Source organism: Ischnura elegans, chromosome 13, assembly GCF_921293095.1.
Source record: "Ischnura elegans chromosome 13, ioIscEleg1.1, whole genome shotgun sequence".
Classification (NCBI taxonomy): domain Eukaryota; kingdom Metazoa; phylum Arthropoda; class Insecta; order Odonata; family Coenagrionidae; genus Ischnura; species Ischnura elegans.
In genome coordinates this window covers 1802432-1874520 of record NC_060258.1, presented here as the reverse complement: position 1 = coordinate 1874520, position 72089 = coordinate 1802432, and the positions used below count along the sequence as shown (strand labels likewise).

The 72089-nt window shown below is 38.0% G+C and overlaps 1 protein-coding gene and 2 long non-coding RNA genes across 4 annotated transcripts; 2 read left to right on the top strand and 1 right to left on the bottom strand.

The window, feature by feature from the left end:
• The first annotated feature begins 9255 nt into the window (after positions 1-9255).
• LOC124170283 lies at positions 9256-10439 on the top strand. The gene is made up of 3 exons (XR_006867414.1): positions 9256-9296; positions 9591-10094; positions 10382-10439. It is a non-coding gene; the product is annotated as an uncharacterized LOC124170283 (long non-coding RNA).
• Positions 10440-21975: 11536 nt separating this feature from the next.
• LOC124170374 (zinc finger protein 35-like) lies at positions 21976-41065 on the bottom strand. The gene is made up of 8 exons (XM_046549096.1): positions 40943-41065; positions 36944-37057; positions 35741-35866; positions 27954-28073; positions 27084-27206; positions 25089-25161; positions 22427-23594; positions 21976-21988 (listed from the first exon to the last, which is right to left on the bottom strand). The coding sequence occupies exons 1-8, from the start codon at positions 41063-41065 to the stop codon at positions 21976-21978; spliced, it is 1860 nt and encodes a 619-aa protein (XP_046405052.1).
• Positions 41066-43526: 2461 nt separating this feature from the next.
• On the top strand, positions 43527-56118 carry LOC124170279. Of its 2 annotated transcripts, XR_006867411.1 has the most exons (5): positions 43527-43665; positions 43901-43950; positions 44069-44200; positions 49077-49271; positions 51232-51658. It is a non-coding gene; the product is annotated as an uncharacterized LOC124170279 (long non-coding RNA). The 2 variants fall into 2 exon arrangements; XR_006867412.1 differs by lacking the exons at positions 49077-49271; positions 51232-51658 and adding an exon at positions 55194-56118.
• The last annotated feature ends 15971 nt before the right edge of the window (positions 56119-72089 follow it).

Genomic DNA, 72089 nt, shown 5'->3' with positions numbered 1-72089 from the left:
ATTTATAATATAGCTGTTTTTCGTGAATGTAGTCATTTAAAAATTTTTGGTTACTTGCTAAGTTGTTACCCGACTAGCTGAGCAAAGCAAGCACAGTGCCGTTGTGTGTTGAATTCTATCGTTTGATGTCTATACATATCTCAATTTTCAGTATATTCAGAAATCAAATCAGGAGAGGTAAAAAAATAATTAGCATAGAAATCGTCTTTTAGTATCTCGGATGTATAATTAATTTCATTGGCATCTAATTCCAAGATACCCCCAAGCTTTATTTCTGCCGGCCTTCGATTTTCGATTTATCTGCATACGAATGTCCCGAGTTTCAAAATCCAAATTCCGTTGTTAACATGGCGAGTAAATCGTATAGCGGTCAATCACGCACTACCATCTGGCGAAAGAGAAGAATTATGGAAGCGGAGGAAACCATTGGCGATCCACTTGAAGAGACTTACCAGGATGAGGAGCGAAATGAACTCCGTTCACAGTTTATGCTGAGTGAGAGTTTGGAAAATGACTACTTCGGACTCAGCTCCGACAAAGGTGAGGGGGTCAGGCTAGTAAATGCCTTCTAATAATTATTTGATGCTGGTATCTAGAGTATTAAAGTATCAGTGTATTTATTTGGGATTCTAGAGCAGACTTAAGGTGGGCTAATTAACCAATGTTAAGTGTTGACCGTATAGTTAAATTAACTGAGGCAGGCGAGATATGATGGAATGATATAGAGTATTATACTCAACAGATAACATTACTTTACATCCCCTAACCTCTCGAAAAATCAGCGAGGTTTCCTTCCTAATCGTTCCTTTCTTACTAACCTATCTGTATTCCATCACCATGCCCTCAACTCAATAGCAAAAAATTCTCAACTCGACACCATATTCCTTGATTTCTCCAGAGCCTTCGATTCACTCGACCATACCCTCCTCTTTTACAAGCTTAGTCAACGATTCAACGTGCATGGAACCTTTCTCAATCTCATCAAATCCTTTCTTACTAATAGATTCCAAAGAGTTATATTTTCTGGCACCTCGTCCTACTGGTCCCCGGTAACATCAGGTGTTCCTCAAGGTTGTGTCCCGGGGCCATATTTATTTAGCCTATTCATTGATGACCTAGCCACACTTTTGCCTCCATCCCAGACACATACTCTCTTTTATGCGGACGACTGTAAGCTGTTTAAGCAAATTCAAACTCTCTTAAATCATACTTCTCGGCATTTATCCTTCCAGTCACCGGATATTGCTCTCCCATACGGTCCATCGCAGCCCCCTCTAACCTCACCTCTCTTGACTGTATAACCAGCTTCCTGGCCAGAACCGTAAGACGCAGAGTTCCCCACTTACGTGACATGTCCACCAGCTCACTCTTATCTTCTCTATCAATGACTCATCTCTCCCAACAAATGATTAAAACAGACTTAAAACTTATACACAATATTCTAAATTCACACATTGATTGTCCTGATTTGCTTTCATCCATTAATTTCAGAGTGCCTTGCCGACCCACTCATACACATTCCTTACTCCATACACCTATCCCTAGACTATCCCTCCTTAAGCGCTCACTCCAACACCGCCTTTGCTCCTTGCTCAATTCATTACCAGACAATACTGACCCGTTTTTTCTGCCCTTAAACTCATATTTATCAAACTTACCATGTCCCATTCCTCGGCTAATAAAGAAACCTCCCTCTCCACCTCCCTTTCCTCGGCTAATAAAGAAACCTCCCTCTCCACCTCCCTTTCCTCGTGCCTTCTATTTTGTTCTTTATTATCTTATGCCTGTGCTCTTTGTTCAGATTTTTTATGTTAAAATTTTATGTTTGTTACTGCGTAACTTGGCAGAAATGCTATGTTTGAAACTCCTTAAATAAATAAATATCCTGATTCCATGAAAAAGAGAGATGGCAATTTTCCTATATGGTACTTTAAAAAAAAGAAATTCGTGGAAAATAGCAATATCTGTTCTGTCATTAAATGTTACTTATAAGTTGAGCCCTTATTAGTACTCTCTGAGGTACCTCTTACAATTATGCTTTATATTCAGCTTGATTAATTGTTATCACAATGTAAATTTTATGAGTTTGTGGTGAATGTAACTCAGTTTTGTTATCTCCGATGAAAGTAAGGTTTAAAATTTGTTTTACATTACAGATGATGCTGAATTTGAAGATGACCATAATCAGCTTGCGGACCAGCGTGAAACGGAAAGTATGTATAAAATATGAAAAGTTAATATAAATTAATTTAAATTTTTGAACTTCCTATAATTTTTTCTCATTTTGATGCCTCTGGTAGGGTTAAAGTTTCACATGTGGTAATATATTACTATAGTAACGCATGAATTCATTATTGCAGGTGATGATGCTATGTCCTGTGATGAAGGCAATGTGGAGGATGACTCAAGTGATTATTGGTACAGTAGTGATGATTTAGGTGATAGCGAGCCCGAAGACGAATTTTCCGGTAATGGAATTTACGAGGAAAAAATATATGATGGAGCAAACCTGACAGTTAAAGAGAGTGCCATCATGCTATTTTCCTTCTTTTTACACTTCAAACTGTCTTACTCCTGCATGGCAAGCTTGTTGAAATTAATAGATGACCATTTACCTTCTGGGAATAAAATGGTTAAGTCAGTTTACGTCATCAGGAAAACTTTCAGCTCACCCGAGAGCAGATTCAAGAAAATGCAGTGTTGCAATGGCTGTGGGTCAGTACTTGAAGGTATTAATCATTGCACTCACTGCACTGGAAAGGGTATATCATCATTTTTGATAATTCCACTGGAACCACAAATTAAAAAAATGTTTTCTCAGCCTGATTTCTGCTATGCCATGACTGAAAGATACCACAAGGAAAAGAGTAGAGAGGATTGCATGGAAAATGTGATGGATGGTCTTCTGTACCAGAAATTTAAATTGTACCTTAAGGGGGTGTATGACATTACCCTCATGCTATATACCGATGGTATGCAGGTATTTAATTCTTCGAAAATGTCTGTCTGGCCAATTCTTTTTGTAATTAATGAATTACCATATGCCAAGAGGTATTTGCCTCAGAATGTTATCTTTGGCGGCTTATGGTACGGTACTACAAAACCGAATTTCAATGCATTTTTGCTACCTATGTTTAAGCCATTACAATCCCTTAAAAACGGAATTTTTGTTGAATTGGCATCAGGCGAAAGAATTAAAGTTATTGCCATTTTATTAAGTGCTGTAGCTGATTTGCCTGCAAAGGCCTTATTGCTAAATATGAAAAATTTCAATGGCTATTATGGCTGCTCCAAATGCCTGCATAAAGGTTTAAGTGTTTCTTTGGGTGGGAGACGGAGGGTATTTTGCTACCCCTCTTCAGAAAATGTGGAGTTGAGGACCCATGAAAAGTCCTTGGAGCATTGTTCTTCTGCACTGCTGAATGCCAAAGCCACTGTTTTTGGGTTCAAAGGAGAAAACATGTTTTCTAAATTGGTTCCAGATTTTATAAATGGTTGTGGGATAGATACCATGCATTCAGTGTTTGCTGGCATTGGGGGAAAACGTTTGCTGGAGTTATGGTTTAAATCAGCTTTCCGCAGTCATGAATTTTCACTCGTGGACAAATTATCACTTGTTGAGGAAAGACTGAAAAAAATAAAACCGCCCCATTTCATTAGTCGTAGACCACGATCTATTGTGAATTGTTCTGCTTTTTTCAAGACATCTGAGTTTAAAAATTGGTTTTACTATTATTCAATTCCTGTGCTCATGGTTGATGTGATGGAGAGAACCTATTTTTGTCATTATTTCTTGCTCGTTCATGCCATGTACATTCTTAACCAAGACTCTATTTCTTCATCTGACATCGATAAGGCCAGTGAGCTACTGGTGAGGTTTGTTTATGATTTTGAATTGTTGTATGGCAAGAGGTTTATGTCAGCCAATGTACATTCGCTACTACATTTAGCAGAGAATGTGCGTTGGTTAGGGCCAGCCTATGAGACATCTTGCTTTCCATTAGAGGCTCTGCTGGGAAAAATGAAAAAGATGGTGTCTGGTACACGATATGTCGAGCAAAAAATTGCTGAGTCATTTGAAGCATTGCAAAGCTTGCCAGTAATATCATCGTCATTGGCACCAAATTCTTTGGCATTGAAATTTGTTGAGAGCTTAAGCACGGTGTCCAATAAAGTGGAGGAGATCGATGGCACCACTTTTGTAATAGGGAAACTAAGGCCAGTGAAGGAAATAAGTCAGTACCTTTTGAAGGCTATTGAGTCATTATTGACCGTAATTTGCTCCGAAGTTCCTAAGGTGTGGATCTTTGTCCGATTGCTAAAGGATAATTTTGTTGTTCAGTGTCATAGTGGCATTAGCCATAGAAATTGTGACTCGTCCTTCATTATTTGTAATGACTCCTCAAAATTTGTGGTTGAAGCAATGGTAAAGTACAAGTTATGTGATTGTACCTGTATGTGTGTTTGTGAGAGCAATTTTTGTGCGGTAGGGAAGAAGTGCATCGTTGTGAACAATGGGATGATACCAGCTAACCCTTTCATTAATGAAGTGAGGATCTCACATGAGGTTACTTGCATCAATATTAGTGAAATTAGTGATGTGTGTGCCCATGTGAATATTGAGGGAAGGTCTTTTCTCGCTAAGAGGGTAAATAAAACTGAAATGGAGTAAGCCAGCATGATTTATTCTGTATTTTTTAAAAAGTTGCTTAATCAGTTAATTTTATGTATGTATGTTGGTAGTCACAAGAATCAAAATATTTATTGTACTGCGTCAGATGTCTGATTCTTTGCATTGAATTGACTAAAATGCAAGTTATGTGATTGTACCTGTATGTGTGTATGTGAGATCATTTTTTGTGCGGTAGGGAAGAAGTGCATCGTTGTGAACAATGGTATGATACCAGCTAACCCTTTCATTAATGAAGTGAGGATCTCACATGAGGTTACTTGCATCAATATTAGTGATGTGTGTGCCCATGTGAATATTGAGGGAAGGTCTTTTCTCGCTAAGAGGGTAAATAAAACTGAAATGGTGTGAATCAGCATGATTTATTCTGTATTTTTTAAAAAGTTGCTTAATCAGTTAATTTTATGTATGTATGTTGGTAGTCACAAGAATCAAAATATTTATTGTACTGCAATCAGGTGTCTGATTTTAAAACTGATTCTTTGCCTTGAATTGACCAAAGGTTCTCTATTAGATTGCGTTGATTCTGAAATTTTAACACATGCCAAGCTGTTCAATAAATACTTTTCAATGAATTTATGCCATAAATCATTCACCTCACCACCAAGTCCCAGTTTCTCCTTCCAGAAACCACGATCATATCCTACCCAAGTCCACAGATTCACCTCTGACCTAGCAGTAATGACTTACATCATTATATTTAAATGTCAGTGGCACCGACTCTTGAGGGGGCTCGAGCGCCCTCAAAAATTGGTTAAAGGGTGAGGCGAAAAAATGTGTCAGGTTTGTCGATTTTCCCTGGAGTGTCCAGTTATCGAGATTCGAGTTATAAGGGTTCTAATATTGATCGTATGACTTCTAAAATGCTTAAAAAACTAAAAACTCGCTACTTATAAAATTTCCTGGGGCAAGATCCCCGGTTTGGGCCCCCCCAATATTTTTTGCAAGTCGGCACCCCAAGTAAATATGTTGCAAAACGCGGCCGTAAGTTAAATTTTGCGCCAATGACATTATCGTAATGGATTCACTTAATTGATTTCTACTCGACGACGAAAGAGATATTCTAAACGCGGATCCAGAATTCTCAAAGATATTATTTTCAGATTATAGGGAGCCCTTTTATTACGTCAACAACACGCTAGTACAAACGAATTTTGCCCTGAATTTGTAATTAAATATCTTATTGTACGTACCAGAGATTCCAGGTACGTAGAGAAGATAAACTTGCCGCATTTCGAAACGACCCCAAAAATGCGGGTGTAGCGAAACGGAAAATGTAATAATTATTTTTAAAGCTCATTAGAATATCCATTTCGGAGTTTCATTTCTATAAACAGATTTAAGGCAATTTATTAAACCATTAATTCATTTCTATATCATATGTATTAGCGAATTTTCGTTTTCTCGAGCGAGAGAATCAGACTGAACTTCGCGCCATGGCATGTTTTACGCAAAGTCAATGATGACGTCTACAAATCCCACGGACTCGTTCAAAAGGAGTTACACATTCGTTAAATGTGTGGAAAAGCAGTTACACATGAAACTTCTCCGTACACAGCAGTTACAACACAAATGATGACGTCTGGAAATCCAGTCGAATCGTTACAAAGGAGTTCCACACGAGCACACTCTGTACAAAGCAGTTCGAAAGGGGATTACAAATGAGTTACAAATGTCTTCACATATCCAGTTTTTGGTACAAATGAGTGAAAATGAGTTTCACAGCAATTCCAAGGCAGATTTCGGTGTTCCAAATCAGTTTCACAAGGGTTCCAAAGCAGTTTCAAAGCAAAAATTTTTCTTTGTAGGTACCTAAACATACCTTAAGGAAAAATCACGGGGGATGATATCAGAGCTTGTTTGTGGCCAGTGATGAAGTTCATTGTGGTAGGCTAACGTCAACAGCGCCTCAAGTGAACAAATGAGCAACTAAATTAAATTTTAGTGATTTAGCATTTTAGAGCTTTTGAATTTCAGAGCTTCCTTAATGCGAAGACAGGTAATGCTTAGTTCTCCTTTTCTTTTATGCAGAGTTATACATTTTTAGGGTTGTGATATTCTTTTAAAATGACCCTGTATATTAGAGATAGTCACAAGGTATGAACTTATCACAGGAATTAAAGGATATTTCGCAGCCGCTACACGAAAGAAACACAAGCGCTGGGCGCCATATTGAATGTTTTGCATTTCAAGTTCCCCACCGAAGCGATCACTGAGCATTCACCATCCAGGGGGGAATGTGATCGCTCAGTGAGCGCTGACGTCACAGGCCGCTCACTGATCAGGAAGTGATCACTCCCCCTGGATGCACACCATACATTCAGTCATCTTTGTATCTCATTCAGACGCTACTAATCCTAACCCAAAATGTCCAGCACTTCATACTTCCTCGAAACAAATCGCCATCTTTAGCTCTGTTTTCATAATCCCTTCTCCTCTAAGCACTCGATCCATCCAAACCTTTAGTGATCTTTTATTCTCAATTAAACGCTGTAACTCCTAACCCACCATGACCAGCACTTCATACTTCCTCGTCACATACTGCCATCTATAGCATTGATTTCATCATCTGTTCCCCTTTAAGCACTCCTTCCATCCAAATCTTCAGTCTCCTCCTTATCTAATGTAGAAGCTGCCACTCCTAACCCACAATATCCTAAACGTCATACCTCATCTTATCAGATTGCCATCTTAAGCACTGTTTTCTTCATGTTTTCTCCTTTAAGGACATGCTTAATCCATACCTTCAGTATCCTTCTTATCTGATTTAGAAGCTGCCACTCGTAACCCACATTGTCCAGCACTTCATACTTCCTCGTAACATATTGCTGTCTACAGCACTGATTAAAACATCCCTTCTTCATCACACACTCGCTCCATCCATACCTTACCCTGGCGAAAAATCTGTGTAACAAATATGTGTAAAAATATGGTACATTATGTAAAATTACACATTTACTACGCTTTTCTACTCACAAAGTTACACAAATCGTACAATCTGTACATCCTGTACATCATTGATACCACAGCCGTACTCAATGTGATGCATCAGATGTTACGCAGATTGTACCACTAAGTTACCAGTCTATTCATGCACCAGAAGTGTACTCAATATATACACATCAATCACTATTTTTGGGGACACAAATGTCATCACAATTTTACCACTGTGTCGCGATACCATTATATGATATAATTATTATTTTTTAATATAAAGGATTAATATCGTATTTTGAAACTTGCGCCAAAGGCCAAAGCGACCGGCGGCCATCTTGCATTCCATGCCCCAACAGCCGTCGCGCTGAAACATTCGCAGCTACTGTATTTTGTGACTTTGCGAATTAAGCTATGCTGTAGAATCTTATTTTACAAGCAAATTTACGTTGAAGTACGCAATGGAAGAAGTAAATAATCCGTGTTTCGCAATGAAGACTGGCAAAAAGGAATTGGTAGAATACTATTTCAGGGACTTTTTAAATCGACGCCGGATTAAGTTCCTGTCTGTTTCTGTGTACTGAATTACCGGGTAAAGTGGATCCTAGCGGCACGAAGAGAGATATAAGAATATATCCTTGTCAGCATCAACACATATCTGCTGAGCTGACCATGTAAATGTAAGTAAATGGAACATTTTTTCTATTCGTTAGTAAATCACCGAGGTTATGCATGTAATCTTTCGTTTGTACTAATACGATTAATGAACCGCTAATTTCTGTCCAATAAGTATTTAATATTATTAATTACTATGTTCACAGTTTAATTACAATTTAGCATGATCTTTACTTTCGCGGCCATAGTAAAAATACAATCCATTCAGACCGATTAAGTGGAAATATCAGGGCATGCAGAAGAATCCACTTTATTGTTAGCAGTTAGTTATGGCATTAAAGTATCAGTCTCAATCTCAATTAAATCGTATACGAAGAGTTTTTTCTTGAAAATGTATAACCATTGGAAATACGTTGAAGAATTATAATAATTAATAAGCTGTTCAAAACATAGCCATCAATTTAACTCTCTCCGATCATTATCATTTAGGTATTGATTTGTGCTTCAGTACATTTTTTACGAATGCCTAAATTGCAATGAAAGTCATAAAGAGTTATAATGTTATCAATTTTTACAATTTGCTGGCAATTTCAGTAGAAGTTGGAATTGGGGCAGAAATAATATCTTCGGAAAATAATATTTCAACTGGTTTTAATATATATTGGATGTCAGTTTGTGAATTCAGTGTACATAACAGGACATAACTGAATTGTCAATAAGACCTGAAGATGCTGGCAATAATGCTGGTGAAACTATTGTTATACAAAATGTCTCATGCGACAGATTCCTATAAAATATTATCATCATGAATATTTACAATTCCGTGAAAGACTTGACGCATCTACCTTTGAAAATGAAGATTACAATGTATATATACTTTGTTAATTTCATTGCAGATTTCCGAGTTGGCCCTAATTGGAGGCAACACTTCTAAATAAATGATTTTAACGAACTATCCGGTATGTCATGAAAGACATCTTGGAAGCCAACTATAGCTGGATAGGCTACAAAAATAAAAGAGTATTTTCTGAGCTTGGCCTGAAAACAATAATTTTTGGTAAGTTTTATATTACATTTTTTCATCATTAGAGGAGAGATACTATCTTAGGCAATTCTAAATCAAAAGGATATTTCTTTGTGAAAACACCCCAAAAAACATCTATCCCTTTCTTCAGTAAGACTTATTTCTTATTAAGCTCTTCATCCCCACTACATAAGCTATTGTCTAACATATCTCTTCCTTATTTTCCATATAAATTGATCCTTCAAAAATTTTATAAATTACCTATGATGATTAATTGGACTACATGTTGTTGATATTCTTTTCATAGAGATTTCATATCTTTTACAGATGCAGTTCGACTTTATCACCTAAGTGCTTCATCTAAGGAATTAGAAAATTACACAAAGCATTGGCTTAGACATGACAAATTTAGGGATGCCTAGAAGAAAGGCCATCATATTGATCATCCTAATCAGTAGTGCAGTTCTCACTTCTTTGTAGCATTAGTGTGTAATTAATTTTCCCATATTATGTCAATTGGTGTTTTAACTTTTAAGTTATATTGAATAACAATATTAAATTTCCTAAATTTGATATCTTTGTGAAAGTATTCTGAAGCTGTTTAATAGTGTGGCTTCTTTTAAAATTCTGTTAGAAAATAAATAGAGTTGTGATAGCATAAATGCATAAAATTACTAGAATTTATTTTTCTGTTAATAACCAAATGAGTTTGATTAATGGTTGCACAAAAGTCCGCAGAGGTGATGACCATGTTGTCAAAGCTGGCCAGCGATTTAAATGGAAGACATAACACTGGCTTGGGGAAGAAGAAAATCTCAGGAGCCTGGCTTCGTAAGTTACTTCAAATTTTATTTTACCTATTGGCTTAATATAAGTTGGCTGGAATCAACATGGTATGAGGTAAAATAAATAAGAGCAGTAACTTAAGGGGTTGTTATTTATGAAAATGTTGTGAAAAATAAGGTTCTCTCTTCCACTGTTTCATTTCATTAAAAAAAAAGAAAGATTGTTTTGACAGAAAGTGTAATGTTATGCATTAAACCAAATTTTTGTCCATTTTATCAAGTTATAAAATTTTGCTTGACAAATGTTCTTAATTTTACTTTTTCATTTAACAGGAACTATCAAGATCATCAAGAGGGAGTAGAGGAGGCAACAATTGATGATTTATAGTTCTTCTTCAAACAGCAATAAAGATTGATTTTTTAACATTCCTGCATTTATTTTTTTAATTTTAATCCTAATTGCATGGTACCCTTGTTACCATTATTGTACACCTGTGTACTAAATGGTACTGTAGTGTACATCATGTACACATCATGTACCACTGCAGACTCTGTACACAATTCAGCGCCAATTGTTACACAAGTTACACACAAAACCTACACAGATTGGGCCACTTTACCACAAAGTTACACAGATTGTACACTGGAGTTATAACTATGTACACTATGGTTACACACAGCCTTCACAGAGTTTACCATTTTCCTACACTAATGGTACACTCAAAAGTTACCATTAGGTTACACAAATGTTACCATTCTTTTTCGCCAGGGTAAGTCTCCTTCTTATCTAATTTAGAATCTGCCACTCCTAACCTACCATGTCCAGCACACAATACTTCCTCGTAGCATATTGCCGCCTATAGCAGTTTCATCATCACTTCTTCTTTACGCACTCGCTCAACCCAAACATTAAGTCTAATTCTTATTTCATTTACACGCTGCCACTCCTAACCCACCAATTCCTGCACTCCTTACCTCATTATATCATATTGCCATATTTAACATTGTTTTCATCATTCCTTATACTTTAAGCACTCGCACCATTCATACCTTAAGTCCCATCCTTATCCCATTTAGAAGCTGCCATTCCTAACCCACCATGTCCTGTACTTCAAACCTTATCACCACATATTGCAATCTTTAACACTTATTTCATCATTCCTTATTCTTTAGGCTCTGGCTCCATCGACACCTTCTGTCTTCATCCTTTCTTATTTAGAAGGCTATATTCCAAATCCACCATGTCCTGCACTTCGTACCTCATCTTATCACATTGCCATCTATAGCACTGTTTTCATCATCCCTTCAACTTTGAGCACACGCTTCAACCATACCTTCGGTCTCCTTCTAATTTAATTTAGAAGCTGCTACTCATTACCCACCAATTCCTGCACTTCATACCTCATCTTATCATATTGCCATCTTTGGCACTGTTTTCATCATCTCTTTTCCTTTAAGCACACGCTCCATCCATACCTTAAGTCTTCTTGAAATCTCATTTAAAAACTGCCACTCCAAACCCACCATGTCCAGCACTTCATACTTCCTCGTAAAATATTGTCGTCTATAGCACTGTTTCATCATTCCTTCTCCTTTAAGCACTCCCTCCATCCATACCTTAGGACTCCTTCTTATTTCATTTAAAATCTGCCACTTCTAACCCACCATGTCCTGCACTTAATACCCTATCTCATCATATTGCCATCATTAGCACTGTTTTCATCGTTCCTTATCCTTTAAGCACTCGCTCTATCCATACCTTAAGTCTGCTCCTTATTTCATTTAGAAGCTACAACCCTAACCCACCATGTCCTGCACTTCGTTTCCTATCTCATCATATTGCCATCTTTAGCACTGTTTTCATCATTCCTTCACCTTTAATACTCGCCCCATCCATACCTTAGGTCTCCTTCTTATCTCATTTAGAGGACGCCACTTCTAACCCACCATGTCCTGCACTACATACCTCATTACAACCTAATGCCATCTTTAGCACTGTTTTCATCATTTCGTCTTCTTTAAGTACTCGCTCCATCCATACCATACATCTTCTTCTTATCTAATTTAGAAGCTGCCACTGCTTACCACATCCTACACTTCTTACCTAATCTTATCATATTGCAATCTTAGCACTGTTTTCATCATCCCTTCTCCTTTAAGCACTCGCTCCATCCATTCATTAAGTCAACTTCTTATTTCATGTAGACGCTGCCACCCCTAACACACCATATCCACCACTTCATACTTCCTATTAATATATTTCCATCTATAGCACTTTTTTCGTCATTCCTTCACCTTTTTTCACTCGCTCCATACATACCTACAATCTCCTTTGTATCTCAATTAGGAGTTTCCACTTTTAACCCACCATATCCAGCACTTCATACTTCCTATTAACATGTTGCCATCATTGCACATTTTTCACCCTTTATTCACCTTTTATTATTCGATCCATACATACCTCCAGTCTTCTTCTTAGCTCATTTAGGAGAGACCGCTCTTAACCCACCATATCCAGCACTTCATACTTCCTTATAACACATTGCCATCTATAGCATTTTTTCCATCATTCTTTCACCTATTATCCGTCGCTTCATACATACCTCTAGTCTCCTTCTTATCTCATTTGCATGCTTCCACTTTTAACCCACCATATCCAGCACTTCATACTCCCTATTAACATATTGCGATTTATAGCACTTTTTTCATCATACCTTAACCTTTTTTTACTCCCTCCATATATACCACCAGTCTTCTTCGTATCTCATTTAGATGCTTCCACTTTTAACCCACCATATCCAGCACTCCATAGTTCCTCTTATCATATTGCCATCTATAGCACTTTTTTCATAATTCCTTCACCTTTATTTACTCGCTTCATATATACCTCTATTCATGTTCTTATCTCATTTAGAAGCTTCCACTTTTCACCCACCATATCCAGCACTTCATACTTCCTATGAACATATTGCGATTTATAGCACTTTTTTCATCATTCCTTCACCTTTCATTCACTCGCTCCATAAATAACTCCAGTCTCTATCTTATCTCATTTAGAAGCTTCCACTCTTAACCCACCATATCCAGCACTTCATACTTCCTACTTACATATTGCCCTCATAGCACTCTTTTCACCATTCATTCACCTTTATACATTCGATCCATACATACCTCCAGTCTCCTTCTTATCTCATTTAGAAGCTGCCATTCTTAACCCACCATGTATAGCACTTCATACTTCCTATTAACACATTGCCCTCTACAGCACTTTTTTCATCATTCCATCAACTTTATTCACTCGCTTCTTACATGCTCCCAGTCTCCTACTTATCTCATTTAGAAGCTTCCACTTTTACCCACCATGTCCAGCACTTTATACTTCCTATTAACATTTTGCTATCTATTGCATTTTTTCCATCATTCCTTCACCTATATTCCGTCGCTTCATACGTACCTCCAGTCTCCTTATCTCATTTAGAAGCTACCAATCATAACCCACCATGTCTAGCACTTCATACTTCCTATTAATACATTGCCATCTATAGCACTTTTCATCCTTCCTTCACTTTTATTTATTCGTTCCATATATACCACCAGTCTCCTTATTATCTCATTAAGAAGCTTTCACTCTTAATCCATTATTCCCCAGACTGCACATAGGGCTTTTAACTCCGGTTATTTCGTATTTTACGGTTAATTATGGCCTAAGATCAATTTTCGGACAAAATTATTATATTCAGCATAATATATGATTTGCATAATGTTGCGTTTACGCAACGCTGGGAAAACTCCGGAAAATAAAAGGAAAAAAAATTTTGAAAACTTAGGCTGCCTATTTTATTTTTCATCGTTTTTTCTGATGTATTGTTCAATAATATGCTGCTCGGAATTAACCCCACATACATGCTATTTTTCCTAAGGTATTCCGCATGTGGACACCGATTTTTATGCCAAATGTCATCAGCCATAGTATTGGAAACGATTTCTAGTCTCAGTAAAGTTTTACGATCTCGGACCGAAATTCTAACTGAGGAATTGCTTTGCCCGTGACTTAGGCGTAAAATCACCACGGCTTCACCACTGCACTGTCAACCCCTTTTTGGAATAGAGGCCACCTCCATTTTTTGCTCATAAAGTGGATACGGTAACATACAACATAATTATCGAGAAAATCTACCCCTCCCATTCCCTGATTTTAATCGTTGATGATATTTCGATTTTCTACGGGAATCTCCGGGAATATCTTTTCGTCCTTACTATGGGTACCATATTCCCATAATTTTAAGCAACAGCAATGGCAGAGTTATCCTGCCATCGCACTAAGAGAATATTTTTTGACCTGTCAAACGAATAGTAGAAATCCCCGTTAGGTTTTTTAGTCAAATCTCTCGAAGACATGAGTGCGCAGTTTTCCGTTCGATTTCCTCTTGCTTTTCCCGTTGAAAAATAGCAATTAGCACTTAAGAGTTACTAATAGATTGTAACTGATGAAGAAATTATCAAAATACTTGGCAAGAATTTTCGGAGACTAACAAAAAATTCAGCAAATTTATTACAACCCTTTCTTCTAGTGAACTTACAAATCCTAGGCATATCCCTTTCAAGTTCCGTCTCACCATATGGCAAAAATTGTTTAAGATAGCCTGTAGATGAGGTCAGACACCACAATGTATAACCTACTCTAAATTGTTCCCCACGATTGAACACTTTAGCTGCTTGCTACCTGAAATATGAAACCATTTGTTGGGAAATTCCTAACTGAATGGAATTTTGGTTAAGTCTATTGAGAAAAAGTCCAACTTTCAAAAATGTATCACTTTGTGTAGTTGAGAATTATCGGAGAACTGTCGATATTTATTTAAATCATCAAACCAAATCCTCGTCATAAATTGCCTCACAATTGCGACAGACCCAGTACAACTTATTGTGCGGTAATACATGATACCCCGACAACATTACCATTCCAATTATTTTTTTATATCTGCCTCACTATGAGTAAATGTATGGTTATTTATCTCCACAGCGTAATTATTGAGTAGCTCAAAATTAATTCAACTAATTTTCCACTGAGAAATAAGTGACGGAGCTCAATTGGTGAGTGTCCTCCATACTGAGTAATAAGTGTTTCTATTCCCTTTTTCACACAGAAATTCGGGACTCCTACGGAGGAAGATTCTATTTACTTACATTTAGATGAACCGCTGTTTGTTCTCTGCATCTTTTACGTGGGCGTGCGCGTTTACTGGACGATTTTTCTTTTGATACTGCTTGAGTAAAATATGATTTACCTTGCAGCACCTCCTGCAATATTCGAACCTTAGCACCTTCGAACTGTTTTGTTTCGACTCACACTCCGAGTACGAAGTGTTGTTGAATTTAGTAGAAGTTCGGCCTACCGCAATAAGAAGCATGGGGCACTCACATTTTGACCTTTAACAGGAGAGTGGTGAACGAAAACCGGCCATTCAGTTTTTTAAGCTCCATGTATGTCAAACGTTATGGATCGAAACTATTCCCTCTTATTCCCTTCCACTCAAGTTTTAGGATCGAAACTTAACTATGAACAACCGAACTTCGATAAATTTCGTTTCTTCCCCGGGAGTAAAGTTTCGACCCAGGTTGAAACTTAACTCATATGTGATTTTAATTTCGTGCCGGAAGGAAACGAAACCTAGGCCTCCTATTTTCGTTTCCCTCTTGGTCGAAACGAAGAATTTTCTTTTCGTTTCCCTTGCCATTCCTGGGAATCGGGCAGTCCATGTAAATTCTCCGCCACCGCCGAGATTTGAACAGAGTCCGCTGGGCGGGAAGCCAACGTTCTAGCCACCACACCAACCCGATCCTGCCGCAATCTCTGCGTCAGTTGTTTCACCGCTTCGCCCGAATCAATGGAAGGGCCACTCACGGACCGGAAACGCGATCGAATTCATGGAGGTAGCGCAGACACATCAGACACGCACCACTTGGCACACCCATAACTCAAAGGAGCATGTGGTGAACTTAGCGGAGCCACCATTCCACCTCAAATCTCAAAGTTTGCCTTTTGGGGACTGATAGTTGAATATCCTCACACAGTGACAATACAGATGGTACAATGAATGAATCTGAAAAGGAAGACGATCACGGGTAAAAAAAACAAGACCCTTTCTGACACATGACACTGCGCAATACAAGAGATGCATACATGTATCTCCAAGTAGATTTTTCCTTTCTTTTCAGTCTGATGAGCAATTTATCCCAACCCTCTCACCCATTGATGACCATTCTCACCGCAGAAATTAATTAAGAAGTGGTTACGTTGTCAATATTTTTTTAATTATATATTCTGTTGCGTACTACAATGTTTGTACTATGAAATGAATTCTTCGTTTTTTTCTACGAGAAAGCATTTTTAAACAAGAATTTAGTATTACAAATAGCAGGCTTCTACATTTTTAGTCTTATTACCTTATTTTCACTTAAGTTTCCGTTATAAACCCTAGAAATCTATTTTAAAATTCCACGGCGTTTAAAATACGTTCGCAATTCCTTAATAAGGGTTAATTATTGAAAATTGATGCAACTTTGTTGATAAAACACTGATAACTCAACAGGTATGCTGATCTTGGAGTATTGGACCGTGGACTATGATACGGTTGCGTCATCTGTACATGACGCGCTGGATTCCACGCAGATGCGAGCGTCATCAATAGATGACGGCCGACTATGCTACTTATAAAATTCGGATATGGGCAAATTAAATTTTTTTATCTTCGGGCTGAAAGTGTCTAAGGGCCTAACCAGTGGCTGGGGTAAGGGATGGGATCCCCGTTTAGTTGGGTCCCAAATCATCAAAAATACAAGAGTAACTCCGCCCCATAAAAAGAACACTGTACAGAGAGGTTTTAAATTTCCTCATGCTGCTCGTCGGACGGAAAACAATTTCCAATTTTAGGCGCCGGATGGAAAGGGTTAATATCCAACTAGAAAATCCTCTAGAATACTCCAATAAATGATAATGAGACAAACCACAGGAAGAACTTTTGACAGCTCAAAGATTTCCAGTAACTCACACTCAGAATGAGTATAAAAAAGCGAAATCGGAACCCAACGGCGTATGTGACGTCACAAACGTCTCCCAAAATGGGGCATGGATAGCTTCGTTTGAAACTATGCCCTGTCTTTGATTCGCCACAGTTCATTAGATAAGGGTCGCTTGTTCAAAAAAAAGTATATTTACTAAAAATAATTAATTAACTATTAGATCAGGCACCATATTTGTATCCACCACAGTACATTTTACATGTTCCTAGGTTAGGCATTCACAGGAGACTTTTTTCTCGTCGTTTTCCTTCTCTCATTCAGTCCGGGAGAGAATAATCTCCCCACTGTCCTGCATGCCCTCGTGTCTTCGGGTCCAAAGGACACTTCTCCTTATGCCTCGTTCAGATTGCGATTGTTCCAGCAATCGTCGAAACAATCGTGCATTCACACGACGATGGTCAAAACCTGTGCTGCCCTCTTGTGCTTACATCTAAAGCGAACGAGAAATTGACGGTTAGCAAAGCTGTTGGGGTATGAAGGGTCAAGATATTATTATGTTCAACGTGTATTTGCGTAATATTTTTTTTTTCTTCTTCTTCCTTCCAGGATTAGGCCACTAAGCCTGTTTCGGCTCCAAATCACCATCTTTTCCTTGGTTTTCCTATACTTCTCTTACCAAATGGTTGATATTCCATGGCTTGCTTTGGAATTCTTTCATTTGGCATTCGAAGTAAATGTTCCTTCCATCTATGTTTGTAGTCTTTAAGTTTGTCAGTGACTGCTTGGACACCCAGTTCATCTCTTATTTGAGTGTTTCTTATTTTATCCAATATTGTGCAGCCTTTTACTGATCTTAAAAATTTCATTTCAGACGATTCTATCTGCCTTATTTCCTTCTTCTTTGGTACCCAACATTCTGATCCGTAGAGTACAGTAGGGACTGCCATCACTTTGTAAAATTTTTTTTGTGTTTCTTATCTTGTTTTGTTCCTTAGAGTTCCTCTAATAGTGCCACATATTCTCTGGAAAGTGTTAACCTTATTTTAAATATCTTTTTCCTCGCCATATGTTATGTCGCATCCTAAGTACTGGAAGTGTGACACTTGCTCCAGGACTTGATCCTCAATTAAAATTTTTGTTCGTATCGGGTTGCTTCCTAAAAGTGCCACAGTCTTTGTTTTAATTTTTGAAATTCTCAGGTAGTATAGCTTGCTCAACTCGTGTAGTCTGTGTACTGCCATCTGGAGTTTGTCCTCATTATCTTGTATTATAACCTGATCGTCAGCAAACAGCATTGTATTTAAGTATTGATATGGTCCTATTTCTATGCCTGGTGATACATTATTCTCTTTCCACATTCTTAGAACGTCATCTATATATACATTAAACAAGGTTGGGGATAGGCTGCAACCCTGTCTAACTCCTCGGTTAATGATAATTTCTTGGGTGATCTGTTTCCCTGTTTCAATTACAATTCTGTTAAAATACTCTTGGAAGCTTTTATCAGATGTCTAGGAAACCCTCTTTTCTGCATAACTGACCATAGCTTTTCTCCATTTACACGATCGAATGCCTTTTCAAAATCTATGAATGCCAGATGCGTTTCCAGATTGAACTCTCTTCGTTTTTGAATTATTTGTTTTAAAATAAAAACATCGTCAATGCAAGATCTTCTCATCCTAAATCCAGCCTGTTCTTCTAATAAAATGGTATCAGAGATAGCTTGTAGTCTAGTATTTATTATTCTACTGTAAACTTTATATGCAGTATTTAATAGACTTATACCTCTGTAATTCTCTGGATTATTTCTTCTTCCTTATTTAAACAATGAAACAACCTTAGCCACATTCCAATCCTTTGGGATTTCAAGCTTTTTCCAACACATGTTGTATAGATGGAGGATTCTTATTTGTAGGGATGTACCTCCATATTTTTTCAGCTCTGATTCAATTCCATCTATGCCAGCAGCTTTCCTATTTTTTGTGTTATTCAGAGCATACTCTAGTTCTTTCAAGTCAATAGGGTCTACTCCTATTGTTTCCTCTGGAGTGTTGATCGTATCATCTAATGTTGGATCATACCATAATCTCCTATAGTGTTCTATCCATTCTTCCTTCGGTATAACATTTAGTTGGGCAGTATCTTTCTCTGCTCTGTTAAGCTGTTTCATCAGTTTATATCCTATTTCTTGCCTACCATGAATATCATCCTCTACTCCACTTATAAATCTATCCCATGATATCATATGTGCATTCCTTACTATTGCTTTCGTGCGGTTTCTGACCCTGTGATATTTTTCTTTCATTTCCTCTGTTTTTCTCTGTAGGTATTTTCTGTATGTTTATTTTTTATTTTCGATGGCCTGTGCAATCTCTTCGTTCCAGATTTTTAAACCTCTTTTCCGTTTCTTATTATTTCTGGTGCCCAAAACTTCATTAGCTATTTGTAAAATAGCTTTCTTAAGATTTTCCCATTCCTTATGTTCAAAATAGTTTCGATCGAAATTTGGAAGGGTTAAAAAAGAGGATTAATCAATGGAGACCTGGGTCTTCCCCATTATAACTAGGAGGGGTATTGTTGGACCGAATGGTAGGAAATGTGATATATTTGAATTTTGTGCAAATGTGCATTCTAGCGGCGGACCTGCAATCAAACCTATCCAAGTGGAAGTATATGGAGGGTAAAAACCACATCTGTTAACACTAAAAAGACCGGAGGTGGTCAATCGACCGTTTGCGTTTATATTTCGCGCACCCTTTCGTTATTTTCCGATCGATAACGCTGAGATTTTTTGACTACAGATGTTTCGGAACAAATAGTCTGAAAATGATTTCTTTATTCTTGTCCAGAGAAAACATAATGCCTATAGAAATATTTTTTGATGTAACCGATATTTTTTGTAAAGTGAACACTAAATCTAACCGTGAAACTAATCATAACATAAAAAGTAACCAAAACACTTCTACCCTCGTTACGTAAAAATATAAAGGGGAAACGAATGAGAGAGCGCAAGAAAAGGGCGAACGGTCAATTGACCGCTAGCGCATTATAGGTATGCGGCTTGCCCCGGACATTCTAGTGTAAACACGTGTGTTTTACTTGCAATCAAACTGCATCTAGTGTAGCAATCAAGTCAAGATGGGTGGTGCTCCATTGTGAAATAGCAGAATGTCCCGACGAAGGACCGCTTCCCACTTCACTTGGGTGCAGCAGGTCTTCAAGTAAAGGGTCTCCTGCAACTTCGGATTGGAAGAAAGGAGAGTCAACGGTGGGTTTTAATAATAGTAGTGCAAGCAGCCTGTCGTCTTCACATCAAAAGATAACCAAAACACCATTGAAGTCGTGCATGTATGCGATAATAGAAAATATTATCCTCCTCCTCTCCCTGCGTCAAATATGCGCTTATCATCGAGAAATAATATTATTTTATCGTCACATTTAGTAAGTTTGGATAGTGATAAAATAGAAAATAATAATAAAATGTTTTACTTTTTTTTATAAGTGATTGAAAAATGTACGGTTGTTGAACAGTTGAAAGAGAACTAACTCCTCAAGGCCGTACTCTTTGGTGGGCAAAGTGGGGGGTGGGAAGTATGTGTGTGTGAATGAGACCTTCGGGGAAATTTATGCCTTAGAGCTAATCTGCAAGGTGTGAGTGTGAGCTGCGCGATTGTTTGGTTTCACAGTGTTTTAGCTTGATTTCCGCGTATTACCCCCTTGTAAGGCTTTTAAGCCTTTGGCGCCGAATGCCACACCTGTGCGGCGACAATTTTTTTCCATGAACAACGAATGCCACACCTGTGCGGCGTTTATTTTCTTAACCTAAGCAACGAATGCCACGCCTGTCCGGTCGAAAAAAGTGACCGTGGTGGAAACAATAGACCCACAGACGCGGTCGCCCCTCGTGATCCGCCTTAGCGCTAGCCCAGTCCCATCTTCGGCCGCTCAGGTCGACACTTTCTTATCCTCTCCATGAGGTCAACTACTGTTATTTGCAGTGGGTTTTCCAAAACTATATTTGTTGCGTACTTTTCATATCTATTTCTATAAATGAATTCATCTTTTTTTGCTGACCACATGGAAGTTTCAAACAAAATTCTAACGTTAATATCAACGGAGTTATAGACCAACTAGTAAATATACTAAATCCGTCTAAATTAACGTTAGAACTTCGTTTAAAATTTCTGCACGCTCAAAAAAGAAACATAATTCATTTTGAATGAAAAAATTCTATGCGAACAACAAATATTTGCATATATTTTGCACTAATATTTTAGCCAGTTGACCGCGGACTCGTCCTAGGAAGGGGCTTTTAATCCTTCGAGGGTCTGGGACAGAGGCCGAGAAAAGGTATCGGCGCCCCACTGAGTTGGGTCCAAAAATGGTTAGGGAGGGAACCACTGCCCACAGTCGATGCAGAAAAGCTTCGTGCAAGGGAGTAAAGAAAACTTTCAAGAGACTCGTATTGAGGACGAATTTCCCTCAAGGAAGGTCCGGCGCGAAAGGGTTAACTTCCCACCCACCTTTGAGAATAAAAACAGTCAATACGATTCCCTCCAATTCCATAAGCCCTCTATAATATACTTACTCTATAGTTCAGAACTCTCTTAATCTTTCGTACTGAATCATTAACTCAATATTTTCATAAAAAATACATAGAAGCACTACATGAACAAACATTGAACAGACAAACTAACATTAATTAATCATACAATTAGAATTGATACCACAGAAAATTATTCTTGAGACTCAGTGCCTTAACTTTTATCAAAAGTGTTGACATGCATGGCTTACATTAAAATTTAAACACTTTTCTACCAATAAAAATAGCAGTTAAAGATAAAGGAATTATTTATTTGATCCTTGAAAATATACTACAGTAAATTTACTAGAACATTTAGAAATTAGGTCACACACCTAATTGAAAATTATTGTATTATTTTAACATTGAGGAAATTCTATAATTTCAAACATGCAGTTGTCATAGTAATAATAATTATTTACCTTGATAATTAATGAACACTAATCAATTACAGTACTAAGACCTAAAAATGTTTTTAAATGAGAAAATGTGCACCTATTGAGAGAGTTTTTTGCAATCAAGGCAAGAATAAGGCTTCTTTCCAATGAACTCGCATGTGTAAGACAAGGTTTCTTTTGGCAGTATAAGACTTTTCACATTAAACGCAGGTATAAGGTGTCTCCTTTGTATGAATCCTCATATGACAGACAAGGTTGCTCCTTACAGAGAAAGACTTTTCACATTCATTGCATGAATGAGGTTTCTCCTTCGTATGAGTCCGAATGTGATGGAAAAGGGTATTCTTATGAGAGAAAGACTTTTCACATTCACTGCAGGAATAAGGTTTTTCCTTTGTATGAATTCTCATGTGACAGACAAGGTTGCTCCTTACAGAGAAAGATTTTTCACGTTCGTTACATGGATAAGGTTTCTCATTCGTATGAGTCCGAATGTGATAGATAAGGTGACTCTTTCGAGAAAAAGACTTTTCACATTCACCGCAGGAATAAGGCTTCTCCTTCGTATGAGTCCGAATGTGATGGACAAGGTCACTCTTTTGAGAAAAAGACTTTTCACATTCACCACAGGTATAAGGTTTCTCCTTCGTATGAGACCGCATATGACGGACAAGGTTACTCTTTTGAGTGAAAGACTTTTCACATTCACCGCAGGAATAAGGTTTCTCCTTCGTATGAGTCCGAATGTGATGGACAAGGTGACTCTTTCGAAGGAAAGACTTTTCACATTCACTGCAGGAATAAGGTGTCTTTTTGTGCGGACCATCAGTACATGATTTCCCATCAACAAAGAAGCTTTTCCTCACTTCCCTCAATTTTTTTTTCTCCCTTGTTTCTCCAAAGTTTTCCTTAAGAAGCCCATTTCCTTTTTGTCTCACCCCTTGTCTTTTACATAGTGGCTTATTTAAACTCTCCGAGGAGGTGGGCTGATAAGAACTATTAGATTCTCCTCTTGAAAAAAGGGTTTTGAGGGCCAAATGTTTTCGGATTTTCAAATTAGCATCAATATCCAAACTGCCAGAACCAAAATGAATCTTGAGGTGCTCGGTGAGATCATGTTTGGCATTGAATACATCTCCACAGTTGATGCAATGATAGGATTTGTCCTTTGATTTGGCACGCTTCCCAGGATTTTTGATCACACTAGTACTTATCTCTATGTTGTCTCGTACGACTGCCTCGGGGCCACTCTTTCCACTGTCAGTGACCCTGAAAACCTTTATGGTGTCTGGATTATCACAACCACTTGTTTCCCCAGGAACAGTCATTGTTGCTCTATCTCCTCTTTCAGACACACGCCTAGATTTCGAATGAAACTGTCCATCATCAGGAATTGAGCACGAAGTTATTTTATCAGCAAGCAGGGTACCACATTTTTCAATGTCTTTATCCATCACCTTCTTTACTTTCCTTGAATTTGATGCTCTTATTTTTGGTTCAAGGAGAGCAAGCAAAGCTGAGGCTCTTTCAGAAGCTGGGATATCTAGAAAAGAATTTCACATTTCAAATAAGTAAATTCAGGCACGTAATCTGTGATTCATTGACCTAATTCAAAATAACCACTAGACAGATTTCAAAGTTGCAACTTCAACCGATCTTTTGGTTAAATGCCGTACACATAACTAATGTTGAAATTAATTTTTTACAGTGGTTTCCAAACATTTCTTCACAAATTGAGTGGCAATGCTGCTCAGAGAAATTAAGTAAGGTATTACATAATAAACTGAAATATATACTCAAGAAAGCACCCCAGGGCACAGTTACATGCAAAATGGCACTAGAGCATCCTAATGAAAAAATATACCTAGCAGTTATAAGTAAAATCACATAAATATTACTCAAACTCTTCATATCCACCGTCAATGAGGGTGAAGACCTGTACTTCATTGTACCACCATTAAAATTTTGGAAGAAACTATAGCCTTGAAATCTTAGCTAACAAGAATAAGTAAGCATGGGCTGGTTGCTTACTGTCATTACTCTGCAGAACCAAAACTTCTGCACACAAGGCATTGAAATTGAGTTTTGCCCTTTTTAGCCAAATTAGTTTTTTTTCCATATTTCACTTCTTCCATGAATATGTGTTTCACCTAATAAAGCACAGTTTCCATGAGCACAACAAAGTGAATTGGATGGGGTATGTATCAAAGCAAAATTTCCCATCATATTAAAACTGAACCAAACCTTTCGTCCTCATTTCATCAAGTGTCATGTTAACTTTGTCTATTTATACCACATAAATGACGTGAAGGTTGGAATCTCATGCTTTGTATTTTTCACAAGTGAGTTTTTGGTAATTATTTTCTATTGACCAATCTAAAAGGCACAATTATTAGGTAAAGTACGGGAAAGTTCCCATAGGAATGCACATGACTCCAAATATTGCTTTCTATCACTGAAACATGAAGAAAATTTTGCTAGAAATTTGCCAACCTATTAAATTATCCAGCAGAACTGTTAACATAAACTAAAGAAAATATAGAAGGATGACAAATTCAGATTCTTTATTCTTCACGAGTAAAGTGTCCAAAACCTGGTCTAAGAATTCAACCAAATTTTGCTGTTATAGTCCATTGCGTGTTGTCCTCGAATCAGTCCCCACATGGGGTCACATGTGCAACAAATATTTCAAACTACAAATCCAGTTAAACATTTGCAGGTGAAATGTATTAATGTATAAGAGCTACTCTGCAAAGGGTGAGCATTAGTATAGTGCATAAGCTGTCCAGTTGTCACCCAGAGGACCCGGTGTCAAGCCACGCATAAAAATAAAATTTCAGTGAAATTTATGGAAATATTGACCAATAACATGCTTCTGTAAATAGAAAGTAGAATGACAGTACGACAAAATTTCATGCCAGGATTGCAAAATTTGATTGAATTCTGAGGCCCAGTTTTCGAGCATTTGCCTAGTCAGAATTATTTATTTTAAGTCTTTTCAGTGAAGAGTTATTTTCAAGAACTTAAGAGCACTTACCCAATGCCTCCGTCATAGACTCCATGGTCATTGTCTGTTTCTGAATCAGCTCTCCATTCTCCGTAGAAGAAGGCTGAAAGTAAGCATCAAAATATGAATGGACAGGGAATTGGATCTACGTTAGCAGGTGACTAAATACAACTAATTCTTTAACCTTATACACTCACATACTAGCTTATATTTTCCATGTGACCAAGAAGTAAATCAATAATATTTATGATTAAATATGAATTCTCTATGGATGACAGCAAATGTAAATAAATCTCATTTTCCATCCTTTCAAAACGATAAAAAAATCATAAACAGCAGTGGATACGTAATCGAATTGAGTCTGTGGTCTACACCCATTACATTCCATTGTATCTTAATAGATATCATTGTATCACTTACCTACTAAAAATTGTATTTATTTATTTAAAAATGTATTTAACCTGTGAATTGAGCATTGTCAGAAATTGCATTGGCTGTCATGATATCCCTTGTCACTAACAACACACATTGTCTACATATCGATACCATTTTATGCTTTTTCTAATAAGGACATATAATAGAGAACCAAAATTTTTCAAGATTATCCATACCAATTTCGGCTATGATGGGGGACAAAGGTGACCCCATAGCTACACTATCTAATTGTTTGCAATGCCTGCCAATGAAGAAAAAACTTTTGATTTGTACACAATTTCAGGATTTCACAAAGTTCACTTATTGCTGGATATGGTGTATCTGACTTGATGAGGGTCATTTCCGCTAAATGCTCTAGTAGGTTTGCAAGTTCATCGCCACAATAAATCACTATAAAGAAATAGCCGAGTTTTTATTTCTTCAACTCCCACAATAAAGGATTTCCACCAAGTTTCAGCAAGCACTATCAATTTTATTAATATTACACTTGATTTAATTCAATACCATTATCATATATGATTTATAGGTAAAAAGATTTTACGTAGTAAAACATAAGTCAAATGCAATGCATGCATGCAACCACAAAAAGAAACAATCAACTTGTCTTGTGACATGAATGCACCTCCAAGAACTCACTTAGGCTGAAGTAACTTAAACCACACAAACGGACGTAATACGGGATAACAGTTTTACTTATCCACTCTCAGTCAAGGATGGGTATGACCTCCTTGTCTGGCTCCTGTCAGAGTTGCTGCATCTTCTTTCACCGTGGGCTGAGAGAATATTAAATTATGGGCATCGTGGGTTGACTTTATTCCTCTTGGCCCAGGAAATCTACCTTTGTATTCCCCTGTTTCCTATTCTTCACCACTATCCACTTCTCGGTCTAATCTACACGATTCTCCTCTCTCTCTACCTCACCTCCACGTGACTGGCAAGATGCATTCAGCTCTCCAGTATAGCATTCGGCCACAATACGAATCCGGTGTAAATGTGTCTTCTCCAGCTGATATTTGTCTGGGTTTTACAACCTAGAGAGGGTTATTATTCTGGGGTAGGAGAAGGTGGGGGAAACCCTGGAAGAAGCGGGTTTTCTTATAATCCTCATTATGGGCAGGGGGTGTTGCTGAAACATTTTCTCATTTCGTAGAGGAAAGGGGTGCTGATTACGTCACTCTCCATTCGCTGCTCACAGGTGTTGTTTGGAGGGAGGGGATGGGGAAAGTGAGGACCTTTCACTGGTCACGCACACAACATGGAAATAACCACAAAACCAGGAAAGCAGGGAATCGTGGGGGAAGGGGGAAACACTTTACACTCCATTCAGGCTTCAGTGCACACACACAAACACATACTCACACATGATATTGCAATCAGCTCTCCTTCCTTGTGCACACCAATTAAAGTTACCCATGAAACATGCCAAGCAGCATTGGTTAAAATACGTTTGGCCATTTTTGAAAATAATGATTTTCAATGGTTTCAATATCTGGACTCAAGAAGCCCATATTTACAGCATTTAAAATTCAGGATTTATCCCAATGATCACTTTCATCCATTCATTTAATTGAATTTTAATTTCGTGCATACCTCAGTGGTATCAGTCTCCATGGGAGATTCTTTCTTGGCCAAAACCAGCAAAGACTCTATCACAATGGCTCCTGTGCCTTCGGCATCCCCCTCTTCACCTTGGGAAGATGTTGAGGCCTGTGCCTGCATATGAGTCCACAATCAGCATCATTAAAGACAAAGATACAGAAATGTAGAAGTAACTTTGTGAGTTCACCAAAATATGATGATTCTATTTATTGCATTGATATATATCTACAAAGCACCCTAAAATATTCACTTTTGTAATATTCACATGTTAAAAGCTTGTGTGTGACATTTATATGCACTACTTTGTACAATAATCTATCATAGTGCTAGAAAAAGAAAAAACACTCATCTTATCAAGAAAATGTAGGATTAATATCAAGTAACAAATCGCTACTAATTTGTGAACAAATATTTGTCTTATGTTTGAATGTGTGACTGAGACTTAGGTTTAATTTGAATTGCTTCAAGATTTTGTGCCACTGTGTCTTTACTTTAACTTACCTTCTACACATGCAAAAAGTGTTTGTACTCTGTGGATTACATCTGCTAGATGTGTTATTTATCAAAATTCTTATTAGTATTTGAAAATATAGATAAAAGATTCAATTTTCAGTGCACCATATCGTTAGCTCATCCTACTGCAATGCCTGGACTTATTACCAACCTTCAATTCCCAATTGAATTCTGTAGTAAGCTAGGCAATAAATAGCTAAGGAGTATAAAGGAGCAATTCATAGCATGCAAACAATAACAGCAAGTTTTCCTCATTCCACTGCCTATTATTATTATTACAATCACCACTGTCATCGCTGTCACCGCTAACATCGCTATCATTACTATCATTATAATTATCATTATTACCTGACAAGAGCCTTGGGGCACAAGTTCATTTGTGGCCCCATCAGTGTGCACATCTTGTCCTTCATCATCACTGATCTGATCAGCTTTTATAGAAGGGGACCCACATGTTCCTATGCCACTCTGACAGAAAGAGAATTAACACTTCATTTATATGGATTTTAACCAATTAGTACCAGAACTAAAAGATCACAACCAAAACATGAATTACAGATACATGCATAAATCAAAAATTCCCTGAAAAGCTATTCTGACCTCACAGAAGAAGGAGGGATTAATTTACTGACTAACAAAATATGACCCATTAAGTTACCTTGCCATTTCAATTAGCCATAGGAAAACCTTCCTTATAAGGACGAACAAATTTATCAGCAATATTTTGAGACGTGATGGTCTCATGACAACATTCATCAACAACCAAGAATCTAAGCAGAAAGAGTACAGAAATGTTGATTTCACCTGTTAAAGAAAGTCTCATCTTCCATCTAAACCCTTGTCAAACATGACATTTAGGCAGTTAAATAAATACTGAAGCTGCTCATGAAATCACATGCTGAGAAATTTTATAAAGAAACAGAGAAGTTCCATTTTCAGTCAACAAATAAAATTATAAGTTAACATAGTTACCATTTACCAAGTGTAAAAAGATGTAAGGAAACATGGGAAAAACCTAAGGACCTTTTTGGAAAAAACCCACTGCAGGAAAACGCCCACACAAGAAGGGGGGTGAGATAAAACTGTGAAAACCTACTAATTAGGAGCTAATGTAAACCTAGGTATCAATAAATGCAAGAAATTACAAGGAAATATCACAGCGTACCTGGAACGAAAAAGAAAATTAGATGAAGCCAGAGGAGATAAGTGTTGAATCTTTCCTACTGTTTCCATGATGTTACCTGTCTAATTGCTGTTCTCAAAGAAGTTTTACGTGTAGCTCCTTTTTGAAGCACCCAGTGAAGATGATTTACGTAGCGGTTAGTCAATGTTAAATCTGATGCTTTCCCAGAGAATATATTCAAAGAAGGCAGTTCGGGCTTCCAGCCGGGTGGTCTCCCTCCATTCTGCCGATGTTTCAAAACATGAGTCCGACCCATCCTATTCGCCCTGAGAATGGAATCCAACCCGTGTTCCAAAACGTCAGCAGGATGGAGGGAGTCCACTCGGCTGGAAGCCCAAATAGCCTTTTTTTGGGTGAGTCAATGCTGTTCCATTTGCGACTTGCAGTAACAATGAATGATTTATTGAATCTGACTGTCCGGTGGTGAGGTATCTAACGATTTGATTGCTGGATCCTTCTTCCTCATACAATGGTCCTCAAAAATGGTTAGAACATTAATATCGCAAGCTTGGTTTCGCTAATAGTAGGACCCACCCGCCTTTGTGACGGTGCGGGATTCCTCGTCCCTTCCCTTCCTTCCCTATCCCCTCCCTGGAGGCGTCGTTGGGCTCCTATCGCGGCGGCGCCTATATGATTATAAATTACTCATTGCAATGACAGTCACCCTATTTGAACCAAAACGACCCTCAAATGGTAGTTATTGTGGGAATTACAGTTTGGGGTCGAGTAATCCAATATTAAGGTTAACTCAAGCCCAAATAAAATAAAACATTTAAGTATTTACTTTGTAATAAAATTTATGTTTAGGTATAAAATAATTTTAAACCATAATTAAGTATATAAAAGGATTATTTCAAAGACAGAAATACTGCAAAACCAAGAATCAAATGAGGACGTAACGTGGGGAGAAGAAAGGGGAGTGGGATGATATGTTTGGAGGTTCATGGTCTTGTACCATGGGCTGGGGAAGTGGGGGAGGGAAAGAAAGAGGGGGAAGGGGATGGTCCTGTTGTGGGATGGCTCTTTGCTGATGGCTTGCTGACGTGCACGGAAGAACGAGTGCTTATTACACAGATTAAAAATTCAGCAAAAAATATAATGCAATAAAAAAGGAAAAATACACAAATGCATGAAATTATTTCCCATTTATCTTTACTTTAGGCACAATACTGGCCAGTGAAAAGAAACCCAAATCAATCCAATATACCCTAAACAAATAACATCTATGTAGAATATAATTAAAAGATGAAACAAGAATCTTCACTCCTTGTTATTCTCTGGCATGAATACAAAAACAAATGAAGTGACCACACCAACATTTATCCTAAACACTATCCAATAATACCCCCTGTCCTAAATACTCAATAATACACCTCTTTACGAGGAAAACAGAAGGGCCAATATAATATAAAAATGCAAGGGAAAAATATTGTAGGACAATGGGTCTTCTTCACAGTTAGTTCTTCTATTCTTGATCGAGGGATAAGGGAAAATCTTCAAGAATCTTTTTACCTGGGGGGGCTAATACGGGATAACAGTTCTACTTATTGACTCTTGGTCATGGATGGGTATGACCTCCTTGGCTGTCTCATATTGTGGTCCCTGCATCTTCATTCGACGAGGGCTGAGAGAATATTTAATTATGGGCATCGAGTATTGACTTTATTCCTCTTGACGCAAGAAATCTACCCTTCTGTTCTCCTGTTTCCTCTTCTTCACCACTCTTCACTTATCCGTCTATCTTCCATGATTCTCTTCTCTCTCTACCTAACTCCACGTGACAGACAAGACGCCTTCAGCTGTACAGCGTAGGCTTCGGCCGCAATACGAATCCGGAGTAAATGCGTCTTCTGAAGCTGATATGTGTCCAGGTTTTACAACATAGACAGGGTTAGTTTTCTGGGTTTGGAGCAAATGGGGAAAACATGGGTAGAAATGGGTTTTCTTAGAATCCTCACCATGGGGAGGAAGGTTTGATGAAACATCTTCTCATTTTGTAGAAGGAAGAGGTGCTGATTTCGTCACTCTCCATTTGCTGCTCACAGGTGTTGTTTGGAGGGAGGGAGTGGATGGGGAAAATGAGGACCTTTCACAGGTCATGCACATAATACAGAAAAAAACCAAAATTGGGAAAGAATGGATTCAAGAGGGAAGGGAAAAACACTTTACACTCCATTGAGGGTCAATTACACACACTCACACGATATTTCATCAGATCTCCTTCCCTTGTGCACACCAATTTTAAGTTACCCATAAACCATGCCAAGTGCCATCAGTTATAATACGTTGTGCCCATTTTGAAAAAAATAATAACAGTTTCAAAATCTGGGCTCAAATAGCCCTGTTTACAGAATTTAATATTCAGGATTTCTCCCAAACATAACTTTCATCCAATATTTTAATTTAATTTGAATTTCATGCATACCTCAGTGGCATCAGTCTCCTTGGGTGATTCTTTCTTAGTCAAAACCAGCATAGAGTCCAGATCTATTCCAATGGCTCCTGTCTCTTCAGCATCCACCTCTTCACATTGGGAAGATGTTGAGGCCTGTGCCTGCATATGAGTATACAATCAGCATCATTAAAGACAGAGATACAGAAATGTAGAAATAGCTTAGAAAAATTAGTTTTTAAGAGAATAATCTCAATATTTTTAAGAAATTTTAAGGTTTACCAATGCATGTTACTCAACAGTGTATGCAACCAGCTCACACTTGTTGATCTACCTAAAAAGGGACGTATATTAAGAAAAAAACTCAGTTTGAGAGAAAATGAAGAAAAAATCTAATATTTGGGCGAAAAACTTGGTAATCAAGTCTCCTGGTAGCAACATACGCAGAAGCTCCGCAGAAAAATGAGGTCTACTTGTTTCTTGATTCTATCAGAAAAACTGTAGATATTGATGTATTATTGTCAACTTGTTATGGTGATTTTTACTTGCATGAGATGATTAGTATCCTCTTCTGGGGCCCTAGACCCAGTTATAAAATTATTTTCAAAATTCAAAAGAGGATACTGCAGCTCTTAGGTAAAATGCCTTCTTACACACCATGTCACCCTCTTGTTCAAAAATTGAGTATATAACCTCACCCCTGGGTGTTCATGTATGCTACAATTGCTTGTGCAAAACATTATATATTTATAATGACGCAACTAATGACAATTACCATTGTTATTAAACTAGGAATGCTGCAAGCCTCCAAAAACATTTATAAGAACAGAATCCTGAATTATGCCCCTTGGCACATGGCCCTATTGTTATTATATAAGTGTTCACAGAAGTTAGTAAAGACTATGTCCCTCTTCAAGCTCAAGATTCAAGAGTTTTCTTTGAAAAACTGTCTTACTGTGGACGAATTTCTTCATAAATATAATTATTTCTTTCTTAATTTGTACTATTTATGTATTTTACTCATTCCTTGACATATGCTATATTTTTACAAACGAATCACTAAAACAATGAAAATATTGTTATTATTACCTGTTCAGAGGCTTGGGGCACGAGTTTGTTTGTGGTCCCATCAGTGCTTTCATTGTGCGCATCTCGTCCTTCATCATCTCGTCCTTCATCATCACTGCTCTGATCTGCTTTTGCAAACCGGGACCCTGTTTTTATGCCACTCTGAAAGAAAGACAATAAACACTTACTTGTTGAGTGTTTAAACCAATTTGTACCAGAAATAAAAAGATCACAACAAAAACATGAATTACAGGTGCATGCATAAAGAATAATTCCCTGAAAAGCTATTCTGACCTCAGAGAAGAAGGAAGGATAAATTTATGGACTAATAAAATATCCCCATTTAGTTACTTTGCCATTTCAATTAGCCATAGGAAAACCTTCCTAAGATGGAAGAACAAATGTATCACAAATATTTTGAGACATGATGGTCTCACGACATCCTTCATCGACAACCAAGAATCTTTGCCTACACATGCAGAAAGAGCACAGAAATGTTTATTTCATCTGTTAAAGAAAGTCCCATCTTCCATCTAAACCCTCGTCAAACATGAAATTTAGGCAGTTTAATAAATACTGAAGTTGCTCATGAAATCACATGCAGAGAAATTATATAAAGGGACATAGATGTTCCATTTTCAGTCAACAAATAAAATTATAAGTTAACATAGTTACCATTTACCAAGTTTAAAAAGATGTAAGGAGACATGGGAAAAACCTAAGGTCCTTTCTAGAAAAAACCCACTGCAGGAAAACGATCACACAAGAAGGGGGGTGAGAAAAAACTGTGAAAACCTACTAATAAAGAGCTAATGTAAACCTGAGTATCAATAAATACAAGAAATTACAAGGGAATATCACTGAGAACCTGGAACAAAAAAGAAAATCAGATGAAGCCAGAGGAGATAAGTGTTGAATCTTTCGTACTGTTTCCATGATGTTACCTGTCTTGTTGTTGTTCTCAAAGAAGTTTTACGTGTAGCCCCTTTTTGAAGCATGCAGTGAAGATGATTTACGTAGCGGTAAGTCAATGTTAAATATGATGCTTTCTCAAAATATATATATTCGAAAAAGGCTATTCGGGCTTTCAGCCGGGTGGTCTCCCTCCATTCTGCTGATGTTTCAAAACACGAGTCCAACTCCATCGTCATCCTATTAGCCCTGAGGATGGAACCCGACCCGTGTTCCAAAACGTCAGCAGGATGGAGGGAGTCTACTTGGCTGGAAGCCCAAATAGCCTCTTTTTGGGTGAGTCAATGTCATTCTATTTGCGACATGCAGAAAAAATTAGAGATTTATCAAATCTGACCGTCGGCTGGCAAGGTATAACTAGTTTTTCATTTCCCCCAGCATTTGAGTAGTGTACCCCACTAATTGTAAGAATATAAATACAATAAGCTCCATCAAAATAAGCTCAAGGAAAAAATTTATATCTCTCAACAACCAACCTGATTTGCCAACATCCAATACCCTTTTCAAACATGGTAAAGAAGAAATCCTGAGTCCCCATATAATTTCCTCTATACAGTTCTTACCACATCCAAATCTTCTCTAGTAAGAATACGCCTTATATAAATTATTTTTAGGGAAAAGTTCTGTTTGGTAGATATGGCTAGAAACTGCATCATCACCTGATTTATGCAACCAACTGCAACCAGCACAATAACATTTTTTCATTCACCATAACTGACTTTGGTCATTTTGAACTTTTTCACCAGGGAAACATGATTCAAATCATTGGGGGTATTTAGTCGTACAGTATTCAGTGATCAGTTGCTCATGACATCACGATCACTAAGTGTGTGAGTACCAAATGCTACATTAGGTAAAACGAATTCCACTTATTTTCCTTCCATATGGAGCAAATTTCTCTATGGGAGCAAAGTGTGGGCGTTGACAACAGCAAAGAAGTCAACAGTGGAAGCATTGGAAATGTGGCTCTACCGATAAATGATGAATATAAAATGGATCGACCGTGTATGTAACGAGGAAGTGCTACGAAGAGTGGGAGAAAAGGTCTTCTAAAAAACCCTTAGCAGAAGATGGAACTACTTAGTTGGCCACATTATGAGACACGATGGCCTGATGACATCAAGAGTAGAAGGACTGGTGGAAGGGAAGAGGGGTAAGGAATGGCCTTGAATGAGTTTCATAGGGCAGGTCATTAAGGATGTATAATAGATGGAATATGTCACCTAATAATGTCTAGCAGATCTAGGAGATCTGCATCAAACCAATGTTAGGATTGTTGACTAGTGATGATGATTCTTCCTTCTGCTTTGTGGTGATCAGAAGTGAGCAAGGTACACATATCTGTGCTCAATAAAGTGGGAAGTGCCCTGACGTCAGAGCCCTCACTGATTCAGTGAGCAATGGTGAGCAATCACCACGGCTGTATGCCCCCAATCTGTTCAGTACCATGAAAGATATTTTTCAAGAACGACACATAGGGTTCCCCCTCTTACTTAAATATAAAATTAACAGTTTTTTGGCATCAACGATCTAAATGTTGTCTAATTCATGGTGTGATTATAAGCCATTTGAGGCAGAAATATTGATTAAGTAACAATCACAAGCCTCAAATAAACTAAAAATTTAACTAACGCAACAGACACTGCAGATGCAAATGCAGCAATGAAAGTGCTATCTCTCATAAGATTACCTATCATTAGCTAAATTAAATGCTGTCTTAAAGTTGTAAGTTGGAAAATGGAGGAAGCAGGGAAGTTAAGAAGTGTCTGAAATTTCACCAGGGTTAATGAACACTTTCGTTACTGGTCTTCCAGATTTGGTGCAGGCGTATGGCCAATGTGTCGTCATGGCACATGGACCAATATTTGTGCTTTGAATGTACGTGTGCAGACAAATGCATTACTGACCTTGAAATATAATCAACATATCAATTTTTCTTTTGATCTGTCAATGTCCTAGATCTACAATCAAGTGTGAGAGATTTTTCATGTTTTATGACAGAATTCACAGCTTATTCACAGTTTTCAAGGTTGAGTGGGAGCCTAGGACATATCCTAGTATAGGAATATGATTCCCTTAATCTCCCATGAAAAAGAAATCAGAATCAGAGTGGAAATGTTAGAAAGGCTTCAAAATTTACAGCTGCAGAAAAGTTGAGAGTGGAAGCTTTGGAATGTGTTGCTCCAGAAGAACGTTGACCATAAAGAAATTGATGAAGTAACAAGGAAGTATGAAGGAGAAAGGGAGAAAAGAAGTCTTCTGAAAACCTTAACATAATGAGATATGATGGCCTCAAGGACAATCGACAGACAAAGAAAAGGAGGGGTGGACAGGAATAAGGGCAAGGAATGGCTCTGCATGTTTCTCACGGGTCGAGTTATTAATGATTTAAAAAAAGACCATATGCATGAAAAGATAAGCAGATGTTAGACCGGAATTGAGGGATGTATGAAAACAATTTTAGTTTTGTTAAATTATGATGGTGATAGAGTAAAAAATAAAGTTCGTTAATAGTATTACCTGATCAAAAGAGTCTTGATGTATCAGTTTGCTTGAGACACCATCAGTGCAATCATTGAGTATATGTCCATCATCGCTAATCAAATCTTCTTTAACAGAAGAGCACTTGTATCTTACCGGATCACTCTATTGGAAAGAGGGACAACGATGGATACCCATTTTAATCAATTGGTATACAAATAAAAAGTGATCATGAACAAAGCTGGAATTACATGGTCTCTGTAGAAAATAAATTATTCCTGATGAATGATTTTGGCTTCTTTGTAGAAAACAGATTAACTTAATGAACCGCTGTGATTCCACCAATAAAGGCCTTATACCTTCCCATGTAATCTAATAATAGACATAGTATGAAGGAGAAACAACTTCATTGGGAAAATCTTGGAAATAAATAGGTTCTTAAGTTGTGAACCTCCCTGATCATTAAAATTAATTTCCAAAAGGGAACAAGGCCAAGAGCACTGACTTCTAAAAAAAATGATAAAAATCTAAGAATAAGCAAAATCTTAAGAGTTCAATAAGAGTGGAAGGGTTTCAAGACTATGAACAACAGCAGCAGAAAATTCAGTCAGAGTAAATAAAAATCAGTTCACATCACTAAAAATTTATACCTTTTGGCAATCAACTTGTATTGCAAACACCCCATTCAAAAATGGCAGAAAAGATTGAATCCCTAGCCCACACTATAAATTCCTCTTCACTTTCATCACAAAATCCAAATCTGCAACATTTTCATTCCTATGAACATCAATCCCTCATAAGGAATGCAAGTTATGTAGTTGAATTTGGCTAGCTGCTACATCATGATGTCACGGTCAATCTGTTTCACTGTACCTAAGTCAAAAGTACTCAGTTTAACTCTCAATTCCTAAAATCCCCCCTTCCACTCCATGGTAAACGGAAGTGAAACTGTGTTTGTGTGATCACATAACAAATGACTACTCAGTGCCGAGATGACAGAGAGCTTACTTGCACAAAGAGCAAAGTTGAGTGGTCAGTTTGGAAAAATACACCAAATCTGTTCATTACATTTTATTTTAATGATTCAAAGATGAAACTTCTTCTGTAGTTGTTCATGACTGTTGTTGGCAAAGGCAAGGCAAAATGGTGTAGGTTCATGCTAAGGGGTGTTGGGAATAATCCATAAAGGAATGGCAATGTGCCATAGGTAAATTAAATTACACTTGGCAAAAGTACACTCACCAGGTCATCAGTGGCCAATGGGTCTGAGGCATCACTTCCAGCTGGATCTGTCGTGTACAGCATGGGATTATTCTCCTCACTGAGGTGATCTTCATTCTCATCTTTTATATGAAACTAGAAGAGGATAATGAGCATCACTCAATAAAAGCAAAATATTAATAACCTCATTTGATAATAAAAACTCCTCTTTTAATTGGTACCACTCCAGATGGGCAAAATACTCGTGAGATTCATGCAGATCAGAGATCAAAGTCTAGAATATAAATGTCCAAATAGGGAGAGGGAGCTAGATGACCAAGAGCACACTGAATGAGAGTTATGGTGACTTACAGTAGGGGCATTGCAGTGGGAACGATAGGTCGAGGTTCCAGTGCACATTGAATTGTGTTCATCTTTTCTTTACCCAGGCTTATAAAGAGGTGTCACAACAATTTATGCTAATTCCGTAGTAGAATTAAAGGAGGAAGATAGCTGGAACAAATACGAGGGCAATCATGAGACACAGTCTAGTTTTAGCCACTACCAATGGCTACTCCGTAGGGTAAGAGGCACTTTTTTCAACAGATTAGAAGTGATGTACAACTTATATTGACTTGCATGAATAAGGATTTGTGTGGTTTTTTGCCTCAAAGATTACAACTGGACCAGTCCAACTACTGAAGGTTGCATAATGGTGAGCGACTTCCCATAAAAATACTTATATTCACGACCGACACACCCTCTTTCTTCATGCAACCAAGAAATTTGTACAACTGAAGGTGGTTCACTTAAGGTTTCACTGAGTATAAGAATAAAACTTACCAACTTGTCATCCCTGGGTAGAAGGCAACCTGGCACAGGAATGTATAATTCAGTGGTTTGGGCTGAGCATGTGGGCTGTGAATTGTTTTCAATCGCATCTTGAATGCAGTCCGTAGTCTCCACACAAGGCCCCAAATTGTCATCAACTGCCCCTCCTCCTTCAAAACTCTGCAGAAAAAGTCACAGTAATAAAAAATTATGCCCTCAAAAACACTAGAAGAGAATAATGGGCATCACTCAATAAAGGCAAAACAATAATTCCCTCAATCGATAATAAAAACTCCTGTGTTATGTGACACCATTGCAGCTGGCCAAAATACTCATGAGATTCTTGCAACTCTCACATTAAACACCAGCATATAAACGCTCAACTAGGGAGGGGAGAGCTACGCCACCAACATCACATGCTTAGAATGAGAGTATTGGCCACTTAAAGTAAGGGCACAACAGTGGGAACAATTCATCGAGGTTCCACTGTACATTGAATTGTCTGCATCATTTCTTCACCTAGGCTCATAAAAAGGATCCACAATATTTTATGTTGGTTCCTCAGTTGAAACAATGCAGGATGATGGCTTGAACAAATAGAGGGCAATCATGTGGCAGGCTTGTTATAGCCACCACTAATGGCTTGAACAGAGATTTGACAAGGGTATCCAAAATTTTACGCTACAGGATAGGAGACATTTCTGTCAACAGATTATCAATGCTGTACAACTGCTATTGACCTGCATGAAAAACATTTGTGAGGTTCCACTTCCTGCCTCATGTGTCACTACTAGAAAGAACAACATCTGAAGGTTGCATTATGCCAGTGACTTCCCACAAAATACTTAAATTTATAACAGACACACCCCCATTCCTCATACAACCGAGAAATTTTTAAAACTGAAGGTGATTAGACGCAGTTTTCACAGTGAATGAGATTAAAACTTACCAAATCATTGTCCCTGGGCAATAAGCAGTCTGGCACAGGAATGTTTACTTCAGTCATTTGGGCTGAGCATGCGAACTCTGAAGTCTTTTCAATGACATCTTGAATGCAGTCCTTAGTCTCCACACAAGGCTCTGACTCCTCATCATCTGCCCCTCCTCCTTCAAAACTCTGCAGAAAAAGTAACAGGGATAAACCTTTATCTCTTTAAAACATACATATTTGGAATACTATAGGCATTACGAAGAAGAATGCTTCACATATTGCCTCTGCTATCATATAAAAATAGCCTGCTCTCTGCATGCCTGTTAATCAAATACTGAAAAGGTACAGTGCAAACTGAAAAAAAAATTACCGGAAGATCCCTGATATTCCAAGTAAACAAAGTGTCTTTTCTAAGTATCTTTGGGACCATAGAAGCTGCCCCTTCACAGCAAAATAGACGACAGAGAATGGAGATTATTCAGATGCATCTTTTTTCCGTTTTTTTTTTATTCATGAGAAATCAAAAGAGAGACTGAAGATTCAATTTTTTGCAGTTAAGAAAATAAATAAGTCAAGTTTCTTATTCTTTCACTCAATTTGCTTCTGCAATTATAATTTTTTTAATAGTATCTGTTAAAAGGCCAAAATCACAACTTATTCTTTTCTCAACAGTACAATCATGGAAAAAACAAGTGGAGCATGTTTTCAATGTATTTGTTATGTGTTCTCTTTTCATTGCATATGTTCTCTTTTCAATGTATATGTTCTCTTACCTCTTGTTAATACTCAAATATAAACTCTGGAAGAGAATACAGGGTACAATATCTATGCAGAAAGAAAACAGACCTCAAAATCATCTTCTCTTCCAAAACTATTTCATGAAACGGTTTTTTAAATTACCCTGTTATTATTATCCTTAAAACATGCTAAACCAATCACACAGCAATTATGTATTATGCTCGAAAAAAAAGTTCTTACTGCCTGTCAATAGATAGCACTGATTGCTGCTCAACTTTGAACTACCAGAATCATCATGACTCAAGCTCAGACATTAGTTAAACAAACTGCTCAACAACCATGATGAATACGTCACGGCATTAGATACTTAGTGTTGAGAGAAGAGCACCATAATATTTTTTAAAATTAACTGAGAGACTGCTATAACAGAAACACTGTTACAGGATTGGTATCATTGCTTCAAAGACAATCATTTCAATGATGACAATGGTCTATGTGAAGAAAGGCCAAAAACCTCCAGAGAAAATCAATTGGAGGCATTGCTCAATGAAGATCAATGCCATACTCGAGAAGAGACTGCTTTGTATTTAAGTTACCCACCAAGCCATTTCCAAGGAATTGCATGCATTGGGAATTTAGTGCCAAGAAAGGAAATATTGTTCCCAATGATTCAACAGTAATTCCACAGCATGAAATGCTCAACCTCACATTACAAAGCCTAGAGCATTAAACATTAAAACCTCACTGAAAACACTCAAATGCAAAGGCTGAACGCACCCAACTAATTCCTCAGACATTGAATCATCTGATTATTATTTGTTGCATTCAATATTACATGGTCTAACAGATCAGCAGTTGCACTCATAAGAATGCATTGAAAAATGGCTTCATTCATGCAAAACCTCACCACTTACCAGTATTCAAGCTCTGCCACAATGATGGGGAAAAACTGCAGCTAGAAATGGACAACATCCTTCCTTTTACACCACACCCATAAGACATTCTAATAGCTACATTTCAATCATATGGTGGGCAGAGCCTTATTATTTAACCACAATTTTAAATTATTAATCATATAAACCATTAAAATACAAAATAAAAACACATCACGAACCAAATCTTTACTTCTATAGTTAGGTGAAACAGTTTATCACCACAGTTACCTGCATGAACTCAAATGTATTCTAAAAAAAATCAGCAAAAAACATTCATTATTCCTTATGCACTAACAATAAGACAATATTTCTGTCAACACACTCCAAACTCATTGTACAAAATTGATTCACAAATTAAAACAGAATCGTATTCCAAATATCACGCAATTAGTATGCAAAATGTTATCAAAACAAATAAAAAAAGTTTCAAAAGAGTAGACCTCAAAATAGATAGTTAGAATTAAGCTACTCTGAGCATTAATTTAGAGCCCTTATTTATGCCAATAACCCCCAAAAAAATTAAGAACGCAATAACCTGGCCAGGCATGCATACCACAAAAAGAATTGTCACAGGTTTTCCCTGCGTGTAGAATCGTTAGAATTTACATGGGAATTCCACTGGGTTAGGTTCTCCAACTCTATCTTACAATCAGCTGAAGTTTCGATGTACGAGTTGTCCATCGTCAACAGGGCACCTGGACAACTTGTCAAAATAGAAATTTCGGCCATGATGGAGTAGGAGAATTTGGCCTGGTGTAACTCCTGACTAAGCTTTTGCATGCCATATCCTTTGCAAAGATTTTGAAGACTGTTATGAAGGATAAATATCTCAGTACCTAAAAAAATGTATCCCCTAACACAGGTAACCTTTGACCTCATGCTAAGGTCATATTTAAACTTGCTAACAACAAAATTTGTAGAAAACTTTCAAATTTTATAATGTACTTTAGAAATAAAATAGTTTATCTAAAAGATTACATAAAATACTCTTTTTATATGTAAAAATGTAAATAATTTTTAAAGGGCACTAACAGAAATGGTTCTATCCAAATATGCTGTGATTTAAATAATCAAAGTTGATGCAAATATAAAAATTATATTCCAATATTGGAAAATAGTTAATAAAATAAAAATAAACTTAACAAATACAGAAAAGATATACCAAATCAAAATTCCTAATTTGCTTTCTTATTTTACATTTTTGATGAAAATGTTTCCTGAGTTAATTTCTCTGCACTTAAATTAATTTCTAATACTTAGCCAATCTTGCCTTGATTGTAACCACCATCTATTCATACATGATGACTTGAAAATAAACTATCAATTTCCGAAGCTTCACAAAGATATTTTTAGTTTTACATAACCATAGCCTCACGAGATCATAATTAAAGGTAAGGAAGAGGCCCCGAGCTAAAGAAAGGTACTTTATTTACGTGCAACTGTGACTTTATTTGACAACGCATAGACAAACCAATTCCTGGGTCTCTGACACTTCAATCTTTAGCAGCAAATCGTCAGGGATTTTTTTGTTCACTTTAACATGCTCCTTTTACCTAATCAAATACTTAAAAAGGTAGCGTGGTAGGGCACAGAGGGTGGATTGCCTTTTTGAGTTGATAAATAGTGAGTTTGAATGCCATTCTTTCCCGGATATCGTAGATTAGCACACACTTAATTCCACAATCAGACAAAATGTCTTCAATCGTCGCCATTGTAACACCAACAGCAACATTAATGGCATGATACTAATATATCTATGATATATTAGTACCATGATTAATGGGACCTTGCCAACGATTGACGGATAGGGAAAAACCCAATTTACGGGATTTTGGACTTGTTACACTTTTCCGTAAAACGTTTCGCAAAATATATCATTCTTGATTTCTACTTTTGTCTACATAAACCAAAGAGTTTCACCTTTAACTCTGCAATACTTATGCTACACCAGTCTTCAAATAAGAAATTACGATAAGTACTCACCCTGAAGCAACTTTTTCTAAGAACTGCGTCTGATTCCAAACAAATCTTTTTGAAAACACAGAATTCCGTAAGTTTCTTCAAACACAGTGGACACATGGTAGTAGGCAGGCCATCTCCCACAGTAATCTGAGATTTTAATAAACACGTTACACATCAATAGAGTTGGGAATCAAAACATGACATGAAGTAAGCACCATTTTTAATAAAATCGATAACATTTAATGTGCCACTTACTTGTAAGCCAACTAAATCATGTAGGGCATCCTTCACAGTTATATTGTACGCTACATTCGAAGTGAATATGCTGTAAAAACAATCATGCTTCTCCCTACAAAGTCTGCAAAGGTCTATTCCTGGATTCCTATCTGAAGATTCCGTGAAAATCCCGATGGTGCGACTCATGTTTTCGATTCAAAATCTTATTTAATTTTTAAATCAGGTTTATCGTCAAAGAAATCATCTACTCAGCATTGACAAAGATCACAAATTCCAACAAGGAAACTACATTGACTAAGATGATGAGTGAAAATATAATACTTTAGAATGCTAAACGAAAGGAACACAAAATCCAACAATTGATGAATCGACGGAAAGATATATCATGACTCAATAGCTTGGATTGAAAAATTTTTCAACAATTTATGACACAATTGTAAATTCTTTGGACAAGCATCCACGCCAACATTAATCCACAACGTTCACTTGTTATTATATGACTATACAATCAACCTCTGTATAGAACCGATGTTTTCTAATTTCTATTTTATCCGCCAGTAGCACACCTATAGAGCAGGCCAAACATCCGTGTTTGAAGAGTATTTTCTTTCCATTTCAAGAAAAGAAGGACCATTTCATTTAAAATTCATCACATTTTCGATTAATTGTAGTTTAAAAATTTTTGGTTAAAGGTTATTCAACCACCTGGCCGGAAACAAAATTTAAGCCCAACTTCGGCGTCCGCTAGGTCAGATTACATCTACAGTCTTTAAATATGAGAAAGAGTTAAAAATTCTGAAATGTAGAATTAAGAAAGGTTAAAAATATTTTTAATTTTCAAATTATGTAATAACCTAGCATATATATCACTTATTGTTGGAAAAATTTCATTTTTCGATTTTAGGCCTTCTGCATACGCAGTCCTCTCGCGGTGCAATATGCAAATGAAGTTCGGTATGTAAGCTAATCCTTGCTATCATGGTCAGTTATTAGCAAGGCGTCAATGAGCATGGAGTTCGTGGAAAATATTTGATGTCTTTTCTGTTGAAATGCGATTTATTTTTGAGGTCCTTGTCAATGTGAGCTTTATAAGCCCTTCTCCTGGATTATTCTCAAGTTTTTGCGTTATCGTAAGTCATAGAAATGAACGTAATGTATTAGGAATTTTAAATCACTGAGTGCTGTGTGGATGGTTTGTTTGAGGATGAACTGGTTTTACAGATAAAATGAGTTATTGCTGTGAAAACATGAGTATTACTACTGGGAATTTATCTGAGTCTTCAGAAAGGAATTCTGAGGGTACTCCGTGCAGACGTTGCATGAAGAAAAATTATTATTGTTACAACATATTCTTTTCAATTGCAGGAAGCCAGATAACTGTAAAGGATGCCTTAGGCGATTTTGTTGACTTACAAGTAAGTGAGGGTTTACATTTTATTGATCTCCTCAGTTATTGTTTTATTCCGTTGTATGAGCATGATTTCCACAGCAAGTGTGAAATCTCTTGGGCATATGTTTTCATTCATTTCGTAGGTTGCTGTTGGAGATGACCTGCCTGCCAGCCCACTGTGCTTGAAAAAGCTCATCGAATTCAATGATTTCTTAAATATTTGTCATCAATCGGACGGAGAACTTTGAAAATTTTCGTGTAGAAATTACCTCAGGGTGAGTGCATCTTATTTTATTTCATTGGAAGCCTCGTATAACTTTCAAATAATGTGAAATCATTCACGTAACCAGATATTAACTTGTTCGTGTTACCTTACCGTGTGGCCCGGCCTTAATAGTTCTAAGTTCATGTGGGCTAGGATAAAAGTTTTGCCAAATGTTTGTATTTGTGGTTTCAACAGATTATAGCAATAACTTGAAAATGTAATTAATCGTGTATTTGATGACTCACTTGCCATGACGGGCATAGTATTTGTTTATACGGTACATTAACACGTGTGGGTTTATGTCTAAATGTACGAACGCCAAAATACACCGTGTAACCACATAACTTGTGTGATTAATGCATGAATAGAAAATAGAAGCTGTTCTGATATGGTCAACGCATATGTACACATTCCATTCTGGTCTGCTAAAGTCGTTCATGCATTCAATCAATAACTTGTATATGTTTGTGTGTGGTGTAAACAGGTGTTAAAAATATGAGGTGATGATTTTGATTCTCATGATATATTTTTTTGTCTTCTTTATGGAAACGCTTATTATTTCAGCATATAAGTTTTTTTGTAATCAGACTCATGGATTAGAGAATGGGATGTGTTTTATTTCATTGATCAGTTTTGTATAATTAATTTTGAGTACATGGAAAATTGTTTGTTTTTAAATTTGTTACACTCAAAGTTTAGGTTATTTCTAAAATCACATTTGCGCCCATTCTTGAAGTTTATTTACTGATGAGATGTTTTTTTACATATGAATTTTGTTTATTTAATTTGGAGTACATGAAAAAAATAATTGCTGGTGTACAGATTGCAATGAACTACTTGAACGGTGAAGTCTTCTTTTCTAATATAATTTGCGATATTTTGCAGTTTTATGTTAATGACTGTCTTCGTGGGCAGTTCTGAGTATTGGTGGTGAATGACATTGTTGAAGAAGCAATTTGTGATAGTTCATGTAGCAATCACTGAGTCCCAGAGATACTTCATGGCTTCCACTTGGTCACATTTCATCAATGGTCTTTAAATGTGAAAAAGAGTCAAAAATTTCATTAATGTGGAATGAAAAAAGTTAATGTTTAAATATCCATGTTTAAAATAATGCAATACACCTCAATAATGTATCACTCATCGTTGGAAATACCTCATTTTTCGATTGTAAGCCTGTTGCATATGTAAACCTCTAGTGGTGCAATGTGCAAATGAAGTCTGGTATCTAAACTAAACAATTATCTATTATTACAAAAATGCCCTTTGATATCAGAATGCGAGTAAGCAGACTCGCTCTGTGGGAATAACAAAACAGTAACGACGATAACAAACATCTACGACGATACTGATGCAGAACGTGAAGGGTGTGTGAAAGCATGTGAATTGTTCAAAAGTTTTTACGGTGTTTGTATTGAGCAATGGTTGACTCCGACTTCGTAGAGACGCATCCTGGGAACATTCTGAGGGTAGATTAGTTCATCGCAACTTATTTCTTCTCCAGTAATGAAGATTTCTTTGTGCAGAGTTGTGAAGCCGCAAAATTGAAATGTAACATAAATTAAATCAATAATCTCATTCGCTAATAATCTAAAGCTTGGTTTGTGTCTCATTTAACTACTGTCATTTACTCATTGATTTTAATGTGTACTTGGCGCAATAGTGGAATATGTGATGTTAACGTTTTGGAGAAATACAACAGATCATATTTTATGCCGATTTACTTAGCATTCTTAAGGTCTGGAAGAGAGACATACCGTGTTTCAGCAGGTTGTTAGGTTCAAGTGTTAATAAATTTGAACATTTGCACTGTTGAAGCTAAGGTGACACCAGAACATTAAGTGACAACAATAAGCTTATACTGTGGAAATTGCCGTGAATGAGGAGGATGAGAAAGTAATAAGCGCTATTTGTCAAGATGGTGCTGCATCTTCCAGTTTGCATACATTCTTTAAACCTGTCAATTATTCAGGATAAATATTTCACATGACTGATGATGGAATTGACGTATAAAAAAATTAATTGTAAAGAGAGATACATAGGTATTTCTAAAACTTGGACAAATAGTCTACTGGCACCACTTAAACCTATTGTTTACTGGCCTCTGATGTCACGCTCAGCCAACATGGCAATGGGTCGTTTTGAGTGCAAGATTAATGTATAATTTTCAAAGTGAAATTCTACAAAAAAAATACGCAGCTTAGAGAAGAACTGCTTTCACTTTAATGTACAGCACGAAGGGTATTTTTTTATGGCGTAATCATTCATTTTCAGTAGAATTTCCCATTCCGAGGGTACCCCTGTGCAGAATTAGTGTGAAGAAAATGATTATTATTACAACATATTCACTTCAAATGTGGCAGGCCAGATAACTGTAGAGGATGCCTTGTATGATTTTGTCTACTTCGGAGTAAGTGAGGGGTTACATTTTATGTTTTCATTCCTTTCATAGGTTGCTGTTAGAGATGGCCTACCTGCCACTTTATGCCCACTGTGCTTGAAAAAGCTCATTAAATTCAATGGTTTCAGATATATTTGTCAATTTTGGACCCAGAATGTTGTCTGGAAAATTTTGCAAAATTTTCTGTGGAAATTTCTTCAGCGTGATTGATTCTTTTTTCATTGTAAGCCCTGTGAAATCATTCAGGCAAGCAGATATTAACTTGTTCATGTCAATGTACCATGTAGCCCGGCCTTAATAGTTTCAAGTTCATATCATCGAGAATGAAAAATTTAGCAAAATGTTTGTATTTGTGGGCTCAACAGATTATAGCAATAGAAAAAGTAACTAAATCTTGTATTTGATGAATCACTTGCCACCAAGGGCAAAGTATAATGCTAAGTGACTCCAACAAAGTATTACGTATCAAATTTACGAAAAAGCAATTCAGTTAGAGATCAAAATTTAATGGAACATTAAAGTTTTTTATGAATAATATTAAATGTTATGAAAGGACCTTTACAATGATCGACAGAGCAGTGAAAAATGTTCAGCATTCAACAAAATACATGAATTTATTAATTTTTGCAAATATAACCCGTAAATTTGATGTTTTTATTGAATGAAACAAATACCTTGAATTCTCTATTCCTTGAGTTATCACGGACAGTTCTGTCTGGTTTTAGTTTTAGCTCATTATAACGTTAATAACCCGGCGTTACTCACGCGAGATTCCCGATCGAGGTTACTCGAGTGGGGTGCTCCTGACACCACATAGAATATTGGAAAAAATGGGTTGGACAATATTTTTATTGAAAAAATTACCAGGATTTATGTTATAAGTATAGCATCAATGAACCTGTAATGGGTCATCCCATTAAAGAATAAACAATTTAATTATGGTTGTTATCAGTGCCCAAATACAATGCAATACAGGTAAGCAAATGGAATTACATTTTATAGTGAAGGAATCTAATATAAGGGAAAAAATAACTTTGAGTTTATTATTTAATCGTCTGAAAGTACTTATTATGATTTAAATCAATATTTACTTGCAGTGTTAATTTGAAGGTAGAGTGTCATCCTCATGGCAGACGTGACTCACATTTCCCCAGAAAAACGATGCTGGATTATAGTGTTGAAAAGTCTGAAACAATGGCCACTGTGACTTGGCCAAGTCAGGTCACAGTCAAGGACATAAGGGTGGCCAAAAGAATAGCATACAATCAAAGGTGTCGATCCATGGGTTTTAAAGGGTGCCCAAGTCATTGGTATTGTCTAAATACTCGTCTTATCCAGTATTTGACCTCCAAGGCTAATACTGAGGTCGAAGGTCATAGAGGTAAATTTTGGGCCATCGTGACAACCAACGTGTCAAACCACAGGTTTTAAAGGGTGCTTAAGTCATTTTTGCAGTTCATTTATCAGTGTTGTTGATTTTTTGACCTTAGGAGACCACAATCGGGGTCAATTGTCTTAGAAGTAAACGTCAAGCCATCGAGACAACCAGTGTGTCAAACTATAGGTTTTAAAGGGTGCTTATGACAGTTTTGTAGTTCATTTATCAGTATTGTTGATTTTTTGACCTCCATAGGTCATAATGGAAGTAAAAGGTCATAAAGGCGTGATTTGATATATCAAGGAAACTAATGTCACCAACCAAAGGGTGACCAAGTGAGTTGCGTGGTACACATAGGACCCATTTTGTTAAGTCGTTAACCTCCTGAGGTCTTAAGGTGGCCAACATTCACTGAGGTTTGCACAAAAATATCCATGGAATTAACCCGCTAGCCGGAAGGTTTTCAAGGATGTCCCAAGACAATGGAGTGGTAAGCACCATGCTAAATTAAAGGTTTTTAATGTGTTCTAAAGGGTGGTGCCATTCCCATTTCAATGTTACTAAATGAGTGATTAAGAAGGGGGTTGATTTGAGCCAAACTTTTTTGAAACAAACAAATTTCAAACTTAACTGTGCATTGAAATGAAATTAAAATTTTGGTTTAAATTAATGAAAAAGTCTAAGTCATACTTATAAATAATAATGAAAATAAATATAGTACCCATTATTCAATGTGCCCTCCCTCCCGTGACAGGCATAATTGAATTCACTTGACAAATAATCCAGTAAAATGTCCCCAAGCAAAAGCAGGGTAATAAACTCTGCACATCTTATTATCTCTCTTTTCTGTTCTTCAACATTGTTAAATGTTTTTTTATACACTAACTGCTTTAAAAATCCCCATAAAAAGAAATTGCATGGAGTGAGGATTTAAAGGATTTTTTTCTCGTACTTCAGCCCTAATCAAGCCATACTTTGACTATTGATTGACTTTCGTGACTTTGCATCATTGTTTAACGATCGCAATTCCGACGAAGGAGAATTTGAAGAAATGATTTCATTGGACCTATTATTAGTATGAAAGATTTCCCTCCTCTTGATTTGAAGGTTGTGCAGTCAGATGGGTTCCCGAGATGCGTCTGTCTGGACAAGCTGAAGTAAATCAGTGTCTTTGAGGACTACTGTGTTTTCAAAATCCCCAGTTTCTTGAGTAACGCTCCACCTTCCAGCTATAGTTATGATTGGAGAGTAAAGGCCACGGGAAAACAGCTGCTTGCTGCTGGAGTTGAGCAAGATCCTCTGGTCAGTGAGTTATTGATTAAGGCAAACTCCATGTTGAAGATGGCATACGTAACTCTTTCTGCCAAAGAAAAATGTTTTCCATTCTACGCATAGCATGAGAATATTTTTAATCTCTCTCTTTTGAGGTGTAATTTTGAAAGGAGTAACTTCTCTTGTGCTTGCTTCCCTCTGAAATGGGACTCAACTCAATGGAGTGCCTGGCTATTGCCCCAGGCACTGTACTAGACCCTCTAGCCCATGAGTCCACCATCAAATTATTGCATTGCTAGGTACTGTTTTTAATAGAAATATTATTTACGCCTCACAATAACCTAGAATTATGTTAAAATAAGTTACATGTTCAATTCCCTTTTGAATTTGAAATGGTTTAGGGAAATTTGGTTACTGTGTGGTGATAACAAGGTGTGCAAAAAGCAATCTCTTAGCCAGGAATTAAAAAAGGACTTCCAGTGTCCAGACGGAAGAAGGTCCTAAAGGCATAAGCATATTAAAAGTGGCTATGGTATTTAGTATCGTGGAAAGAGCGCAGTTGGGTTGGGCCTTCCTGAATTTTGCAAACAATAGGCGATTTCATAACAGATATCACTTTCATCGCTGCATTTACATTCACAGCATCTGTTGCATATGTTAATTTTTTAGTTGATGTACGGCTGGTGATTGTTTTATTGTTGGCTTGTTAACAGACTGTCAATTTGGTGACATTCAGACCGTGAAAACCTGGGAAAAACGGTGAACTTAAGTATGTAGGCAGAATGGCAACCCTAAAATCTCCTTTAAATCACAGGTCGAAAGTCATTGTTTTTGCATTTAATATGTGTAAAGGATTCATTTGTCTAAAGAATGAAAGGTGAAGCCACTGGTTTCAGAAAAACTCAATATTTTCTTGACATGCAGCCTTATGGCAAATTGACGAAGCTGGGCAGGATATGATGGCTAAATGCTCAAAGAGTACCGTTAGGCATGGCTTCACATCTGAGGGCTTATGCTCCCCCCAGGAACCCCTACGTAAAAGGGGGAGAGCTGGGAAACGTAATTATTTGGCGTTCATTTATTTGCATAAGAAATCCTCCAAAGAAAATATGCGGCTTTCGTCTCCTGGGTCAAGAAATATCCACACATATATTGTCGTCTTTAGTAGAGAAAAGGTTAAATGCACTGAAAGCGATATCTTTTTGTTACATTGAATTTGTCACACAAATTTGTTGTTTACTTTCAACTATGTAGGGGTGCTTTGCTGCAAACAATGTTACTTAACCTTATTTATGTACTTACTCTAATAGTTCTGTTTTGCATGGCTTTTGTTGTTGTTTTACAAATTAGCAATGTGTTCAATGAATTGCCATCTTGCTATTCCATGTTTCCTTCCTGTGATATAAATATTTCCTCAATTTGTCACTCAATATGGAGTATGGGTGTATAATTGGATTATTTGATTTTTTTTAAAACATTTGACATGTGTTCACTGTGTTCATTTTACATTGTCACCATAGGTGTATTCAAATTGAGCATTTTGCCATCAATGTGTTTGTGGCTTTGGAAATAATGCAGAGGTTGCTAACATTTTTATTTCTCTCCAGTTGCCTGTTTCAACTTAAGAGTAGCTAATTATGCCAATCGGGAGATGAGAGACAGAGGTCATCCTGATTTTCAACCGAGTACATTGTTGGTGTGTTTTTTTATGAGGCGTGGAAGGGGGAGTTGTTTGGCTGATCTTCACCCTGCCTATCGTGGCCACACTTGCCTTTTCATAGTCAATCGCTAGTGATCCACATGTGATTGATTTGGATTCTCCATGGATAGACCCGAGATTTACGGGCACATAATGGTGAGAGACAGCCATTTTGTGTGGTGGGTGTCTCTTCTGGGGTACCGCCTTGAGAGAGGCAGGAGATTTTTTTCTCTTTGTAACGAATCCTTAATGCAACTTGTTTTCTTTACTAAATGCTTCATTTGCTCATAGGTTGTCCTGCTGCCGTTGGACTTTGCGTATCGGGCCAGAGAATGACGGAATTGCGGAGAGTTTTGCTGGATGTTGGATGCTTTTATTCTCCAATTATATTATCAATAGGATCCGATGACTTGGGGAGGGACGTAAGATTTCAACAGCTGATGAGTAATTTCCATTGGATACTTCTCAGGACTCATTGCTTGACATTGAGGGTGGTTCTGTTAAGCATGATCCCCACTCCAGCTTAATGGGGAAACATTATTCATCGGCGTCATTTAGTAGCCATCAACTGATGGACACAAGGGAGAGTAAGACAATGTTTTCACTCTCTTGATTCATAATTATGTCAATAATTCATTTGTGTTACAGTTGTCATTGCGTTCATGTATAAACATGATATTCATTCTGGTGATTTCATTTCCCTTTCTGGTGATTTCCTATTCTGGTGATTTCAAATCCCTTTGGTGGATTTCAGGATTGACTTCATCACAACTTTTCTTTGGGATTGTAGGGTGAGGGAGGAGTATCTTGAATTGTAAGCTCACAAAGGTCATACTAATATATTTATATATATGCTATACCTTCACCTATTGGGCATATGTTCTTACATACATAACCTCCGTAATTTATAGCTGGATGGGATACAGAGACTGCAGGGGGCCAGACAGTATCCACTTTAACCAGGAAGGTATGGGCTTTCTCATAAATAATTTACGGAGGAGTGAAAACACATGGTTTTTAATAGTTTCATAGTAAGCATGTAAAAGGGGGTTTCTTTTCCGTTGGTGTAATTCTCTGGATAAGATCAGGAAGCATTTGCCTGGTAACCTCGATAGGTAATGTGGAATAACCAGGGAATAGGTGGTAACATATACTGTTGGTAGTCGAGGGAAGTGAATCTACATTTTTTTAAACTATATATGTTATTACACAGGGTTTTGCAACATGAAGTACCATAAACACATGCAAAGGCATTGTTCACAATATTTTCGAAACTTCTTTCCCATTAAATGAACTGCTGATTTCCTTTGAAGCTAGAGGAAATATGTTGGCATCAATGTGTTCGTTGCATTTGGAATCAAAAGCATTTAGACTAATTTTATTTTGATACATTGATTCAGGAATACAATATATTCCTTTATTCAGCCATGTAAGGGTGCTTCAAAAATTACGTCACTAATTGTAAGCAACCTGTACACCATAACTATTATTTTCATACCAAATGTGAAAGCTTACATTTTAATGATTTTATTGTCCTTCCATAACACATCATTAATTAAGCATTACTTTTCCTTATGTGGTCATTGCCAATTGTCAGTTATTGTGGTTATGAGCAATCAATTAAGCATTTACATTTCCTTATGTGGTTATTTGAACTCAGTATGTGATGGATATTACTGTACATTACGATTCTTAAAAACATTTTCCATATCCACGGTGTTTCGTTTTTGGTCAATGTCACCATAGCTGATTCCTTATCAAAGACAGTGAAAACATTTAGGCTTTACTGAGTAAGTGGCATTGAAAATATTGAAGAAGTCACTATTATAATTTAACTTGCACTCTGACAGCAGTTTAATTGAAACCCATTGTAGCATATGAAGCTGCTCTCGATTTCAATAGCCGGTGCATGAGAGGAAGAAGTATTTAATTCTTGAATAAATATATTGTAATACTGTTCTTTTGCGGTTCGTGTTGATTAGCTGAGCTTCCCTTCGGGTATTGTTGTTGCACTTTCATTCTCCATGTCAAAGACTAATGTACCTGTAACTGTTTGTCCTACAGTCTTCTTGAGAGGCTAGTTCCAATTCCTTACTGCGGAGTCACTATATTTTATTGTTTGCTGATAATCAATTGTCGACTGCCAAGTTTGACGTCCATATTGACAACTCACCATGTCATCTCCACAGCCGGGCCCATCCGTTATGAGTTAATTCTTCTGTTAACTGAAAAGCTTGGTTGTTTTTGCATTTAAAGTCATGTGTGTGTTACATGATCATGTGTTTATTGGTATAGGTGCTATATTGGGAACGGATATTTAACAAACTGATCATCAATACAAAATAGACTTATTTTAGATAAATAGCGGCAATTCATATGCCTTCATGAGGGGCACCTTGCATGATATATTAATGCATGAGCTCCAAAAAGGAAGTTCGTTGGAGTATGCTATTGTACAATTTATTCACATCATATCAACTTACCCTGATCCCTTGTATGAGTTATTTGATATCATTTTGCCATTAGTTGAAATTCGTGGCAGTTCTGCATGGTGAGTGGTGAATGTTTTGTTCAGGACTATGAATCACTAGTGCTTAATGCATGTAATAAAAAAATTAAAAACCATAGCAGCGAGAAACATATTTTTTTTATTTTAGCATAGCAAATATATCATTACATGACATGCTGCCAGTGAGTGCTGTAATAAGAAGCATATTGCATCATGTATCAATGCATGGGCTCTTGAAGGAAGTTTGTTGGAGTACACAAGTATAGCCTATCTACCCATTCCAGCAATTTTTTACACAGGAATGTGGAGCTATGTTGTCACGTGGAGGGGTGGAAGATTCTCCTTCAATCTTTGATTTCTGGTTTCTGTGTTATCGCGAATGTTAACGGGAAAAGTATTTTTTAGGGGAATGGAGCCTTTTTAGAAGGGTTCTTGAGTTATGGTGACATTAGGGCATCCATGGTTGGGGATCCTGCCAGTTGGTGAAACTGAAGGGATCTGCAGGCATGCACCCAGTTCAATTGGATTTTTAAATATAATGCACTTATGTTCAAAAGCCTCAAGTGGTAAATTCATCTCCTTATTTTTAACTCTAATATGTTTACCTGTTGTATGCGTAACCCACCAAAATTTTTTATCAAATGAATTAAATTTTTCAACAGATTCAGGCTTCAATTGGGGGAAGTTAGACATATTTAAGTAAATGAAAGGTCGTAGCACTTTTCCACAAGAATTTTTAATGCGCACAACGCGTTTCGGCTCACTGAGCCATCATCTGGTGTCTTGTACCAGATGATGGCTCAGTGAGCCGAAACACGCTGTGCGCATTAAAAATTCTTGTGGAAAAGTGCTACGTCCTTTCATTTACTTAAATTAAATTTTTGTTGAATTTTATGCATTTGTTTTTTCATGACTGGTTGATAATTCATAGTAATGTCTCTCACTTAAGTGGGGATAGTCTCTTTTAATATTTTTCTGTTTTAATTCATCAATAATGTATGCATGGTAGTAAGGTACTATGTACATAAAAATTGAATCTCTATGTCAGCACATTTCATTCTCCATCCTGCAGCTGCCGTAATTCCACCAACCATCTTGTAGATGCAATGATTCTCTCATCAATGGCTTCATATTCTTAGATGGTCTTTTTTTGCAAGTCACCATTTTTATCTGCAAATTTGATGCATATCCTTCAGCAAAACATGGTGCTTTAGAGATTTACTTTGGTTGATAGTTTTTTGGCAGCTGCATTAGTGTACCAGGGCTTTGGTCATATGTAGTTAGTTCACGTTTGTTGAAATGCTCCGCAGATTTACTTGTGTTAGTACGTATGTGGTATATACTGATGTGGTGTCGCTGCATTGGAATTTGACCTATGTAACCTCTGGTATAATCTGTACCCTCAGTAAGCCTGAGCAGTCTCTTGTTCATCCATTTCCCTTCCCACTGCTCCCATTAATAAGAGGCTGCAAAATGCTGTAACATCTCTAGGCAATGGCTAGAAGTGGTTAGTGGTTATGTAGTCTCATCAGTGCCAGCTGTGGAATTGCCTCTAGGGTCTTAACTATTTAGAACTGTGGTATACCCACATTATAAAAGTATTAAATTTCCTAATATGCTTAATAGGTATTATTATCTTAATCATCATTTCTAATACATATAATTTTATGCAGCAGTTTTTAAGTTTATCCAGTTTGTTTTTCCAATTCTTCTAATGTAGGTATTCTTTACTTGACTGTTCCAGATGAATTTCTTAAGATATGTATAGGGCAGAGCAGAGGCAAACTAGGACAACTGGAAATCTCTTCCCTCTGTCTATCCAAACAACATTTGGATACTCTGAAGAGAGCCATGCCTCAAGAGTCCCAGAGGCTCAGCTCAAGGCTGTGAAGTGATGTATGGATGTTGACCCAGAAGTACATAAGTATGAGACATTCATCTTAATCCAGGCACAGAAGAGACTGGATGTAATGGCAAGAAAGCAGTCCGGATCTGCCCTGCACACAACTAAGCATCAAGTGGTGAAACCCATGGTGTCCACCTGTGTATTTCACTGTTAAAGTATCTTACCTAACAAATCTCACCTCAGGAATAGGAAAGCAATGAGTGAAATAGTTGTTGAAAGAAATAAAGTGGCCTGAATTTGAATTATTTTACCCAAATCACTGAAAAATGTGAAACAACCTATGGTAAATTTTGCCGACAAAATTTCGATTGATTGTGATAAATAAATATAAATCTCTCCTTTGTTTCTGCTTGTGCAAAATAATCTTTTTATCCTTAAATTGCTCATAACTGAGTTGCAATACTAACATGTATGTCCACTACTTGATGACTTCTGCCAAAGTAACTTTTAGTAAGTATTACCCCAGAAGTTTCAAGGTATACAGTTAAGAATTTTATTAATTTGTAGAATGTCATTTAAATTAGGTTGTTGATGTGATCATGTCATGGTCTTCGATTGTGAAAGTGTATATTCTCTATACTTGCACCACAGTGGGCCATCAAATCAGTTTTCCTAAAACGTTAATTTTGTACAATCTGCATATACTGGAATACCTTTACTTCTACATTGCAGTCACACTTATTCTCCTAACTCTGGAAGAGAATGTACGCATTTCATGTGCAACGTTACTTTCAGTTGTAATAAAAATGTTGATTGTGAATTAGCAACTTCATATTATTTTTTTTTCGAAGTTTCACCATCAGACCTAGGCTGCTTGTACATTATTCGTGATAAAAACATCAGAATTACTCTTAAGTGTAACAAGCATTTAATAGTAGCTGCTTAGGAAAGCATTCCCTGTGGAGAGGGGATTTGAGAATACCTCCGCAGTATCCCTGCTTGTCGTAAGAGGCGACTAAAAGGGTTGGTGTCACAATAACTATGAAAGTTATTGTTCCTATGTAATAAAAATGGGAAATAATAATTTATTCCATCCTGGAGGCATTACAGGAATACAACTTATAGGTCAGATTAAAACTAAAAGTAGTCATTCTACACACTCTAAAAAGAAACTTTGACTATAGGAATGACAATAGCTGGCATTTAAATACAGACATTGTTGGAGTGTTTTTAGATGCACTGGAAGGGCATTGCGCACTTTAATACACAACTCTTGGTCCCTCCTAGAATAGACTTCACAATTTTGTTGAAGATATGGATCAGTTACCTGTCTAGTATTCTGTTCTTGGTAGCACATGTTTTTCAGAAACAAAGAAAAATTTTCCCTTTTAAAAACCCATGCACATAAAATATAAATACATGGTACAACAAGCAATTCTAACTTTTTAAAAAGAGGGTGGCCATGGCTCCTGAACTTATCATAATGCATAGATCTTACTACCTTCTTTTGAATTTTAAAAGTAAAAAAAATGAAATGGATCATAGTCATAGAAACAGAAAATACAAGAAAACAGTAAACTAAATAACTCACTGCTAACATGCAGTGTGGAACTGAATTACAGTATGAAGAGATAGTATATACTTAAGTAAGCCGGGCCCTCGTGTATCTCAAGCAACACATATTTTTTGTGCTGGCTCATGAAGTAAATAATGCAAACAAAAACTCAATTTTACCTCTTACTGTTGCATTACTCTATCATGGCAAGAATGTACAATCTATTAGTCAAAATTATTTGCTAAAGTTAAGTGTTCCTGTATGTCTTTTGCATGAATTTATTGGATTACACATCAATATCGCCATCCTGATATCCAACAACAAAAGCTCAGAAATGTCTGCAATTTCAATCCATTATTATTCAATTACAGAAGTCTTTCAGCAGGTTAAATGAAAACAGATTGCTCTTAATACCTACTAGGTGCCTGATGGCAGTAGTTTGGTCGGTTTTATGAGCTGAAGGTGTTAGCAATTGCAAAACCAGAACATCTTGTTATCACATAGAAAAACTCAAGGTGATAGCTTTTTTTGCATTATGAAATTAAATATCATTACTCTCGATGAAATAAAACCAAGAATATGATGAATATCTATATCATAACAGTTATTTTTAATTTTTGTCGCTTTCGCCTAGATCGGAGAACAATCACTTCCTCACTTTCTCTGTCCCACACCTCTCTGTCTTTGTTGCAGTGCAGTTCATTCGCAATGCAACATTTTTTAAGCCTTATCAATGCCATCACTGATTCGGAATTCAAGGTGTGCAGTAGTAAGATATTGTAGTGATGAAGGTATTCTTGGTTCAAGTGGAGTGCTGATGGTGGTTGAACTTTGTGGAGGGAATGTGCATTACTAAGGCGTAGCATTGCGTGACACAAATGAGTTAAATAATTGGATCCAGTGCTTTGAAGATGGGTCTCCTATGCTGTGTGGTGGATGCTGTAGCAATGGTTGAATTTTTTAATTAAATAGCTACTGGGTTTACACTGCTCTCATGCTCTCCTATAGGAGCATCAGTTTTTTACACTGCTCTGACCTGTGACAAAGCAATTTGGTATTCAGTATGCCACTTTGTGAAAGCACTTAGATATTGGAATGCAGGGATTGCGAATAAGCAAACATGATGAGAGCACAATAGACTTAGTTCTGATTGTTGCAAGTTCTTGGCCATTCTCATTAGGAAAGCATTCGCTGGGAATGGGCGACTAGAGAGTCCAACAAGTATCCCTGCTTGTCGCAGAAGGCGACTAAAAGGGTGACGGTGCAACAAAGATGGCCTGCTCAATGTCCTCTGAGGCATCCTTTAACAGTTATTTCCCATGTACAGCCTCCTCAATGATTGTACTGTAATGTTAGCAATCGCCCTTGTTTTTTGTGTGTATCTTACACTTAGAACTGGTGGCTATGCTAAATATACTATAAAATGTTTCATAAAGACAGGCAAGAGGCTGTTTAAAATTATATATATACACATGAAAACAAGAATGTCGATACATATACTTACTCAGCGACAAAATAAACAATGCAGGGAGGTAGGCAGTATTACTGACAGACTACATGGAATGCATTGTTTTTCATATAGTGCATTGGTGCCTCCATAGTTACAATATTGAAATTTTGAACACGTTTTACAGTCGAAATTCTTGACTGAGGCCTCAAGACGAGAATGCCTAATGATTTATAAACATGAAATGTGGAAAATAAGTCCCGAAAATAAAAAATAACATTAAAGACGCTTTCTGGCCTGCTCTAGAGTGAGATTTACACTCGTTACATACCAACACGAGGGTTCTATAAAAAAGGTAAAAAATGTTACCTTACCACCACTAAGGAAGAGTTTCACTGATACACACACACACACTGCACATCAGACGATATAATAAACCATGTTAACATCATTTTTGTTACATCTGCAAGATGGTTTCCCCCAACATGACCCAAATGAGTTACCTGTAAAATAAATAAACTGCATGGTAAAGAGTAATTTGTTAAAACTTAATGTTTACAGCCACATTTATTTCAAACACGATGCAGTTCGCATGTTACACTTCCATCACTCCATCTCCGAGAGGGGGAGAAAACAATAAAAAATAAACCCGGCAGAAAACGAGCAATGCCAACCTCTGCGATATGACAACATCCTCCCTCTAAGATATTAGTACGCAGAAATAGAAAACATAAATAACCTCCTGTTTACCAGTAAAAAACTTGCTTTGGCTTCCTTACCAGATTACTTCTTCTGGGTTGTATACAAACATCTTTGTCACTAGGGGGCACAGACGTCTCCTTATTGTCCACCTAAATGTTCTTATCAATGTTTACATCAGTCACGGTTCTTTCAATTGGGAGAGTTTCATTTTCCCGTACAGCGACTGGGGCTGCCATTTCTACCATTCTGTCTGGCTCACAATAGGGTTTTAAAATACTTATAATGTATTTATATGCCCAAGAAGTACATTTGAAATATACAAGATATAAGACACGTCAAAATCATAAGTATGTACATACACAATTCAGAGAGGATAATTATCTGTTCTCAAAATCAATATACAAACCCAGGTAGCATTTTCATGTCGGTCCAATGTCGATACGACGGTGACATAGGTCGTCTACGGGTCGATCCGACGCACAGTGGTCTGAGATGCCCTTTTCGGCGGACAAAAGTCGATTTTTCGATTGCGTTCAAACTATCCAAAAATGCTAAATAGGTGAAGCTAAAACATCATTCCATTGTAAATAGATCTTTATATCTTCCTCTACTGCCCATTTTTCGAATTACAGGAGTGGTTCTTAGCGAAAGTTGTTTGAGTGTAATTTCTCAAATTTTTGACGGCTTTTTAACTTTATAAATACTATAACCAATAGCCATTTTTTTGTTTTCTTTTGAGTTTATTTCAGCAAACTCGCCTTTTTTATGATCCATAAACCTAATTATTAATGTTATGAAAGCGTCCGGGGTGTCAGGATAGCGCGCTATAATATCATATGCAAATATTTTTTTAAATTATGCACAGTTAGAGATATAAAAAAACCACGCTCTACCACTGTGTTCTCATGTAATAGGATGCAAAGAAAATACTATCCTTGAAGCAATTTAGAAAGAGTTATCTGCCTTAAGTTGCCTTTTTTTAATTTATAAGCCGAAATGTGTTACAGAGACGCCTGGCTATCCTAACGCCATGGCGCGCTATCTCTCGAGAAGTCGCTTTCGCTGATAAAATCCTCCGTTTTGAGTCTCTCTATCAGACGCAATTGGTTCATTTATTATCATTATCAGCAACAATTTTATCCATGCCTAAACACTACATGATTCAGTGACCATATCAGCAACAATATAGCCTATTTGACATGGCTTAAACCAACAATTCGGCTGCCACTAGGCTTCTCCCAGCGTGCGACAACTCCAGCTATTGTTAAGATTCCTCTAATTGTTCAGTGAAAATTGAATACTTATTTTCTGTGAACCAGTCTTCGGATATGGCACTCGTGAAGGAATATTTTTTCAATTTACGAGAGAAGTGGGCCGAGAAGGACAGCGTTCGTTACAAGCATCTATATGAGTACATTTTAAGGTAGGTGGAAGTGATTTCATTCCGACGTGCAACGTACTAAGTGGATTCATTAACCCATAGCTTGCGTATCATATCAATTTTGGTGTCTTATTCTAAGGTCACAAGGAAGGTCGGACGTGAAAGATGACAGGAAGCTAAGAATTCAAAACTTGCTGTTTTCTTTCATTACTCGGGCGACACTGAGATGGGAAAAGAGCCGCAGAACAATAAACGTGTTTTTGCAGAACAAAAATCTGTGGCTTAATTCAGATATTGATTTTTTTGGCGGGAAAAAATCGAGCCCCAGATAACGAGCTCGGAAACTTCTCAACCCTCTACCTCGGGTAAGTTCAATGTTATCGATGGGATATATTAAAGCATTTACGTAAATGAGAGTATTACCTATCAAAAGATTGATTTTATTTAGGTGTGTAGTCCATTCAGTGGTCCGTGTAAGAATTTTGAAACGTTGTGCGAGCGATCAAAGCGGACGAGAACCACGGAATTTCTCGATACAAAAACAACTGAAGAGCTGGTTTATGCGACAAACGCAAGTCTTCGGCCAAACAAACAAAGCGATGCAGCTCATATGGTAGATGAGGCAATTCATATAAGCCCCAGTAGAGCCAGAAATATAAGGCAAGCTTGTAATATCCATAGATCTGACACCAAGGTAGTTCTTCCCTACAATGCAGACGAGGAATTAGGCTTAATGATTGAGGCAAAGTTGACTAAACATCAGTATACTATGTCCATCAGGAAAGGGGCCAGATCTCTAATGGCAGCAAGTCTTTATCCTCCCTAAGAAGAAATTCTTTCCGTAAAAAAACCTGTGCTATCCTTTTGGTGCTACGACTGCTTTCATTCCCAAACGTAGACTCGGCACCCGTGTACAAAGACAGTGAAGAAACTACGGATGAGGAGTAATTGTTTTACTTCCTCATATCCATTTGCTTCCCTTAATTATTGATTCATTAAATAAGTATTCTACGAAATAATTTCATTAAAGATATCTCCCCCAAAGCATAATGGTCATGTAATTATCTCTAAGTGAGAAAACATCCATTCATTCGTGTAAAACTTGATTTGGCGACTTATAAATGCGTAAGTGTTTTTCAGACCACCATTGCATCACACGTCGTTGTAGTATAATTATTCAGAAAAAATAGCGAATGCATATTTATTTTTTGAGAATGTCATTATGCATGCATTATAAGATATATTTAAGTTGTGTAACACCATCATATACCTCTACAAATGGGACAGTCGACTTTTGTCCGGAAAAAAGCGCTCCCCAGACCACTGTGCGACGTCGGGAACCGAAGTTGGACTATCGTCGAAATGATAACGTTTAGCCAGGCTACAGCCAACTCGCGAAGCGAATAATCGGACGTGCATCGAACTGACTTCGGTTCGACGTCAAACCGACTTCAGCACGACAAAAAATCAACTTTATCCCCGACATCAAACTGTTGTCGGCCCTACATCAAACTGACATTGGCTCGACATCAAACAGACTTCAGCCTGACACCAAACCGACTTCAGTCCGATATCAAAACGCTGTCAGCCTGACATTTGACCTTAAACCGGCCCGACATGAAGTCAACTTAAGTCCGACATAGACTCGACATGAAGACGACACAGGCCCAGCACTAGAAACAGTATCGAGGTGACATACCCCGAATCTATTATTGTATGTGACATATTCATCTTAAAATAAGTCACCATTAGCTTAGGATTGAATTGACCTTGGTGCTTTTGTAGAAATAATAAAAAACTAGGAAGCAACATACTGAATCATTAAAATGATTCAGTTATGCGAAAGAAATTTGGAGCACCCTGAATTACTGGATGCATTATCATATGTATGGAATTAGATTAAATTAAATTAAATTATTTCGAATAACTAATAGCATAAGAGAATAAAGAGTAGGTAAGACGATAAACCAAAACGGAAGTTATCTCTATCTGAAATAGATATCCAAAAAGATATCAGAGACTCATATGCATATCAGACAGAGATGGGCAAAATACATGTCAAATGTATTTTAGATACAAAATACAAATTACTTCTAAAAATTATATTGTCGATGCTAAATACAAATGTTATTTCAAAATATATTCTTAAAAGACAAAATACATACCTTCAACGAAGTTCTTATCCAGTAAAACATTAAAATCAATTCAAATATTAACTATTTTTAGAATGAGAGGTTCAAACATTCATACAACATATTTATAGGTAATTGGCGATCAGACCATGACCCAGGGCAAAATGTCTTAAATAATATGGAGAATATATGGTAATAATTTGTTTATTTCACTTGTCTCACTTACAAAAAATGCTCATTACCCATTAGAAGCAATAGTGTTTCAAACATACAGTCTGCTAAATTACTTCTTTTGCAATTGTGAATAAATCCTGCAAAAGAAAATAACCTTTCCACAGGAGCACTGGATGTGAGGCCAGTGTTATAACGCACAAACAACTTTTTTTACAGCCGGATATGCATTTAACGTTGACAAACATTTGGATTCGTCACCAAGAAATTGTAATACTTCAATTTTATTCCTATTTACAACATGGAATGAGGAATGTCGCGGGTCATCTGAAAAGGCAAAGAAGTCCTCATATGAAGAATTTCCATCATTTATTAAGCAGAGAACATCAGGATTTAATTTTTTTGCTGTATTTATTAGCATTTGCTGTAGATGCGCTCGTAATTACATTGTCGTTTGGAAGCCACCTCATCCTGAAGAAGGGATGGGTACAAGACGCCAAAATTGCATCATTGACTTCGCTGAAAAACTGAAATAGGTTTTGAACCTATTCTGCAAGCTCATATTCAGACCTGTAATGAGTGGGTCGCAATAGTGGAAGACCATTGACTGCATCTCCTATAGCTTTCATTTTGTAAAAAATAGTGTTGGTAACAACAATCCAAAGAAACACTCATCTCCCTGAAGCCGACGAATACTCAGGCAAAAAAATCTGTGCTGCGACTGCACTAAATCTGCACTGTAACTGTGCTAAAAGGGATGTACTGTAACTCTACTTAAACTGCACTTGAATTGAAACATCACAGTGCAGTTATAGCACGGTCAGAGTGCAGTTGCCCTAGCACGGTCAGAGTGCAGTTGCCCTAGCACAGTCAGAGTGCAGTTGCCACAGTACAGTTGCCATAGCAGTCTCAGTTCAGCCAGTTAATTCATTATAAAACTCTTTCCTCGAAACAGTTATTGAAAGCCTAGAAAAGGCTATTGAATTCCCAGCATATATTTTAACGAAGCAGACAAAACAATTAAATCTGGATAGGCAAATTTGTAAAGATCCTGATTCACTGATCCATGTTGATAAAGGAACAGATCAAGATATATCAGACGGAAATGACCAGATTTAGACTTGTCAAAGAAAAGGTAAACTGTATTCTTTATTAAGACAAAATTGGCACTCAAAAGATTGATAACTGTGAGAAAAACTTTTTCTGTGCATCAACAGACACTGCACCTAAATTTACAAAATTGCTATGTTGAATTTCCCCACAAATGGTAGATTGCTTGTAGAATAGCATTCATTGAAAGGAGCCGTTCGTACTTCATGCTGTTGAAGCTTAAATTGTAACTATGGAGCAAAATAAATGACAGTAAGATATGGTTACAAAAGAAATTTATTAAATACAAATACAATCCTTTAACACATTCGCATCCACAAGCGTACTGGTGCGTGACCTGAAACTGGCCACAAACACCAAAAGCGTACCCATACGCAGAATGCGTAGCGACATTTGTCAGTTGATCCTGCTGCTATCTTATGTTTTTTTTTTTTTTTTTATATATAAAGGATCCAATTATCCATAATTATACTCCCGCACGGGGGGAAGAGAGTAATCTCTTCCTTTGGGGAGCCGCGCCCCCACGGACCCGAGCCCACCGAGGAGACAAGCTCGTTAAAAAACCCCGTCGTTCGCTCGGATAGTGTCCAGACAGCATGTGACTCTGCTGTTCTGAGTAGCCGTAACATCTGGCGTCCAGAATCACCCACGTGTTTGCCGTGCGTGGAGACCCGTACAAGGGGGAGAAGGGGATCCTGGTGGGTGAGTTCTCCGGCACCCAGCTGGGTGTCGGAAACCCGGTATGGGCCGGAATTCAATACCCCACTTCGGCCCTGGATTCCCCGAAAAACGGGCGGCCGAGAAGAGCCCAGCTCGGTCAATCGGCTCCTGGCGGCTGGGGAGCTTGGCGGCTCCTTCCGAGCGTACGCCAGGACGGGTTAGTGCTGGAGATATGGGGGTCTCCGTAGGGCGGCCGAAGGCGTGTGGGTTCGGAGGGCCCCCGCGCTGGAGGTTCTAACCCGAAAGAGGCCTCCTATCGAAGGTTCCTATATCCCTTGGGTAGCCCTGGCGACCACACCGGATCTCGGTGTGGCGTCCCGAATGTGTGGCTCCGTGGTGGGTGGGGAGCCCAGGGGACGAATTTTGTACGAGCGTATGGATATTAACTTCTTACCTCCAACCAAAAGATCCCGTTCGGAAACGAATGGGGGAGAAATGAAAAACAATAAATTTCTTATAATGAAATGTCAGAAAGAAGGGGAAACACTAAAAAAAGTGTCCCCTTTCCTAATTCGTAAAGTCCTCTCTGCTACGGTCCCAGGTGATATAAAATCGGCCAAAAAGTTACGGGATGGATCCCTTTTGATCGAAACGGCAAACCAGGCGCAAAGTGAGAAGGTTCTCAACATGAAACTGATGCACGACATCCCAGTGACAGTGGAGGTTCACCGAACCCTGAACACTTGTCGGGGAGTTATAAGCCACTTCGACCTACTATATGTGGACATTGACGAAATCAAACAAGAGATGGCATCCCAGGGAGTGTGCGACGCTCGTCGGATGACAACGAAATGGAATGGAGAAATAGTAAACACCACCTCTGTAGTGCTTACATTTACGTGTGACCGGCTCCCTGACAAAGTGTTCATAGGGTATGAATCAGTTCCCGTGCGACCATTCATACCAGCCCCGATGCGCTGTTTCCAGTGCCAAAAATTCGGCCACATCGCAACGCGATGTGAGGGCAAGGCCACCTGCCCGCGCTGCGGCAAGGACAAGCACGATGGGGACAAATGTGCTGAACCGGCCTGCTGCGTGAATTGCGAGGGTACGCATGCGGCTTATTCTCGCGATTGCCCGAAAATGAAAGAGGAACGGAAGATTATGGAAATTAAAACTGTGGATAAAATATCTTACCTAGAGGCAAGGAAAAAGTTCAAAGCCCTTAGTGCCCCCTCTTTCTCGCGTTCCTTTGCCGCAATCGCCTCCGCTCCAGTTAAGAAGTGCACCATTTCTACACAGACGGAACCTGAAATGCAGATAGATGTTTTAAAAAAAACGAATGCGAGTAACAGTAGCAACAATAAAAAAACACCCCTAACACCTCCGTAGTGTCTCCCAAAAATACAGCAAAGAAAACAACCAGAAAACCTGACCAGCGAGAGAAAACTACCTCTCCTGGTCCCTCCGGCAAAGGTATGGAACCGATGCAGAAGGACATAGACGAAGATCTCTGTATTTCGGACACAGAGATCGAAAAAGTCAGGAATAAGGGAAGGAAAAGTCGCTTGAAGCGATGATTCCACAGATATCCGGGCTAATGATGCTTCAAGTTTAATTATTTACATCCTTTTTTTCTGTTTTTATCTTTCACCCTTTTTAAACCTTTTTATGGCTTATATATTACAATGGAATTGTAATGGATTTTATCGGCATAAGGAGGAGCTGGCTGTTTTAATAAATGATTTTAACCCTTTATGTATATGTCAACAAGAAACGCATTTTAAATCGACAGACAAGGGAATTTTAAAGGGATATAGTGTGACTAGGTAGGATGACTTGAGTGGGCGAAGAGCCCAAGGTGGTGTAGCAATAGCGGTCCGGGATACCCTACACACCTTCCGTGTGCGGCTAACCACCCCATTCCAGGCTGTGGCCGTCACCGTCCATGCACCCATGGAGGTAACGCTGTGCAACGTGTACCTCCCGGAAGATGCTCCGGTAAATGACAATAACCTTCAAGCCCTCATACGTCAATTGCCGCGACCCTATATTTTATTGGGCGACTTTAACGCTCATGATCCTCTGTGGGGCGGCCATTCTGCCCAACGCAACAGAAGGGGACGGATTTTAAGCAGCTTTTTCCGAGATTTTAACCTCTTTTTATTGAACAATGGCGAGAGGACACGCTTTAACTCCTTTAACGGAGAATATTCCTCCATTGATTTGTGCTTATGCACGAGCAGCATTTTTACAAGACTGAAACTGTCTGTCCATACGGATCTCTGTGGTAGTGACCACTTCCCGATTTTAATCAAATCTGACGAGATTAACAATACGAATTTTATCCGCGAGGGCAACTGGATTGTCCACAAAGCCGACTGGTCTATTTTTAAAAATTCTTTTAATTTCACGTACGATGCTCTTCGGGGCGGAACAAAGAACGTTGAGGTGCTAACCGCTAGCATAGTGGACGCAGCGAAACGTAGTGTCCCCTTATCTAAGGGCGCAATCCGTCGACCAGCGGTACCATGGTGGAATGAGGAATGCGCCGAAGCTATTAAGAAACGGAAGCGTGCCCTCCGTATTTTTAATAAGTTTCCAACTGTCTCTAATCTTGCCTCATTTCGACGACTCAGAGCAAAGGCTCGACTAATTATAAAGGAGTCAAAGAAGGCCTCCTGGATAAATTATGTATCCTCCATCAACCACAGGACTCCACTTGCACAGGTATGGCGTAAGGTGAGGAGCATATCGGGTAGCAGCCAGCATCTAGGTATATCCTCCCTAGAAGTCGAAGGAAAGGTTATCACTTCTCCAGCTGCGATAGGGAACGTATTCGCCCAATTACTCGCCAAAGTGAGCAGCGACGAATGCTATGAACCTTCTTTTGCGATCCTCAAGAAAAGGCTCGAGAACGTCCCTATATCCTTTATGGAGCCTAAAACAACGGCAGACTACAATATGCCATTTACCATTTGGGAGCTGAAATCTGCCATCCAAGACTCCCACGACACGTCCCCAGGACCCGACGAGATCCACAATGCCTTCCTCCGAAATCTATCGGAATCGGCGTTGCTGGAAATCCTTGAAACTTTTAATCAGCTCTGGGCCAATGGGGATTTTCCTCCGTCCTGGCGGGAGTCCGTCATTGTTCCCATCCCAAAACATGGAAAAGACCGAGCTGATCCGAATTCTTACCGGCCGATTTCTCTCACCAGCTGCCTGTGCAAGTTAATGGAGCGAATGGTAAATCGACGTCTCATTTGGTGGCTGGAGCGTCGAAAACTCCTCTCTAGGATACAATGCGGATTCAGACGGAACCGTTCCACAATGGACCACTTGGTTAGAATTGAAAATTTCATCCAAGAAGCCTTCCTTCTCCGCCAACACGTAGTCGGTGTATTTTTCGACTTAGAGAAGGCTAACGACCGGGTCTGGCGACGTAAGATTCTACGCGTATTACGCGAGTGGGGTTTTAGAGGCTGTTTGCCCATTTTTATACAAAATTTTTTAACCAACCGTGTTTTTAAAGTAAGGACGGGACAGTTGTTGTCAAATTTTTACCCTCTTGACAACGGAGTTCCCCAAGGCTCCGTTCTGAGCGTGACGTTGTTCGCTATTGCGATCAACGACATAGCTCACTGCATCAAGGAGCCAGTGTTAGGGTCACTGTTTGTGGATGATCTCGCGATTTTCTGCAGATCATCTAGGGTCGTGAATGCATCGCGTATGGCGCAACTCACCATCAATAAACTTCACAAATGGACCCAAAATAACGGCTTCCTTTTCTCTTTGGAGAAAACAAAGTGCGTTCACTTTTCTCGCACTCGGGGCGTCCATGTAAATCCCACGTTACACCTAGGTGGTAGAAACCTCCCATTTGTGGAATCAGTCCGTTTTCTGGTAAGGACCCTCGACCACAAACTCAACTGGAAGGAGCACATTAATTCTGTCAAGGTAAACTGTTTGAAGTCTTTGAACATTTTAAAGTTTTTAAGCCACGCATCTTGGGGAGCAGACCGCACCACCTTAATTTTACTTTACCGCACACTGGTGCGGTCGAAATTAGACTACGGCTCATTCGTGTATGCGTCCGCTCGCGAGACGTATTTGAAAGCACTTAATTCAGTGCACAACGCAGGTCTGCGACTATGCACTGGGGCGTTTAGGACCAGCCCGATTCCCAGTATATATACCGACGCAGGCGAGCCTCCTCTATGCTACCGAAGGACCTGGCTTCTTTGTAGCTACGTTTCCAAAATTTTAGCAATGACGAGTCACCCATGTTATAGTTTACTTTTTAAACCCCATTTTATTAATGTTTTTAATCGAAGGACTAAAGCAACCAGACCAGTAAGCGTTCGTTTTAACGATTTTATTCGCGGATGCGAATTCACGCTACCTGAAGTGTATCCTGTTTCATTCTCGGAACACCCCCCTTGGATCACTCCCACTCCGGTGGTGAATATTCTTTCACGATCTCGACCGAAGTCTTCCACAACTCCCTCGGAGTACCAGCGTTTGTTTGCCATGTTCCGATGGAATCACCCCAACCTTACCCCCGTTTACACTGACGGTTCGAAAGATAACTCTGCTTGTGCATGTGCAGTGTTCTCCCCTATCCACGGGAACATCAGAGCAAAGCTTCACCCGATGTGCAGTGTGTACACGGCGGAGCTTTATGCCATAAGGACAGCTCTAGAAGCCCTAGGTGACCACGGCGGCTCCTTTGTAATATGCACTGACTCCAGGAGCTCGCTACAAGCCATCTCTGGCTTCTCACCCGTGCACCCGATCGTGCAAGAAATACACTCTCTCCTGCTGACCCTTTCGAGAAAGGGTTTGAATATCCATTTTCTGTGGGTACCGAGACATGAGGGGATAGCCGGGAATGAGATAGCAGACGCTATGGCCAAGGAAGCTCTGAATAACGAAGTTATTGTCTCAACGCTGGTTCCCCACGAGGACTTACGAGCATCTCTAAGAAATGTGGTATTTGGAAAATGGAGGGAGTCATGGAGGATTCTAAATAATAACAAGCTCCGTGGCATCAAGGACATGGTAGCAGCGTGGCCCTCCTCAGCTCGTAGTAATCGGAGAGAGGAAGTAGTACTTACACGATTGAGGGTAGGGCACAGCCCCCTGACCCATGCGTATCTCTTTACTGAAGAGAAGGAACCTCCCCAATGTGGGGATTGTAAATGTCCATTAAGTATTAGACACATCATGCTAGATTGTGTTAAGTACCGCGAAGCGCGAAGACGAAATAATCTAGGGGGAGACCTAAAAACCCTTTTAGGAGACCACCCTACCAACTTAATCTGTACATTTCGGTTTCTCAGAGAAATAAACATTTTTAATAAAGTCTAATTATGTACACTTTCAACGAAGACATCAGATGCAGTAGATTACTTTATACATAACTTTTGTAATTAAAAAGCACAGTAGTGGTGCAAAATGACCTTGCCGTCGACGCACCCTAAATCCAAATACTACTACTACTACCATAATTATACAGTTAATTAAGGTATAAGAATGGCCGACTCTAATCTTCTACTTAAGGAAAAACTGGAATTTTTAAGGATTAGCTGTGCTGTGTGCCTTAAAACCCTATAGCGATACTGGTTAGAGCATTGCAGTCATGAGCCATCAGTTAAGGTACATTTATTTCTTAAATGACAGAATGTCAATGATGGACAGCAATACATTGATAAGTTAAAAAAAATGTCAGGTTACAGCTACCAAAAAATGACAAGTACTGTGCGCAGTATTTTTGTGAATGTAAAATATAAATTTGTTACAGAAACTATCCCCAGTTTCTCAGAAAAATCCATTTCAAATTAGTCTCATCACAACATTTTCATCTCTTTTCATAGAAAGCAATATGTCAGCCTACTCTGTAACTACTCATAGAGAACTAAAATTAGGCTTCATTTAGCACACATATTCTAAGATTATCATTACTTTGATTTCCGCATATGTCAAGATGAAGTTTGAAGGCCAAGAGGTTCCACGGCTTTCAACAACGTATAATAAACTGGCAAAGAATGTGCGGGTATCCAAAGGTTACCAGGCCGGAAAATACCATAATCAAAATAAAGAAAAACCTACACTAGAAGCTGGGAAAACAAGCAGTATGGTTAAATGTGTTTTTCACAGTGAACATCTCTTTCGTAACACAGACATTATTATTATCATCATCAAACTTGACACAAAAATGTGTACATATAATATTGACTATTGTGGTTCCAAAAGAGTTCAAGGACTGTTGAAAGTCTTAAGGCCGTTTTACATGGTGCTCGGAATTGCGCAGGTTAGAGCCGCATCAATTTCTTTAATGGCGTGGCTTTGCGGGAATGCATGAACGAAATTGGAAGATGAGCTATTGCCTTTACTCAACATTTCATGGATATTTAACATGCCCTATAATTCCAAGGGAAGAATTAGAATTTAGATTCCTCCCATGCATCATCAGTAATTACCATCGACGGGCTCCATTGTCTCCACATCTGCTGTGGGGTTTCCTCCTCTCCCTCTCCTTTGGCCGCTAGCAGATAAACCTCCAATGTAGTCCCTCCCAAACAATTTTAACAATAGCTACTCCTGCAGCTTCTTAGGTGTCGTCCCAATGGTAATGGCAGATACCTTGTCTACTTTCTGCATATAAATGTTAAATCACGGATGCAATAACACCTGAAAATAACATGTTAGCTTCTAGAATGCAGTGACAGGATACTGGAACATATATATAAAGGTACTACACCAAGACGACTTACTGTGAACTCTGAAGGTCCTATCTGCAAGAAATGCCGTGCATGCTGCAGCAGAATGCGCCCTTTTTCACAATCATCACCTAGAAATGAAATAAGAATCTATTAAAAACAAATGGAAACAATCAGGATATTATATTGTGAACCAGTTATCCATGACTATTCTAATTAAAAACAAAATGAAATCATGAAGAACTTACCGGCATTAGCCAACAGTGCATCGACTGATGGTCTACCTTCCATGTTGGTCAAGCTATTATTAATATTGCCCTGTAACGAAACAGCCTCTGGCACTCTTGACCCAATTGCCTCTGGCGCTCTTGACCCAATTGCCTCTGGATTGTACCATTCGTCGTCCCCTTGAATCCGTAGGGCATTCCCAATAGCATCGGCTAGAGGGGGGAAATCTTCCCCAAAACGAATGGGAGCCAGATTGATAACATTACTGCCCATCTTTGGGCATCTCCTCCTCCTGCTTGGAGCAGGACGCTCACCATGCAAAACCCTGATGGCCTCGCATGGCGACATATTTCCCTTCCCCATCAGATCCTCAAATTCCTCCTGCGCCTCTTTCATGTCCTGGTCCTTACCTACAGCAAGAAAATGTAATGTGGCATATTAGACAAATAAAAGCATTTATCAAGACCTCAGAAGTGGACCTTAATAAGCATTTGCTTAAATAGAAAAGGCACTTCAGAGGGGCCTTGACCTTCAGCGCTACCAATCATCTAATAAAGACAAAAAGACGGCTTCATCAAGGCACTTGAAATATTTTAAAGGCTTCTCAAGAGGGACACTGACTTGCACAGTATTTACGCACACGCAGGGAAATAGTCTCGTGGAAAGTTTCCCACAGTGAGAAC

What these genes read in the sequence shown, in the direction of transcription:
- LOC124170374 (XM_046549096.1), bottom strand. Translation starts at nt 41,065, where the DNA reads ATGGCCGAAATTTCTATTTTGACAAGTTGTCCAGGTGCCCTGTTGACG. An exon ending in TGCCCCAAGGCTCTTGTCAG is followed by an intron (nt 27,207 to 27,953) that starts GTAATAATGATA and finishes ACTCATATGCAG; the next exon opens with GCACAGGCCTCAACATCTTC. An exon ending in TGGAGACTGATACCACTGAG is followed by an intron (nt 25,162 to 27,083) that starts GTATGCACGAAA and finishes GCTTACTTTCAG; the next exon opens with CCTTCTTCTACGGAGAATGG.